Raw genomic sequence first — 72,089 nt, 5'->3', positions numbered from 1 at the left:
CTTTTTGGGCACCAATATTACTTCACCAACTTTTCTATTTGTGTGATATTCTTGTTTCACCAAATTGTGGAGTGATAATTTTCAGGAATTATTCCCCCTTCCTCTCCAACAAATTTTCATTACAAATGTTGTAATTGGATTTGAAATTATTCTTCTGCGTTTTATCAAATCCAAAATGCAAAGGAGCACCACTTAGGCCTTTTGTGTACCTAAATAATTGCATAAAAAAGTACCTGGCTGCCTATTCCTATGTAAATAAATATAGTTAACCCTAAAGAAAGCTCTCAGGTATGGGTATTAGTTGGAGATAATGCTATCTTGCTATCACTCACACTTCATTTGTAAAACGTTTGAGTAATTCATCTGTTTATTTGTAAAACAATTAAGTAAATGACCTGTTATATTATTAGGCAACTCCCCAAAATTTTACGTCTATAGGAATATAGCTACATCATCTGGAAATTCACCAGAATAGGGTAGTATAACTTATTCTAAGATGTACCCACTTTAAATTCAAATTTCAAATACATTCCTGGAGAACGCAAAGCAATGTTTCCAATGCAAGTTTCGTGATTTCTACTTAAAAAAACAGAATATTGATATTTATTTGGAAGTTATGATGTAAACTAGGTAAGATCACAACTCTAAAGCAGCTGGAGCAGAGCAGAAGCTTACTTTTTTATTTCTTCCCCCTTTTGTGAGAGACTGTTGTTGTTCGGTGCCTTTGCGTAGATTCGGACTTGTAGCGACCCTGTGCACAACAGAACAGAGCACTGCACAGTCCTGCACCATCCTCGCAATCATTGCAATGTTTGAGCTCATTATTGCAGCCACCGTGCCACCAAGCATGATGTCCTTCTCCAGGGACTGGTCCTTTCTGATAACAAGCCCAAAGTATGTGACATGAACTCTCCCCATCCTTGTTTTTAATACGCATTCTGGCTGTACTTCTTCCAAGACCGATTTATTCGATATTCTTCAAAAACACCATAGTTCAAAGGGATCAATTCTTCTGTCTTCCTTATTCAGTGTCCAGCTTTCACATGCATATGAGGTGATTGAAAACATCATGGCTTGGGTCAGGCCTACCTTGTCCTTAAAGTGACATCTTTCCCTTCAAACACTTTAAACAGGTCTTTTGTAGCAGATTTGCCCAATGCAATGTGTATTTTGATTTCTTGACTGCTGCTTCCATGGGCGTTGATTGTGGATACAAATAAAATGAAATCCTTGACAACTTCAATCTTTTCTCTGTTTATCATGATGTTGCTTATTAGTCCAGCTGTGAGGATTTTTTTTTTTCTTTATGTTGAGGTGCAATCCATACTGAAGGTAGTGGTCGCTGATCTTCATCAGTAAGTTCTTCAAGTCCTCTTCACTGTTAGTAAGCAAGGTTTTTCATCTGCATAATGCAGGTTGTTAATGAATCTTCCTCCACTCCTGAAGCCCTGTTCTTCTTCATATAGTCCATCTTCTCAGATTATTTGCTCAGCATACAGATTAAACAGGTACGGTGAAAGGACACAACTTTGGCCCACACGTTTCCTGACTTTAAACGACGCGGTATCCACTTGCTCTGTTCTAAATACTGCCTCTTCATCTATGTACAGGTTTCTCATGAGCACAATTATGTGTTCTGGAATTCCCATTGTTTGCAATGTTATCCATAATTTGTTATGATCCACACGGTTGAATGCCTTTATATGCCGCACAATGCAACACAGGTAAACATTCTTCTCTTATTCTCTGCTTTCAGCCAGGATCCATCTGACATCAGCAAAGATATTTCTTGTTCCACATCCTCTTCTGAATCTGGCTTGAATTTCTGGCAGTTCCTGTCGTGAGAGAGGATGAACACTTGTCACATCACAGTGATGGTATGAAGGAAAAAGAAAAGATGCATTTGTGAGGTATTGAGGAGTTGAAAGAAACAAAACATTTGCTTCTTTGGCTCTTTGGAACAATTAAGGGTAAATCAGGATAACTTCATTGACCTAGGGGAAGGTGCTGGCATTCAATAATTAATAGAATACCAGAGAAAACAGTCTATGGGGAAAAAGAGTAAGGTTTTGTTGGGAAGAAAAATTTACTCTTACTGGATTTTTCTTTTATTCCATTTCTTAAATCACTCCCGCAGAAATATTATTAATATGCATCATCTATCATTCTGTCTTCGTGAATTCATATCCACCATCTAAGGAAACCCTGGTGGTATAGTGCTTAAGAGCTATGGCTGATAACCAAAAGGTCAGCAGTTCAAATCCACCAGGCACTCCTTGCAAACTCTATGAAGCAGGCCTACTCTGTTCCATAGGGTTGCTATGAGTCGGAATCAACTCGAGGGGAGCAGGTTTGAGATTTTTTTGTCTTAGTAAAGTTAGAGAGAGGAAAAACAATAGTTCTTAAACTCTTCAACTTTTTTAATCAAGATTTAGAAATTTCTGACTGTTATGGATTATATTGTGTCCCTCAAAAATATGTGTGCCAAGTTCGCTAGGCCATTATTCCTAGTATTGTGTGATTATCCACCATTTTGTCATCTGATGTGATTTTCTCAGATGCTGTAAATCCTACCTCTATGATGTTGATGAGATGGAATTAGAGGCAGTTATGTTTTTGTTTTTTTTTATGTTGATGAGGCAGGACTCAATCTGCAAGATTAGATTTTGTCTAAATCCAATCTCCTTTGAGATATAAATGAGAGAAGCAAGCAGAAAGTCAGGGGGACCTCATACCACCAAGAAATAAGAGCAGGAGCTTGAGTCCTTTGGACCTGAAGTCTCTGTGCTGAGCAGCTCCTCAATGAGGAAAAGATTGATGACAAGGACCTTTACTTCAGAGCTGACAAACAAGAAACTTTCCTCTGGAGCTGATGCCCTGAATTTGAACTTGTAGCGCACTAGACTGTCAGAGAATAAATCTGTCTTTGTTAAAGCCATCCACTTGTGGTATTTCTGTTATAGCAGCACTAGATAAGTAAGACAATGCCTAACTGTAACACTTTCGCTATCAAAATATCACAGAGAAATTATGTTCCCTTCTTAATGAGAACATTAAAAAATATCTTCAGCAGCAACAAAACTTCAAGTTAACAAAATTTCTTAACCCCATGAGGTTTCAAGATAAATAACTGATACTGATTTTTTTTTCAACATGTTAGCCAGATCTCTAATGATGAGACAAAATTGGCTTTTAAATTAGTGAATATTTTCATAAGTTTTGAGTTTTTCTACAAGGCTTTTACATCCTATTGTATCTGTATGTTTAAATTTATAAACATATTTAGAAGCAAAGTAAAAATGCTATAAAATCATTATTACATTCACCCTAAAGATATGATCCAAAAGAGGAACACAAAAGTGTAATTTTATATATATCCTTCAATTCTGATTAGATATCTCTGTTGTTATTGTTGTTAGGTGCCCTCAAGTTGATTTCGACTCAGCAACCCAATATGACAAAGTAGAACTGCCTCATAGGGCTTTATAGGCTGTTATCTTTAAGGAAGCAGATCACCAGAACCTTTTTCTCCCCGAGGAGATGCTGGGTGGGTTTGAACTGACAACCTTTAGGTTAGCAGCTGATTCCAAATAACTTATACCACCCAGACTCTTTTATATTTTTTATGTATATTTATATGAGAAAAATCTGATTTCAATTCAAGCCATAAAAATATACATATATATATTCATTAAATTTGTATTTGATTAAATTATAAATAGTGTCAATTTGCTATCTTAATTTTTTATCAAGATTATTAGTAAAGTTAGTATTTTTTGTATTGTCATTAAAAATTTATTTTTTGTCTTTGTCGTTTTCTCCAACTATTTTCCTATTGGCATATAAATAATAAAATCAATATGAATATTTCATATGCTTACAAAATTGTCTCCTTTTCAGGCATATTCCAATTATTTTCAGGTAATTTTTTTTTTTAGTTTTATACCTATCTTCTGATAATTAAATTATACAACAATCTTGATTCCTTATGTAATCAAATATGCTAAAACTTTGTTTACTCTCCCCAGTTTTTGATGTCTTACCCAAGGAAACAGTTCTTATTCTGACTTTATAAAAATATTTACATGTATTTTCTTCCAACTTTTATAGTTTTATTTTATATTTAATTATTCCACCTATATAGAGATTATCCTGGTATAATATAAAGAAAACATAAGCATTTATTTTTTCAGTAAAAAAAAAAGAATATTTCACACCACTCAATCAACTTACTAGTCACTCAGCTTCCACCCACCTCTTTTTTCCCCCTAAAGTCAATTCTCAAATGCTGCCAGAAGATCTTTTCAAATCATAAATCAAGCCATCTCTGAAATCTCCTCCAAATTTTCCATAGATTTCTATGATATTCAAAATAAAATCCAAATTTCGTGTCATGGTCTATATGACCTGAACTTTGTCTAAATTTCCCAGTTTATTTTTTGAGTCAACATTTTTTTAAAGCAATTAGTTTGCTGTCAGGTGCTCTTTGAGCCTTGGGAATAGAGTTATGCAGAAAAGTGACAAGTTCCCTGCCATTACGATAATTACATTCCAGTTGTGGAGCATATGCCAAATAAATAAATAATTTTACATGCATTATAAATCAGGTTTTGAACAAACAATAAAACTGTGACAAGAACCATAGAATGACATAGTGGAAAAATAGTACTTTAGATAAGGTTATGAGGGGAGGCCTCTTTGAAGACGTGATGGTTAAGCAGCCAACAGAGAAGCGAGGAAGTAAGTCATGCAAATATAGGGGTAAGAAGAGCACAGGTTGAAGGGATTTGCTGCAAAACCCATGAGTAGGAGCATGTTTGGTGTATTTGAGGACTAGCAAGAAGGTAGCTCGGAAAGTGATGAGGCAAAGGGTACACGGTTGGAGACGAGCTTACACCAAGGTAAAGGCTTAGCAATTTGTCTCAAATGTAATGGGAAGTCAAAGAAGGGATTTTCGCAAGGCTTGGCACAGTGATTGTCATTTTTAAAGGACCCGCTGGACTATTTGTGTACAAAATTAAATATGAGAGGCAATAGTAGAAACCTATAAACTAGTTCAAGAATCCCTAGTGGCACAGTGGTTGAGTGCTTGGCTGTTAACCAAAAGACTGGCTGTTCGATCCCACCTGCTGCTCTGCAGGAGAGGTGTGATAGTCTGCTTCTATAAAGATTACAGCCTTGGAAACCCTGTCTATTCTGTCCTATATGGTCACTATGAGTTGGAATCGACTTGAGAGCAACAGGTAGAAACTAGTTCAGAGATTTCTGCAGCTCTAATGGTGGCTTGGGCAAAGGTGATGGTGGTGGTTGTGGGTGTAGCAAGAATGCTTCAACTCGGGATATATTTAGAAGGTAAACAAAAAAGGATTTGCTGCTGGGTGGGACTCAGGTGTGGGAGAAAAGAATTATCATCAACTTCAAAATTTTTTTTTGCTTAAGCAACTGAGTGCCACAAGTCGAAATGGTGGGACATAAAGACGGGAGGAAGTTTCTAATGAGAATTTAAGATTATGGTTTTGGTCATACTAACATTGAGATAATAAATTAGATCTTAATTGAAAATACATAGTAGGCTACTGAATATATGATTCTAGAGTCTAGAGGAGAGTCTGATTGTGGATACATAATCTGAGAATTATAAGCAGATAGGCAGTTGGAGAGCCAGTGAAATGAATCATCTTGGCTAGAGCCTAAGTATAGAGAGAAGATTCAAGGACTAATTCCTGGGGCAGCCCAGCACTTAGAATACAGGATGAGAAGGGTGATTAACAAAGAGTATTTATAAGGGTTAGTCACTGAAGTGAGAAAAAATCAGGATGTGTAATATCTCTGAAGCCAAGTGTAATGAGTGTCCTAGCTTTGAAAGAATACATGATCAATTTGGTCAAATGCTGCAGAATATGAGAAGAATATTGGAGATTAACCATGGGATTAATCACTGGAGTCCCCAAATCTCTGTCTCAACCCACTTGGATCAAAGGAGAATGAAGAACACCAAGGACACAAGGTAATTACGACCGCAAGAGACAGAAAGGGCCCCATGAACCAAAGACTACATCATCCTAAGACCAGAAGAACTAGATGGTGCCTGGCTACAACCAATGACTGCCCTGACAGGGAACACAACAGAGAACCCCTGAGGGAGCAGGAGAGCAGTGGGATGCAGACCCCAAATTCTCGTAAGACCAGACTTAATGGTCTGACTGAGACTAGAAGGACCCTGGTGGTCATGGCCCCCAGACCTTCTGTTGGTCCAGGATAGGAACCATTCCTTAAACCAACTCTTCAGACATGGATTGGACTGGACAATGGGTTGGAGAGGGATGCTGGTGAGGAGTGAGTTTCTTAGATCAGGTGGACACTTGAGACTATGTTGGCATCTCCTGCCTGGAGGGGAGATGAGAGGGTAGAGGGGGTTAGAAGCTGGGGAAATGGACACGAAAAGAGAGAGAGGAGGGAAAAAGCAGGCTGTCTCATTAGGGGGAGAGTAATTGGGTGTATATAGCAAGGTGTATATAAGTTTTTGTGTGAGAGACTGACTTGATTTGTAAACTTTCACTTAAAGCACAATAAAAATTATTAAAAAAAAAATGGTTATCTCTATTTCTTCTTGAAACAACTTTTTAGAAAGCTCCAGGGCAATCAGTCAAACTGTATATCTAATTTTGGAACACTAAACTCTTCAGGGGCTCAGGAGTTGTCACTTCTTTTTACAGGAGGACCTCAGGGGACTTCTAAGCTTTCAGTTATAAGCCAAATGCATTAAAGTTTGCACCAACCAGGGACACTATTATGGAATAAGATGTTATTAATTCTAAGGTTGTAAAGAAACAAGTGTCCTGGTGCAAATGGTATGCCTTCTTTGTGCTTGCTTTTGGATACTTTCTTCAGAAACACCATAGTCTTTAGTCCCTGGGTAGGTAGGCAAAATGCAAGGGGGTGTTGAAAACAGTACGTGGTCTGTGTATCTGCTTGCAAAGTCACGTGTTAGTCTGCAACAGTTCCATAGACACCTGTAAATTATAAAAATACATGAGACTTCTGGGTGAGAGGCAAAAGAATGTATTCCTCAGGTTACTGTAGGTGGTCTCAGCTTCACGTTTGTATTGTTTCCCCTTACGTCACAACTCCCACTAGTGTGCTACAAAGGCAACTCCGGGGGTGTGCTGGTGTCACAGCTGAGGGACCCTGAGCTTAAGAAATGCCTGATCTTATATGAGTGCTGCTAGCAAATATGCCCAACATTTGCCTGGGAGGTAGACATTATTATCTTGGTCAGGAAACAAATCTATTGTTGTCTCCCAAGGGTGACACTACATCCTGGAAAGGTATCACTACATCTTTGTGATACAAGCATTCTTTGAAAAGATAGTCTGTTACAAAAACTCCCACAAGCTGTGTAGAAATTCCGTGGAGAGTTGTCCCCAATACAGACTGATCCACTTAGCAAATAACTATGTCTAAAGTTTTTAAGAGCTCAGTTTGCTAACCACAAGTCCAACCATTCGAATCTACCAGCTGCTCCTTAGGAACCCTGTGGGGTAGTACTGCTCTGTTGTAGGGTCGCTATGAGTCAGAATTGATTCGATGATAAGCTAGGTCTTTTTTTTGGCGGGGGGAGGTTTTTAGGGTTTTTTGTTTGTTTGTTTTGCAGGCTGATTTGTTCAGTTATTACACCTCCGCAGGTCTTCTCGAGTTTTGCATCTTCTCAAGTTTCATTTGAAGTTTGTTGTATTTATCTGAAAACTGAAATACAGGCATTAAATGATAGTTCCCCAAATGCCTCATAAAGACTGTAACTTGAAAAATAAAGAGACATAGCTGTATATTTTATGGTTGGCATAAGCATTGGGTTTCTGCCCCAGTTGGCAAATAACGGGGAAAGTTAAAAGTATCTTTCTCCTTTTTCTTGTCATCTGCTTCACTGAGTAATCCCTTAGTAAGTTTTTATTGATCAAGTACTTCTGTCTTTAATGATAATATCATACAACTTTGATATTCTGTTTCCTGTTCGTCTTATTTTTCAGTGTTGTGACACTATTTTTTTTTAATTTTATTTTGTTGTTGTTGAGAAAATACACAGCAAACATATACCAATTCAACGTTTCTACATGTAAATTCAGTGACATATACTACTTAGTTCAAATTGTGCAACCATTCTCACCCTCCTCTTCTGAGTTATTCCTCCCCATTAACGTTAACTCACTGCCTCCTAAGATTCCCAATCTCTTAAGTTGCTATTGTCCATTTGACCCCACAATTTTGAAAAGAGCATAATTCTAAAAAAAAAAAAAAAGGCAGACATTATTAACAAGTTAAACTATTGTTTGGTTATAAGAAGACTTTACAGGATATTTTGTGTTTAGTTTTAAAGATTATCTCATGGCAATTGTTTCAGGGTTAATCCAGCCCCCATGACTCCAGGAAGTCTGGAGTCCATGAGGATTTAAAATTTTATTCTGCATTTTTCCAGTTTTGATCAGGATTCTTCTATAGGATCTGTGACCAAAATGTTCAGTAATGGTAACTGGGCACCATCATTCTGGTCTCATGGCAAAGGAGCAGTTGTTCATGTGGACAATCACCGACACATTCCGTATCCTCCTCTTATTCCTGATTCTCTTTCCTCTGTTGCTCCATGGGAATAGAGAGTAATTGCTGTGCCTTGGCTGGCTGCTTGCAGGCTTTTAAGGCCACAGGCACTAGGCAATGAACTAGACGGCAGAACAGAAGTACTAAATACATTATTAGGCCAATTGGCTGGGATGTCCCACGGAACCATAATCCTAAACCTCCAAAACAAGGAACTAAATACCCTGAGGTTTTCGGCTGTATGTAAACTGCTTCAGCAGCTACTGTCTCTCTCTTTTCCTTTTTTTTGGTCTTTGTTGTAAATATATCTATCACAGAACTTTTTCCCATTCAAATTTACTATTTTGTATTCCCGCCAGCATTGCATAAGTGTTTCAATTTCCCCACATTCTTGCTAATATTTGTAATTTTTATTTTAGCCATCCTAGTGTGAGTGGTTAGTATCTGTGGTTTTGATTTGCATCTCTCTGATGGATGATAACGTCAAGTACCTTATCACGTGTTTAGTGGTCATTTGAATGTCATGTTTTGTGAAATATTTATACAAGTCCTTTTCCCATTTTATGATTGTGGTTTTTTTCTTGTTAGGTTGTAGTTTCACATATATTTATATAGTTGTTATAGTTTCATAAACATACATACATACACATACATACATGGTTTTAGGTTCTTGTTGGATATATGGTTTCCAAAGATATTCTCCCAGTTAGTAGCTGTCTTTTCACTTTTTTGGTGAAGTCTTTTGATAAACACAAGTTTTTAATTTTTATCAAGTCCCATTTATTTATTTGGAAACCCTGGTGTTGTAGTGGTTAAGTGCTACAGTTGCTAACCAACAGGTCAGCGGTTCAGATCCACCTCACACTCCTTGGAAACTCTATGGGGCAGTTCTCCTCTGTCTTATAGGGCCACTATGAGTCGACAGCAATGGGTGGTGGTGGTACATTTATTTGTCTTTTGCTGTTTTTGCTTCTGTTATTATACTAGATAATTCATTGTTAAAAGCTAGAACCCACAGTGTTGCCCCTGCATTTTCTTCTAAGAATTTTATGGTCTTTATTTGTACATTTAGGTCCTTAATCCATTTTGAATTTGTTTTTGAGTATGGTGTGAGGTATAAACCCTGTTTTGTCTTTCTGTATGTGAAAATTCAATTTTCCTAAGACCAGTTATTGAAGAAAGTCTTCTTTCCCCAACAAATGGACTTAGCAACCTTGTCCAGGATCAGTTGAGTATAGATACATGGGTATATTTATGGACTCTCAATTTTATTTCATTAGTCTATTTGTCTATTGTTACACGAGTACCAGGCTGTTCTGATTATTGTAGCTGTATAGTATGTTTTAAAATCAGGGAGTGTGAGTCCTCCAACTTTGTTCTTACGTTTGGACGTTAGCTATTCAGGGCTTCTTGCCATTCCATGTAAAATTGACAGTTGTTTTTTTCCATTTCTTTAAAGAAGGTTTTTGGAATTTTTTATAGGGATTCTTTGAATCTATAGATCACTTTGGGTAGTATTAACACCTTAACAGTGTTAAGTCTTTCAGTCCGTGAACATGGATCATCTTTCCATTTAAGTCTTCTTTATTCATTTTCATCTTTGTTTTATAATTTTCATTGTATAAATACTTCACATCCCTGGTTAAATCTATTTCTAGGTATTTTATTTTATTACATGTTATTGTAAATGGACTTGTTTCCTTAATTTCCTTTCAAATTTATCATTGCTGGTGTATAAAAACCCAACTGATTTTTGTTTGTTGACCTTGTACCCTGCAACTTTGCTGAGCATTTTCATAAGATGTTGAGAAGTTGCAGTGACAGCTGTTGAGTCAGGTGACATGTTGAATCAGAATGTTTACCTTTTATTTCCCCTCCCTTCAGAAAAAACTGAAATGAAAAACATTTGTACCTAGACAATGAATAAGAAAAAGTTGATTTCTTAACTGATATTTGTCTTATATAGTCTTTATGTACATACTTTAATCCCTCTGCTTTAAACTCTTTCTGCATCATGTCTTGCACCTTCAACACATTTGTGGACTCTCTCATCTACCAATCTATTGTGGGAGATTTTTGTTTTTCCTGATTTTTTAGGTCCTTAAGTTTCCTTAAGGGCTGGGGCAGTTCTACTCTGTCCTATAGGGTCGCTATGAGGCGGAATTGACTCGACAGCACTGGGTTTGGTTTGGTTTTTGGGTTAAGTTTCCTAGGACTCCCTGGGTGGTTCAAAGATTAACTTGCTTTGCTGGTGTTGTGTATTGAATTTTTTCCCCACAAAATATGTGTTGTAATTCCTTACTGTTATAATTGTGGATGTAATCCCATTCGGGAACAAGTTTTCTTTATTAAGTTAATGAGGCCATATTAGTGTAGAGTGTGTCTTAAATTGATCACCTTTGAAATATAAACCTAGTTGATTAAGCAGAGGGCAGGAAGCAGAGATGGGTAAAGAAAGATGCCAAGCCACATGAACATCACCTGGGAGTAGAATCTCAAACAGACAAGAACCTTCCTCCAGAGCTGGTAGAGACAGCAAGCCTTCCCCTAGAGATGACACCCTGAATTGGAGTCTGTAGCCTCCTGCTTGTGAGAAAATAAATCTTTGTTTGTTAAAGTCGCCCATTTGTGGTATTTCTGTCATAGCAGCACTAGGTAACTAAGATGACTGGTAACCAAAATGTTTCAGGTTCAAGTCTGCCCACAGATACGTCAGAAAAAAGGTATCAGTGATAATCAGTACTGAAAACCCTATAAAAACAGTTTGACTGAAACATATGGTATCACCATGATTAAGAATTGACTTAATGACAACTGGTTTGAATAAGTCTTCTGGATCAGATTCAGAGTAAAATCTATTCCAGACTTGTAATTTTAGGATTTCAGACTGGTACATATCTTTCATTTGGCAACAGGGTTTTCTTTGTTAGGTTGTGGTATTTTGGTCATCTCTAAATCTTACATACTTTGGACATGTTATCAGGAGGGACTAGTCCCTGGAGAAGGATATCATGCTTGGTAGAGTGTCAGTGGAAAAGAAGAAGACTCTCAACAAGATGAATTGACACAGTGGCTGCAACAATGAGCTTAAGCATAACAACGATTGCGAGGATGGTGCAGAACCAGTGTTTCAGTCTGTTGTACATAGGGTCGCTACGAGTCAGAACATACTCACTGCTGTCGTTGTTGTTAAGTGCCATTGAGTCGGCTCTGAGTCATAGTGACCCTATGTACCACCAAATGAAACACTGCCTGGTTCTGTGCAAAGCCCATAATCGTTGTTATGCTTGAGCTTATTGCTGCAGCCACTGTTTCAGTCCATCTCCTTAAGGATCTTCCTCTTTTCCGCTGATCCTCTACTTTACCAAGCATGACATGCTTCTCCAGGAACTGGTTCCTTCTAACAACGTATCCAAAGTATGTAGACACAGTCTCACCTTCCTTGCTTCTAAGGAGCATTCTGGCTGCACTTCCTCCAAAGACAGATTTGTTTGTTCTTTTGGCCAAGCATGGTATATTCAATATGCTTCGCTATCACCACATTTCAAAGGCATCAATTCTTTCATTGTCTCCCTTATTCATTGTCCAGCTTTTGCATGCATATGATGCAATTGAAATACCATGGCTTCGGTCAGGCGCACCTTAGTCTTCAAGGTAACATCTTTGCTTTTCAACACTTTAAAGAGGTCCTGTGGAGCAGATTTTCCCAATGCAATGTGTCTTTTGATTTCTTGACTCCTGCTTCAGTGGGTGTTGATTGTGGATCCAAGCAAAATGAAATCTTTGAAAAATTCAATCTTTTCTCTGTTTATCTTGATGTTGCTTATTAGTCCAATTGTGAGAATTTTTTGTTTTGTTTGTGTTGAGATATAAGCCATACCGAAGGCTGTGGTCTTTGATCTTCATCAGTAAGTGCTTCAAGTCCTCTTCACAGTCAGTAAGCAAAGTTGTGTTATCTGCATAATGCAGAATGTTGATGAGTCTTCCTTGAATCCTGATACCCCTTTCTTCTTCATGTAGTCTAGCTTCTCAGATTATTTGCTCAGCATACAGATTGAATAGGTACGGTGAAAGGATACAACCCTGACACACACCTTTCCTGACTTTAAACCAGGTATCTCCTTGTTCTGTCTGAACTACTGCCTCTTGATCTATGTAAAGGTTCCTCATGAGCATAATTAAGTGTTATGAAATTCCCATTCTTTGCATTGTTATCCATAATTTGTTATGATCCACAATAACAACATATTTCTTTCAAATTCTAGACGTAACTGACATGTGTGATACTTATAAGTTCTTCAGACACAGCTTTTCTTCCCTTCGCCCTGGTTATTATCAGTATTTTAAATAGTTTACCACCGCTGTCAGTTGCTTTCCGCCAGGCCACAGTCCCACATCTAACAGTCGTACCTGTTGATATTTCCTTTTTGTGACATTTTGTTTTTCAATATTTTCTTAATGAATTTGTAAAACAGTTAAGTTTAATTTCACTGTTAAGACTTTTTTTTTACATCCTATTACATTTCTTGTATACAGAGTTTCAAACAAACCTTCCAGAAGAATCCACAAAGAACTTAAATTAGTTATATGTCAAACATGCTTTATGAGAGAAACACTTGTAAATGTTGCGTAGGTCATATAATTAAAAAACAAATCTTAAGTGAAACTTAATTGTTAGAAATTGTTTGGAGACTTTATCTGCAAATGGCCCTGATTGTCCCTGCATATTCTTGCTGGCATGCCCCAGAATGCAAACACTTGATCACTCCTTATGTGGCCTATTTCTCAGATTTGCTTGTGCCGTTTGTTTGCACTGCAAGGAAGTATGAAGTTCTAGGTCGTATCTTCCCCAGACATAAATTATGCCTGCTGTAAAAGTGGTAGAATGACCAAGATTACAATGTGTCTCTCCTGTAATGCTGCCCAATGTTTGTGCAGTCATCTATCTCAGCCCACGTGTGTTGTTCCTTCAGATTGGTGGGCATGGGGAAACAGTACAAAAAAGAAACTCTTATTACAAATTTCACCATGAATAGTAAAGTCACTTGTTTCAGACCCGGAAATCTCATGTCTTCTGTGAGCATACATGAAAGTAAACACGCTAGTTTGGAACATGTTGTTGTTGTTGTTAGGTGCCGTCAAGTTGATTCTGACTCATAGCGACCCTATGCATAACAGAATGAAACACTGCCTGGTTCTGTGCCATCTTTATAATCGTTGCTATGCTTGAGCTCATTGTTGCAGCCACTGCTTCAATCCACCTCATTGCGGGTCTTCCTCTTTTCCACTGACCCTGTACTTTGCCAAGCACGATGTCCTTCTCCAGGGACTGATCCCTTCTGACAACATGTTCAAAGTATGTAAGATGCAGTCTCACCATCCTTACTTCTAAGGAGCATTCTGGATGTACTTCTTCCAAGACAGATTTGTTCATTCCTTTGGCAGTCTATGGTATATTCAATATTCTTCACCAACACCACAATTCAAAGGTGTCAATTCTTCTTTGGTCTTCCTTATTCATTGTCCAGCTTTCACATGCATATGATATGATTGAAAATACCATAGCTTGGGTCAGGTCACCTTAGTCTTCAAGGTGACATCTTTGCTTTTCAACGCTTTAAAGAGGTCCTTTGCAGCAGATTTACCCAATGCAACGTGTCATTTGATTTCTTGACACCTGCTTCCATGGCTGTTGATTGTGGAACCAAGTAAAATGAAATCCTTCACAACTTCAGTCTTTTCTCCATTTATCATGATGTTACTCATTAGTCCAGTTGTGAAGATTTTTGTTTTCTTTATGTTGAGGTGCAATCCATGCTGAAGGTTGTGGTCTTTGATCTTCATTAGTAAGTGCTTCAAGTCCTTTTCACTTTCAGTAAGCAAAGTTGTGTCATCTGCATAACACAGGTTGTTAATGAATCTTCCTCCAATCCTGATGCCCCATTCTTTTTCATATAGTCCAGCTTCTCGAATTATTTGCTCAGCATACAGATTGAATAGGTATGGCGAAAGGATACAGCCCTGACACATACCTTTCCTGACTTTAAACCAATCAGTATCCCCTTGTTCCGTCTGAACAACTGCCTCTTGATCTATGTAAAGGTTCCTCATGAGCACAATTAAGTGTTCTGGAATTCCCACTCTTCACAGTGCTATCCATAGTTTGTTATGATCCACACAGTCGAATGCCTTTGCATAGTCAATAAAACACAGGTAAACATCCTTTTGGTATTCTCTGCTTTCAGCCAGGATCCATCTGACATTAGCAATGATATTCCCGGTTCCACGTCCTCTTCTGAAACCAGCCTGAATTTCTTGCAGTTCCCTGTCTATGTGATGTTGCAGCCACTTTTGAATGATCTTCAGCAAAATTTTGCTTGTGTGTTATGTTAATATTGTTCTATAATTTTTGCATTCAGTTGGATCACCTTTCTTGGGAATAGGCATAAATATGGATCTTCTCCAGTCAGTTTGCCAGCAAGCTGTCTTCCATATTTCTTGGCATAGACAAGTGCGTACCTCCAGCACAGCATCCATTTGTTGAAACATCTCAATTGATATTCCATCAATTACTGGAGCCTTCTTTTTCGCCAATGCCTTCAGACAGCATGGGCTTCTTCCTTCAGTACCATCAGTTCCTGATCATATGCTACCTCTTGAAATGGTTGAACATCGACTAATTCTTTTTGGTATAATGACTCTATGTATTCTTTCCATCTTCTTTTGATGCTTCCTGCATTGTTTATCATCTTCACCATATAGTCCTTCACCATTGCAACTTGAGGCTTGAATTTTTTCTTTAGTTCTTTCAGCTTGAGAAACGCCGAGCATGTTTTTCCCTTTTGGTTTTCTATCTCCAGCTCTTTGCACGTGTCATTATAATACTTGACTTTGTCTTCTCAAGCCACCCTTTGAAATCTGTTCAGTTCTTTTACTTCATCATTTCTTCCTTTTGCTTTAGCTGCTCAGCATTCGAGATCAAGTTTCAGAGTCTCCTCTGACAACCACCTTGGTCTTTTTTTCTTTCTTGTCTTTTCAATGACCTCTTGCTTTCTTCATGGATGATGTCCTTGATGTCATTCCACAACTTGTCTGATCTTCAGTCACTAATGTTCAATGCATCAAATCTATTTTTGAGATGGTCTCTAAATTCAGATGGGATATACTTAAGGTCATATTTTGGCTCTTATGGACTTGCTCTGATTTTCTTCAGTTTCAGCTTGAACTTGCATATGATCAATTGATGGTCTGTACCACAGTCGGCCCCTGGCCTTGTTCTGACTGGTGATATTGTGCCTTTCCATCATCTCTTCTCACAGATGTAGTCAATCTGGTGAGGTCCATGTGTATATTTGCTGTTTACGTATTTAAAAGAAGGTATTTGCAATGAAGAAGTCGTTGGTCTTACAAAATTCTATCATTCAATCTCCAGCATTGTTTCTATCACCAAGGCCATATTTTCCAACTACAGATCCTTCTTTGTTTCCAACTTTCACATTCCAATCACCAATAATTATCAACGCATCCTGATTGCATGTTCGCTCAATTTCGGTCTGCAGAAGCTGTTAAATTTCTTCTTCTTTGGCCTTAGTGGTTGGTGCATAATAACTGGTGTCCCTTGTAGGAGTATGGATATTCTCCTATCACTAACAGCGTTGTACTTCAGGATAGATCTTGAAATGTTCGTTTTGACAATGAATGCAACACCATTCCTCTTCAAGTTGTCATTCCTAGCATAGTAGACTATATGATTGTCTAATTCAATGGCCAATACCCATACATTGCAACTCACAAATGCCTAGGATATCTTTGTTTATGCATTCCATTTCATTTTTGATGATTTCCAAGCTTCCTAGATTCACACTTCATACATTCCAGGTTATTAATAGATGTTTGCAGCTCTTTCTTCCAATTTCGAGTCATGCCTCATCAGCAAATGAAGGTCCCAAAAGCTTTACTCCATTCACATCAAGGTCACCTCTACTTTGAGGAGGCTGCTCTTCCCCAGTCATCTTTTGAGTGCCTTCCAACCTGGCGGTTCATCTTCCGGGGCTATATCAGACAATGTTCCACTGCTATTCACAAGGTCTTCACTGGCTAATCCTTTTCAGAAGTAGACTGCCAGGTCCTTCTTCCTCATCTGTCTTAGTCTGGAAGCTTAGCTGAAGTCTGTGCTCCATGGGTGACCCTGCTGGTATCTGAGTACCGGTGGAAAAGCTTCCAGCAACACACAAGCCCCCACAATATAACAAACTCACAGCACTTGGGGGTTGGAACATGTAAGTAGGATAAAATCCAAGACTATTTACGGTTCTGTTGAAAAAGGATAAATTTTGTTATAAAAAGTAATTGAGGCTATTAGAAGTTCTGATTGACTTTTATAGGTAATTCAGTTTTTACAAAGAATATATTTATTAAAAATGAGGAAAAATATTAGTTTTAGGTAATCTAAAAGTGAAAGTGAAAAAATTTAATAAATTTTTACAGGTACCTTTAGAAATTACAGAATGCAAAAAAAAAAAAAGCTCAACTTCACAGAAATACATCACCAATTGCAGAAATTGCCTCAATTCTCTTCTTAACTGTCAAAAGGTACTTAACTAGTACAGCAAAAATCTGAACTCAGAATTCAGATTGTGATGTTTGTTCAGATGGTGAAATCCCTCTGGTTATTTTTATTGTTCTAATCTGTAAAGTCATTATACTTCTATAGGATGCTGATTTTTTCAGTATTCATAATCATTTCATTTTCTTCCTTAGGTAATTGTACTAAGTGTTAAAGAAATAAATATTTTCTGTAAGTGTATGAATGTTATGTAGGTAAAGAATTAGGAGACTTAATTTTTCAAACTTCCAGAGTTCAATCCCACCATCATCAGTCAGTCTGTTGTACCATGGTGGCTCAAGTGTTGCTATGAGGCTGGGAGCTATGCCACTGGTATTTCAGACACCAACAGGGTCATGCATGATGGACATGTTTCAACAGAGCTTCCAGATTAAGACATGCTACAAAGAAAGGCCTGGTGATCTACTTCTGAAAATTAGTCAATGAAATCCTGTGGATCATAGGAGAATATTGTCTGATATAGCCCAGAAAGATGGGCCTTCTGGGTGTGAAGTCACTCAAAATACACAGAGGCTGCAACAATGGAGTGGAGCATACTTGCATAATTGCAACGATGGTACAAGACCAGGAAACATTTCTTTCTGTTGTATGTGAGGTCACCATGAGCTGGTGCCAACTAGACAGTAACTAATAGCAACAAATGCAGAGCGCAATCAGAGATTTCTTTAGATGTAAATATTGGTATATTTGTTTTACAGGGATTTTAAAAAAATAAAATAAATCTGCGTTCTCACTTTTATGTAAACAATGCATTTATCTGGACTAACGTCTTAATTTTTTTAGTAATGATTATTTATTTTTGAAACAAACCCAAAACCCAGTGCCATTGAGGAAATAAACAACTATATAAAAGAAAACATTGAAATGACTCATAATCCATTCTAATCACTTTGAATGTAAAAAAGAAAAAAAAAGTGGTAGATTCATTGCACACACAACCAACCTATTAATGCATGAAATTAAATTAATGTCACTTCACAAGTTTTTAACCACAGTAGAACTTCTCCCCACATATGCCCTTGAGAACATTTTCTTGTTTTTCTTCCAGAAAACATTTTTACTTACTTATTTTTATAGTATATTTTCCTTGCCTGCACTCTATATATGTGCTGCTGTTGTGTGTCGTTGAGTTGATTTTGACTCATAAACAAAAACAAACAAGGTGAGTTCGAACCACTGACCTATCAGTTAACAGTCAAGAGGTTAATATTATGCAACCAGAATGCATATGTACTACCTCATTATTATTATTTATTTTTTTTACATTTCCAGAGTAATTTGTTGTATGAATGTAACAAACTATGAAAACTAGACTTCTATTAATTTTTAACTGGTTTTAGTTTTTACTTTCACTATAATACAAAGAATACTGCAATGGATAGCTTCTTACAGACACGTGTGTGTGTGTGTGTGTGTGTGTACTTTTGCAAATATATTAATGGCTTAATTTCTGGCAGTGAAATTGTTGAATTAAAACTAAGTGTATTTTCAGCGTCCAAAAATGTGAGCAAATTGTATTTCCATTTACAATAGGATCTGAGAATACTTGTCTTAGCAGAATATGGTGGGCAATTCATATTAACAGAATTCTATACATTTTCTGATTTTTATATTATTAAGGCGTATTGATTGCAGTCCTGGTGGTGGAGTGGTTAAGAACTCAGCGACTGCTAGCCTAAAGGTTGGCATTTCCAACCCACCAGGCACTCCGCGGGAGAAATGTGTGGCAGTTTGGTTCCATAAAGATTTACAGCCTTGGAAACCCTATGGAGCAGTTCTACTCTGTCCTCTAGCATCGCTATGAGTTGTAATTGATTTGTGGATTTACAGCACATTGAACTGAAGTGACATTCTTACATCAATAGTACCTAGAAGAATTATAAATATAAAATAATGTTTAACTCTATAAAATTAATTAGCTGGGCTTATTTTATATATGTATACATTTTTTTTGTTGTTAAAAATACGTGGGAAAATTAAAGCAACCTAAATATTTTTAGAATTTCTGTAATTCTTAATATCACAAGAATACAAAATGGACACTGTTTTGGTGTCTTCTACTGTCCTGTGAAAAATGAGTGTCTATAAAAATCCTATGACTGAATAAATTAAAATTTAACCTAAAATATGATAAAATAAATTAACCTCATTATATGTGTAAGATTATTTTGCAATGTAGCATGGTTTAAAATGTGAGGTCACATTTCCATTTGATGTCTAGTGATAGCCACTTACTTTATCCTGCCTTTAGCCAAAGAACTTAAAAGCACACAGATAGCCAGCCAGATTATAATTTTTTTCAGTGAAAAGAAAACAAAATCTAAAATAATATGTTCATATTACTGTTGTATTTTCTGTTTCTCTTAACTCATTGCATTGCCATTATTACATACTTACTACTTTGAACAGAAACAATGTCCCCTCTTTTTTGAAGCCTGTATAAATATCTCGACATCTTAACAACCACCACACCTGGTCCTAGTTAGTACATAATACCTTATCCCAGAAATTAAACCTCGAAAATTCTACGGGTATTTTTATTGCATCAAGAGATAAAACATACTTGCTTTTAGAATACCATTCTCATCTTTATAAAATCTAAAAATCTGTAATATCATAAGGGGAATTTTATCAGCAAAAGAGCATCCTCGATATTTAGGTATGCATATGGGCTTTATCTGATATTCTCTTTAAATGCAGAGTAACAGCAGGGCTGCTGTGACAGAGTTAGACAAGAGCTGGCTGATGAGCACCGGACCGTGCCAGTTCTGCATAGGCCTGTGTCTGCCACGCGAGCTGCTCGGGCTTATACACACTCAGTGACTGGACTTCTGAAATGATCACATTACTGTGCATGCGGCGAGCTCTGTGGATGCCAGCAGACATCTGCACACTGTTTCTTTATGCCTGAAGAAGGTAATTTTAAAGGGATCTTTTTGTTAAATTTTCCATCCCATGAAACATTAAATCAGTGTCTGAAACAGGTCAAAACTACATCAAATGCACATATAATAAAATACTGAAATCTCCTTTAAAATTCCTAAGTGAGAAGGAAGTGACAATTATTTTTAAAAGGTGAGATCAATAATATTATTATAGGAAATGGAGTTTTTAGTTTTGCTAAAAACGCGTGGGGCAGAAATGAATACTTTTGATACATACCTGTTAAATTCATGGGGCTGTTTTGCTGGAAGTGTGCACACCATACACGCACAAAGGCATATCCATAATGAGTTTTAAAATTTTTTTTAGTCTATAGATATTGTATATTTATTTTTATACAATATTGTATATTCTACATTTATTTATCACAATAAAATATACATAATAAAACCTTTGTCATTTCAACATATTTCCACGTATAATTCAGTGACATGAATTGTGTTACACATGTTCTTCTACCTTCACCATTATCTGTTTCTAATTTTTTTCCATGACTCTAACAGAAGCACAGTGTCTAATATAAGTCTTTAGCTAATCTTGTCCTAGTCAACAAGAGTGTTTTGGTATTCCCCATGTCAACAGTCAAAAAGTATCCAAGAATCATAAACACTAAGAAGACTTGTCATAAACACAAACTTCTATAAAGAACAATCCAATCCCAAAATGAAATATAAATGGTACTGCCTTTAGGACTGCAGACTAGGCAGTTTCTAGTTTGTTTTCCACAGTACACATATTTGTAAAGCATAAGATCAACAGGACCATCAATTTTGAATCATAGCGTTCCAATTCTCTGATCTTCTCTTCGTATGCCTGCAAGCACCGATTTGGTTTATCACACAAAGTAATATGCTCATTTTAGAAGTTGTCATACAGTATGGTGAGCATAAACTTGAAAAACTTTCTCAGAAGTGAAAAGCTATATATGAACATATATTAAATTATCTTTGATATTTTACAAAGAGAATAAAGGCATTGTCTGATTTTTTTCACAATTTTATTAAGTAAGAAGGAAAACTGAGGCTCAAAATTTACTGACAACTTTCTAAGTTTCAAGCTCTAAATTAATTTTGCCTATACTTTTCTTCACTTCTTCAACATCATTTAGGTGGTTTTTCTCATAGACTTAGTGTTATCAACTCAAAATATACACTACCCCACTGAAAAGGGTACATGAAAAATGAGCTCATAATCTCATTAATACCAGCAAACAATTAATTAATGTATTATGCATTTGAAATATTAGAGGTAGTATTAGAGATTGATTTTGGCATAGTAATAATAATCATAATCATAATACAAAAAAAAAAAAAACTATTGCTATCCAGTCGATTCCAACTCATAGTGGCCAAAAGGACAGAGTAGAACTGTCCCATAGGGTTTCCATGGAGTGACGAGTAGATTTGAACTGCTGACCTTTTGTTAGAAGCTGTAGCTCTTAATGGTTACACCACCAGGATTTCCATAATCATAATAGTAACTGCTATTCATTGAGTCTTTTCTATGTTTAAGGCACTTACCTCCCTGGCTTTAGTTTTCAGAAGCATCAATATTTTTACAAGATCGTTCAAATGGTAGTAGGAGATGATGTGTTTGGGGACCAACGGGGTTGGAGAACAAGAATGGACTTTTCATGAAGATGTGTTAGAGAAACAAAATGAGAGAAAGTTTTCACTCAGTCAAGGAAAGAAAAGGTTGGTTCTGTATGGTGTATATATCTCTACTCACCTCCCTTGAAGCAGCCATGTTGTTGAGGTTGTGTGCTGTCGAGTTGGTTATGAGTCTTATTGACCCTACTGAGCAGAGAAGAACTGCCCCATACTGTTTCCTAAACTGTAAACTTTATGAGAGCAGATTTCCAGGTTTTTTCTCCCACAGAAATGCTGGCAAATTCCAACTGCCAACCTTCAGTTAGCAGCCAATTGCTTAACCGTTGTGCCACCAGGGTGGCTTGAAGCATCCATAAGGGTTAGAGAAAGATATTCTGGTACACTTAGGGAGCTTGGTGTCTACACATTGACAGCTATCTTAAAAAAAAAAGATGTCCCTCATGATTTGTCTTTTCATGAAAGCATCATAATTGCAGTAAATATAACGGAAGCCCAGAGAGGCTTTCTTCTAAAGTTCTGCTCAGATCTAACATCACAGATTGAATTTCCTGCTAGATAAATGGAAAGGCAAATCAGGAACAGATTTATTGTGATTTTTTTTTAATAATTTTTATTGAGCTTTAAGTGAACGTTTACGAATCAAGTCAGTCTGTCACATATAAGCTTATATACACCTTACTCCATACTCACACTTACTCTCCCCCTAATGAGTCAGCCCTTCCAGTCTCTCCTTTCGTGGCAATTTTGCCAGTTTCTAACCCTCTCTACCCTCCCATCTCCCCTCCAGACAGGAGATGCCAATATAGTCCCAAGTGTCCACCTGATACAAGTAGCTCACTTTTCATCAGCATCTCTCTCCTACCCATTGTCCAGTCCCTTCCATGTCTGATGAGTTGTGTTCGGGAATGGTTCTTGTCCTGGGCCAACAGAAGGTTTGGGGACCATGACCGTCGGGATTCCTCTAGTCTCAGTCAGACCATTAAGTCTGGTCTTTTTATGAGAATTTGGGGTCTGCATCCCACTGATCTCCTGCTCCCTCAGGGGTTCTCTGTTGTGCTCCCTGTCAGGGCAGTCATCGGTTGTGGCCAGGCACCAACTAGTTCTTCTGGTCTCAGGATGATGTAAGTCTCTGGTTCATGTGGCCCTTTCTGTCTCTTGGGCTCTTAGTTGTCCTGTGGCCTTGGTGTTCTTCATTTTCTTTTGCTCCAGGTGGGTTGAGACCAATTGATGCATCTTAGATGGCCGCTTGTTAGCATTTAAGACCCCAGACGCCACATTTCAAAGTGGGATGCAGAATGTTTTCATAATAGAATTATTTTGCCAATTGACTTAGAAGTCCCCTTAAGCCATAGTCCCCAAACCCCCGCCCTTGCTCCGCTGACCTTTGAAGCATTCAGTTTATCCCGGAAACTTCTTTACTTTTGGTCCAGTCCAGTTGAGCTGACTTTCCGTGTATTGAGTATTGTCCTTCCCTTCACCTAAAGTAGTTCTTATCTACTAACTAATCAGTAAATAACCCTATACCACCCTCCCTCCCTCCCCACCTCGTACCACAAAAGTATGTGTTCTTCTCAGTTTATACTATTTCTCAAGATCTTATAATAGTGGTCTTATACAATATTTGTCCTTTTGCCTCTAATTTCGCTCAGCATAATGCCTTCCAGGTTCCTCCTTGTTATGAAATGTTTCACAGATTCCTCACTGTTCTTTATCGCTGCTTAGTATTCCATTGTGTGAATATACCACAATTTATTTACCCATTCATCCGTTGATGGACACCTTGGTTGCTTCCAGCTTTTTGCTATTGTAAACAGTGCTGCAATAAACATGGGTGTGCATATATATTGTGATTTTTTTTTACAAGACCAATTAACATGAGAGCACTTCCTAATTTTGGAGTAATAATGATCACTAACACATGTTTACAGCAATAAAAAAAAAGCTTTATTCTGTGTTTTATCGTCTTCAATATCACAAAAACCTCTTGAAGCAGGAGGATATGCCTTCGGCCCATCTGTTTACAGGTAAAGAAACTGAGACTCAGTAATATGAAATGGCAAGAAGTTATCTCCCACCTTTCTCTGATTTCATGGTGCACAAAAGTGTCAGAAACTCTCTGACTCCTTGGTACTGAAAGGAAAGACAGAAAGAATTTTATAGAAAAGCCATTCATGTCATTGGAAAGTTTAGAAAAACATATGCATCTTTTATGTGCTGTTATATAACTACACAATAAACATTTATTGAGCACTTTTTTATATAATCTAAGCTAAGCATTTAAGCATTAGCTACACACAGATAAATAAAGCATGGACCTTAACCGTATGTACTTTCACACTTTTCCATTGTTTTTTCATTAAATTTCAGTGAGATTTACAATTAGAAGTGAGCTTACTCTCATGACAAGTGAAAAAAGAGTTTATATTGACAGAAACACAGGAAAAGTAGGTTAGTTGAGGGAGTAACCATTGGGTTATGTGGTGACCCAACTAGGTCGCCTACTTAGAGCCAGGGAATGCATTAATCTGCAGAGGTGCTAAAGACTAGAAGAATACTAGTTTCAAGTCAAGAGAAAAAACGTGAATCTGATAAAGAATCTTGATGTCAGGCGTAAAAAAATTTACTTTGTAACAGAAAAATTGCCTCGACGTTTAGGGAAAAATGTTTAAGAAAACGCTATGAAACAAAGGAAGATTATTTTGAAAAAAAAAAAATTGAATTAAATGAGAGGAGTTTAATTGAAATAGAAGTGGAAAAACTGAAAATGGAAGTTAATTAAATGAAAATCATTGCAGATTTTAAATTATATGAAAATAAAGATTTATTTATAATTATATTTGTATAATTATTTGGTTTTATATTTGAGAAGGCAACTGTTATGATAACCTTTTTGAAGTTAATGTGGGGGTACTGCTGGTGGTGAGTGATGGGGAGGAAAAAGAACAGAGAGAAATTTCTGAGGTATATCCTTTATATGTTAGATGCAAGTGCAGATACCAAGATAGCATACTTTACAAGAAAATGTGCTGTTGAATTACATCTCCAAACTCTCAAGTCTGACTGGATCAAATCTACATTTGGGATTCTAATTTTTATGTAGGCAGACCATGTAGATATGCTAATTTCCTTGACTTTCTTGTTCCAATGTTAACTGAGCCTAGACTTGTTTTTCAAACATATACGTCAACCTTTCTTCTTGCAGTTACTTAAAACCACTTGCCGGTACATAGGTTACCCAGTCCTTTCTCAGTTTTATTTAATCATTTTCTTCCTTAGTAATTAGAAAAAAAATAAAAAGGTTTTACTATTACTTTTATTCTAAGATTATTTTTCTGTACATTCTAACAGTTTTCATTGTTTAAAACAGTCATTTTCAACTCCATTTGCACTGGAGAATCAGATGTCGAGACAAAACCAAACCAGCTGCCTTTGAGTCAATTTTGGGACCCATGGTGACCCTATAGGACAGAGTAGAACTGCCTTGTTGGGTTTCCAAGGAGCAGCTGGTGGATTTAAACTGAGGACTTTTGATTAGCAGCCAAGCTTTTAACCGTCGTACCTTCAGGGGCAGAGTGAGCCCTTTAAATCAAGATCCTAGCCCAGTGCCCTGTGGGAGTGTCTGGGCATCTACATTCCTTTTTTAGTTTTCATTGTGATTCTGGAGCAGCACCAGAGTAGAGAAGCAATCGTGGTAGTTGTTAATATTCCACGAGTGGCAACTTAGTTGGAAGAAGTTAGCAGCAATGCTCATTTGCAATTCAGCGGAATTTAAAAGGGTTCCTTAACTTTGTCACTTTCACAAGAGTCAAGAAGGTGATACCAAAGTGGTGATAACAAACTCACGAGAGGTTATGAAATGATACACTAGGCTTCATCCTTGGCTAACCTGGTCCAGGCATCTGATAGAGACAAGGACAGTACAAATCTTCACTGGGATGGATTCGTTTAAGCTAAAGAAGTGAGTGCTTCCTTTCTGGTTGCCTCTGGCCCACCAGGGTAGTTCCAGCTTTTTCATGAATTTCAAGCTTTTCCGTGAAGTTCAAGCAGCTTTTCTAGGGTAAAAGGAAGGGCCTGCAGGGGTTTGTAGTTCTTCAAGCGCTTCTCCTGGGTTTTAACAGATAAGTCAGTCCCAGTTCTGCAGTAGGTCACCCATTTTTGCGCCAGGCCAAATTGCAACTTCTGATCCAGTTTTATTTGCAATAAAGATGACACTTAGATCTTTAATTGAATTTTCTCTACTACTCGTTCATTTCTCTATTATTCATATGGGTTAAAACAATGAATTGTAGAATCTGTCTATTCAAATCTCTGATACTTACTAGCTATGTGACCTTGTTGGAGTAGTGATTAAGTGCTACGGCTGCTAACCAAAGTGTCAGCAGTTTGAATCCACCAGGCACTCCTTGGAAACTCTATGGGACAGTTCTACTCTGTCCTATAGGGTCACTATAAGTCAGACTCGACTCGATGGCACTGGGTTTGGGTTTTTTGTTGGTATGTCACCTTAGTGAGTCACAATATTTATCTCTTCTGTGCTTCTGTTTTTTTCCACTGTCAATTAGGAACAATTTAGCCTCAGCAGCATAGACACTTCTGAAGTGAGAATTACATAGTGTAATCAATTTAAAATGCTTAGAATGAATCTTGGCTTATAGTACTCAGTAAGGTTTTATTGTTACCATTATTATTATTACAGAAAAAGTGTGGGTGTTTAATTGACATTTCATAAATCCCACTAAAATAATGCTAATTTGATAGATTTAAAAAAAGAAATGTGAAGTAGAACAGAATGTTCTTCAATATATTAATGCATTCCCTGGCTCTAATTAGGCAATCTAATTGGGACACCACATTATAATCTAATAGTTACTTCTCCAGAATTGATACTGAGTGAGATGAGTTAGCTATATGATTAAATGTATAGATGCGTCTGCTGTAGATACATATATATATAATTCCATCGACCTGAGTAATATCCCCCAAGTACTTATTTATTGCATGCCTACTATAATACCATGTGATGGGAATATAATTGCAAATATGATAGGCTTGGTCTTTTTCTACAAGAGTCTATAGTCTAGAGAGAAAAATAAAGGATTAAAGTGTCAGTACCCCAGACTAATTTTTTTTTACCCCAGACTAAGTACTGTAATGTGGAAAATGCTGATCATCATGGGAGCCATTGCTGAGACAGCTACCTAAATAAGCGGGGAAAGGGTAGTACATTCCACAAGGGAAATATATTAAAGTAAAAGAGATTTATTACAAATTCAAGAACATGGAGGGTAAAAAGCATGTGCCTAAAATAAATGAGCATGATACCTTAGAGAATGGAAACAAGTTTAATATGACTGGAGCAAAGAGTGTGGAAGTAGTATTGTGAGTGAGATATATTTTTTTTATAGCAAGTGTTTATTTATGCAGAAGACTAAGGCGCACCTTACCCAATTAGAGGTCTGTTGAATCATTTAAGACTGAGCACTTTCTTAAAAATAACAAGCTAAGAGGTAAGGATGTAACATAAACTTGGTCAGTTGGATTCTCATAAAGTTTTGAATCTTGAATGATACTAAGATGAAATATTTGAAAGTCACTTTGATTGCAGAGCAGCAGTTTTGCAAAGAGTAGGTATTTCGCACTGCTAGTTCTCCATCTTCACCTTGAAACTCTTGTTCATTGTTTGAGTCCTTGTCATTATTCCAACAAATTCACATTTTGCTTACGATAACATGAATTGCTTTTGCATTGCTTGAAATAAAGAATTTTGAATAATGAAGTTACCCAGGAGGAGTACATCAAGTGAGAAGATAAAAGGCCCACATAATTCTCTGGAAAAGGTCAATAGATAGCGGTAAAGATGAAGATACTGCAAGAGAAGACACCGCAAAATGAGCATCAGAGTAGCAGAAGAGAAAAGGGGAGAGTTCATTGACTCAGACAAGAAGAAGGAAAAGCTTTTAAAAAGGAGGATGTGGTCAACAGTAAGAATGCTGTCTGGAAGCTAAGTAAGATCAGGAATAAATAGTGGTCTTTGAATATAAGGGCAAGATAACTTTAGAGATACATGGAATGTAGGGATGAGGAGAACAGAAATGATCTCAGTAGACTGAGAAGTTCTAGGGGGAGGGAACTGGAGATAATTAATTTTAGGGAAAGCTCACCCATTTGTCTGATGTCAAGTAACATCTATACGATTCTCATTTTCCTTAAAATTCTCAACTCTAATACCGCTCCAGAATTTTACACATTCAGTTTCAACTCCCTATTTTACATATTTATTTGTATGCTAGATTGTTGTTGTTAGGTGCCTTGATCAAGTTGGTTCCTACTCATAGCTACCCTATGTAACACAGACGAAAACACTGCCCAGTCCTGCACCATCCTTACAATCATTGTTATGCTTGAGCCCATTGTTGCAGCCACTGTGTCAATCCACGTCATTGAGGGTCTTCCTCTTTTACACTGACATTGTACTTCACCGAGCATGATGCCCTTCTCCAGAGACTGATCCCTCCTGACAGCATGACCAAAGTATGTAAGATACGGTCTCTCCATCCTTGTTTCTAAGGAGCATTATGGTTGTACCTCTTCCAAGACAGATTTGTACGTTCTTTTGGCAGTCCATGGTGTATTCAATGCTCTCCTCCAACACCACAATTCAAAGGCATCAATTCTCTTCAGTCTTCCTTACTCATTGTCCAGCTTTCACATGCATATGATGCTATTGAAAATACCATGGCTTGGATCAGGTGCACCTTAGTCTTCGTATGCTAAATAGACATCTCAAAATTAACATATCTAAAAATATACTCATGATCTTCCACCCCAAACACACTTTATCACCTTTTCCATCTCAGTTGATGAAAACTCTATCTTACTTCTAGCTCAGGCAAAAGCATTGGAGACATCCTGGATCTTCTTTTTCTTTCAATGTAACATCCAATCCATCTGCAAATGCTGCCTACTCTACTTTCAAGATAATTCCAGAATCTGATCACTTCTCGTTGCCTCACTTCTTCTCTGACATCCCTGGCGACCACATCTCTGAACAATATTGCCCAACAATGTGCCTTATGGTCTCTCTTATTCTACCAATGATCCAAAACAACACCCTGCCTCATCATTTAAAATATAATCAGATCACATACCTTCTCTGTTCAAAACTTTCCAAGGGCTACCCCTGCCCCCCACACGAAATGCTTTTCATAGTTCATTTAATTTAAAAACAAAGACCTTGTAATTGTCCACAGGTTCATATAATTTGTCTTTTTCCCTACTTACTTTTTTTTTTTTTTCCTAGCCTCCTGATTCACTCTGTAACAATGGGCTTAAGCATAAAAACGATTGTAAGGATAGCACAGGACCAGGCAGTGTTTCATTCTGTTGTACATAGGATATGTATGAGTTGGAACTGACTAGAAGGCACCTAACAATGACAACTTATTCTACTCTAGGCACTCTGGACTCTTAGTTGTGCTTAAAGTCTCTAACAATATCCTGCCTTCAGCTTTCGTCTAGGTGGTTCTCTCTACCTAGAATGCTCTTCCCAAAGATATCAGCACAAGTAACCCCTCATTAACTTCAAATACTTACTCAAATGTCACATCTTTATGAATACTTTGTTGACTCCTGTTTGAAATTACTCCCTGGCTTCACCAAACACCGAAAACCTTATCCTCTGTGGCACTTGTGGCACACTGATTATGTTTATTTTTATTTATTTTTGTTTTCTCCAGTAGAATATTAACTACATGATATAAGTTTGTGTCTGTATTATAAAATGCTGTGTCAAGTACTTGTGACAGCTATTGAAACAAAAAAGATAGTAAATATCCAATTGAGTTGATTATAAATATCTCTTTCAAGAGGTTTGAATGCAAAGCAAAGAGAAGGACCAGGAAGTGCATGAGGAGGACATAGGGACCAGGGCTTGAATTTTCTGTTTGCAATTTCTTTTGTTTAATCGAGTAGTAATTAACCATGCTTAAATGTTGATGGAAAGGAGCCAGTAACAAAGTATATGTTAAAGTGACAGAAAAAAGAGACAGAGAGAATATAGTCAGAATACTCTTAGTATTTTTTTCCTTATGCTCTAACCTTATCATTTAAATTTTTTATATGATTCATACAAATACAGTAAAAATAATAAAATTTTGGATCAATGTATCGAAATTTCTTGAGATTACTTTAACAATAAATTCCTTCAACTTATAGGTAATTCAAATTTTTAAAGCCCATCTTTAACACGTATTGGTTTATTCCTATAAGCTGAAAATTACATCTGCCTTTTTCTAAATTTCGGTATTTAATCCTCGTGAAGTAATTTCATTTCTTTTATTTACAAGTTTGTAGGAGAATCACAGCAGTGTTCATGTATCAAACCATTCAAAATAGATAACATTTAAATTATTACATTCTATATTAATTACAAAAAAGAAAGTTTTGTTAATTTATAACTATTAAAAGATATGTCAAGCTCAGTAACAACTATTACTGTTGAGTTTATATCTAATCCTATGATTTCATACAAATCATGTAAATATTGGTTAGAAGAGAAAATATTTACCATCAACCACCAGAATGAAATATTTAAAAAAGTATATTAAATAATTTCTGATATTGCCTATTTATAGGTAATATCTATAATGGATTAAAGGTGCAGGTTATTTTCTAAATCTAGAATTAAAAAAACCCACTGCCATCGAGTCGATTACAACTCATAGCGACCCCACAGGACAGAGTAGAACTGCCCCATAGAGTTTCCAAGGATTGCCTCGTGGATTCGAACTGCCAACCTCTTGGTTAGCAGCCGTAGCCCTTAACCACTACACCACCAGGGTTTCCAAATATAGGATAGTAGTTGTTTAATATATATCATCATTGGGAAGCAAAAATATAATCAGCTCAATATATGCCAAAAGGCAGTATATGTGTCTTAGAGAATTCAAATCTAGGAAAATAAACCAATGTGTGCTTTCTATGTTTGTTTACCAACTGCACCCTCTCCCTACGATGTATTTTTGTCAGTGCCCTATGCTGACCTTTTTTTTTTTATATCAACATGTTAACAAATTTTGACATAGAGGTGCATATAAAAATACCTTGTGGGGCCAGGGCATGGAAGGCAAACAGATATAGAAGGCATGTGTTATTTGCATAAGATAAGGTATAATAAAGGAGCATGGGTCCATTTTAAGTTCAAAGGGCTTATCAAATACCTACATTTTGGCTTTATATAATTTTATTATTTAATTTTTATTTCCATGTAATCCATACTTACAACTATATATACCCTCATAAAAATATACGTTCAACATGATTTGTTATTTGATAATGTCAGTTTATCACCATAAACAGAGAAAAGATTGAATTTGTCCAGAACTTCATTTTACTTGGATTCACCATCAACACCCATGGAAGCAGCAGTCAAAAAATCAAAAGACGCATTGCATTGAGCGAATCTGCTGCAAGAGACTTCTTTAAAGTGTTGAAAAGCAAAGATGTCACCTTGAAGACTAAGATGTACCTAACCCAAGCCATAGTGTTTCCAATTGTCTCATATGCATGCAAAAGCTGGACAATGAATAAGGAAGATTAAAAAGGAATTGATGCCTTTGAAATGTGATATTGGCAAAAAATATTGAATATACCATGGACCGCCAAAAGAATGAACAAATTGGTCTTGGACGAAGTACAACTCGAATGCTCCTTGTAAGCAAGGATGGTGAGATTACATTTCACATACTTTGAACATGTTGTCAGGAAGGATCTGTTTCTGGAGAAGCACATCATGCTTGGTAAAAGAGAGGGTCAGCTAAAAAGAGGAAGACCCTCAATGAGATGGATTGATAACAGTGGCTGTAACTATGGTCTCAAGCATAACAAAAGTTGTGAAGATGGTGCAGAGGCAGGCAGTGCTTCGTTCTGCTGTAGGTAGTGTCACTAAGAGTTGGAACCAATTTGGTGGCACCTAACAACAACACTTGAAAGTCAGTTTGATTTTTAAAGCCTTGTCCTTCATTTAGGTTTAATGTGTTCTCTTGTAAAGATAACCCTGTTTATTTTAGTCTAAGTGAAATATAGGTCACTAGCCTTTCCTTGAAGCACTTGGTTTTCTGATCAATGCTAAACCTTCTGTTTCTGATTATCATAAGATATTTCGTTCTCCTAACACTCCTTTTCCTGTGACTAAATTCTGAGTCAAAGGACATATTCATTTTGAATGTTAAGATTTTCTGCAGCCTCAGAGTGTGCAAAGTATGGACTATACACTCTGCAGCCAGCTCACTCACCTGCAAATACGCATTAACTTCTTACTGTTATTTCAGTAAGTGAAATTCACACTTATCGGTATCATACAAATAAGATTTATACAAGCTTGGTCAAACTTATTGAAAAGAATGTCACATATTTTATATTTTTGGTCTACTTAATTTTGGAAGAAGACTTTTTTAGAGCAAAAATAAATACCGTTTTTCACTGTTTTTTTTTTTCTCTCTCCATTGGCAATGAACTCTAGAATTTTAGTCAACTGATCGGAAAGGCTCTCTTGTAGTTATGTGTTTGCCATGCTCTAATGTGAAATGTTGGAAAATATCATGGTCTAATTAAACTCACGTGTATAAGATTAGGAAACCCTGGTGGCATAGTAGTGGTTGGGAGCTATGGCTGTTGACCAAAAGGTTGGCAGTTTGAATCTACCAGGTGCTCCTTGGAAACCCTATGGGGCAGTTCTACTCTGTCCTATATGGTCACTATGAGTCTGAAACGACTCGATGGCAAGGTGTTTAGTTTTGGTTTTTTTGGTTTGAGATTATGTTGAATGAAAACTACCAATCACAACGGTATAGATTTTAGATATAATACTACACTAAGAAAGAATTTATCACAATGTTTTAAAACTTTTTTAAATCTGCTGTAATCTGCATCAAATACTAAACTCAGATTCTTATATCCCATGTAGTCAATAAACTGCTATAGGAATTCACTTATTTACTTTATTTTTTAAATTAATGGATAGACATTTATTGAGTTCTTGTTGTCATTTCTATCCAATTCTATTCCCTGGAGATTCTACTAAGATGTTGTCTCTGCCCTGAAAGTATAATAAGTTCACATCCCCTACTCAGGGAAATTCATATAAATGGTTAATTGCAATTTAGAATGGTAGATCTAATAGTAGGTGTCTTATTCCCTGAGGGTTGCCATAAAAATTCCACATGGTGGGTGTTTTTAAAGAACAGAAATTAATTTTCTAACAGTTCTGGCTGCTAGAGTTGCAAATCAAGGTGTCAGCTGTACCAATTCCTCCCAAGCACTTTGGGAGAAGGGCTATTCTCTGCTTCACTCCTAGATTCTGGTGGCTGCTGGCAATTCTTGGCACTCCTTTGCTTGTAGACAGATTCTTACATGCTGTCTTCCTCCCGTATGTAACATCCTAGGAGTGATTAGGACCCACCAGACTCCAATATGTTGCTGTTGTTGTTGTTAGGTGCTGTCCAATCAGTTCCAACTCATAGTGACACCATGTACTAAAGAACAAAACACTGCCCAGTCCTGCGCCATGCTCACAATCATTGTTATGCTTGACCCCATTGTTGCAGCCACTGTGTCAATCCATCTCATTGAGGCTCTTCCTCTTTTTCCTCTTTTTTGATGATGTCATTAATTTAACTGATAGCATTTGCAAAGAGAAGCCTTATTGCCCCAAACAAGTTCACATTCACAGGTGTAGGGAATAGGATTTAACAGGATTTTTGGTGGATACAAATAAACCCATATCATTAGCACTTGAAAAAGTTCTTGAAGGACAGCTGCAGATCTGCTGCCTTAAAACCAACCATAGGAAACTGCTGAGAAGAAGCAAAAGCCCGTATTAGCTCCAGGATAGTGCAGGATCTAGACAAATTGGGGCAAAAAACACTTAGAGATACTTATTAGGAAAGCAAAAGTATCCTGCATGTTCAGGAAAGGAGGCCTTCCCTGCTTTTTCCTTCCCATTTGCCGGGCTCCAAAGTCAGGCCCTAGTCTGGTCTCAAAGCCTCCAGTGCACCTGATATAGACCTCAAAAAATAAGCAAGGGGGAGGCGTACCATCCACATTTTTATTGCTTATTCTGCAGCCTTAGGAGACTGAGTAAAATTTTATTCTATTTTTTATTCAGAGTCCTCTCAGTGTAACTTCCCCTCCCTTAAACCTTCAACACTTGGTTTCATGTGTGGAGAAAGGAACAGGGACACCAAATATTGCTACTGATGGGAAAGACCCAACTAGGAAGCAATCCTGGCTTTAGACCTACTACCCTAATTGAAGCCTAGACTTTCACCCACAAGGGTGTGATAGAATAAAGCATCTTTCACTAATTACTTATTTTAGAATTTTACAAGGAAGATTACTTTAACATAGGGCCTTTGAGTGAAGATAACAGAGCACAGAAGAAGAAATACAAACGTGGTCAACTAAATATAGTTCTTCATTTCTAATTTTAATTTGTCTCCATATTCAGAAAGGCTCATATGACACATTTAAAAGATATTCATTTTTATCAAGTACATCGAAAATTATGTTATATGGTTCAATTATAAAAGTATGTTTCAGTTGATAGAAAGAATTTAAACAAAGCATATTAGTTAATAGATTAATAGATAATATTATAGGAACAAGTAGATTATTTTGTCAAGATTAATGGGTTTTACAAAATGAAAAAAAAAATGTTTCTGTTTATCCATAAACTTTCATTTAAGCAGTGGTTTTTGTTTTCAACTTTATTGATTTTTTCTTTTCTCACATGATTTTTACTTACACTTAACATATCATGCAAATATATATATATATGTATATATATATATTCCACTTAATCAGTAAAATGGCCATTTATTCTCTTAATGCCTTTTGCATTTAGGCTTATTATCAACTAGTTACTCTCAACACCTTCCTGCCCTTTAAATTATATTCTACTGGACTAATGTAAATGCACACTGAAATCTAAAGTGTAGGCTGATGGATTTGTAGAGCATGACTAATTTCCACTCTAAAGATAATATTAAAGAAAATATATTCTTCTTTCAGAGACCAGGGGTCAGATAAAAGACCAAGGTTAGTCCAACAATAATAGTCTAAGTCTGAATTCTAATTGTACACAAATTTTATAATACTAAAGCTAAAATCATGTATCCTAGACATATTTAATTATCACCATTATTTAAAATAAAAAAGTCAATACTGTAATCTTTTGCTTTGTTACTATCAAACATTATAACTTACTTATTCTGTATTCAAATGCAGATACTTTATTTGTAATATTTTATTTGTAATTTTATTTGTGATATATTACTTGTGAAATTTACTAGAAGATTCAATTCTGTTGTTAGTCTTACTATACATATTCAATTTGAATTTGGTTCCTTATTTTAAAGTTAGTGATAAAATTAGAGAGGAGTTTTCTTCTTAAACTATGAGCCAGATTTCAAATCTCAAGGATTTTTAGCACTTCTTATATTCCTACCCAGTCTTATAATTGCCACTGAGATTAGAATTTCATCAGCTAACATTTTCATTTAAATACCTCCATTTATTTATCTAATATATACACCCACTCCTCACTTATTGACATGTTTAGGTTCCAAAGACCAGGTCACTTTGAAAAATTGACATTACACAAAAATGGAGGAAGACCACATCAGATCACAAGATGAAGGATGATTACATCATTACATAACTATTAAATTACATCATTACATAACTGCCAAACCACTGGGAATCATGGCCCAGCCAAGTTGAGACATAACCTTAACCATCACAGCCAGCAATACTCTTGCCTTGCACCTCGGCATTTGTTATTGTCAGACATATGTCATTAATATGCAAAGTACTCAGATGGTAAGTTTTTTACTATTGTTGTAAGTTCAAAATATCAGATAACAAGATAGTGAGAAGTAGGTGTATTGAGTGCCTAATGAGAACAAGGTAGGACGGTTACTTCATTGAGAGAAGGAAATTTATGCTGAAATATTTTTACTCTAATTCTAGCCTAAACTTAACTCTCTACACAAGATTAGGTAAAGAAATTAATTTTAGTTCACAATATTCCTAAGTAGTTTTAAAGTTAGCAGAATTATGTTCTCAACACTTTAAAAATATTAATGTTTATTAGCTATTCCGCTAATTTGAAAAACTGTGAAAAGAAAATGTATATATTTTGATATAAAAAATCATAAAATACTTCCATAGAAGGCCTTTATTAAATATCTGAATATTGTTTAATTATTAATAATTACAAAATTATACAATTTTAATCCTTTAGGATTTATTCATTAGTAATTTAATGTATTTTTAGATAGTATTTAGCCTCTTCATTTATGATATTGTATTTTGGGAAACATAAAATAATTTATACCATAGAAAATATTTCAAACATGTTGAAATGTACTCTCTAAAATTCTTCATCAATAGCATTGTATATATGCTAACAATACACAAACACCAGAAGAAAAACTAGATAACTGGGAGCTCCTAAAAATCAAACACTTGTGCTCATCCAAAGACTTCACCAAAACATAAAAAGACAGCCTACAGTCGGGGAAAAAATTTTTGGCTATGACAAATCCGGCCAACATCTAGTCTCTAAAATTTACAAGACACTGCAAAACGTCAACAACAAAAACACAAACAGGCCAATTAATAAATGGGCAAATGATATGAACAGGAACTTCACCAAAGAAGACATTCAGGCAGCTAACAGATACATGAGGAAATGCTCAAGATCATTATCCATTAGAGAAATGCAAATCAAAACTACAATGAGATTCCATCTCTTTCCAACAAGGCTGGCATTAATCCAAAAAACACAAAATGATAAATGTTGGAGAGGTTGTGGAGAGACCAGAACACTTCTGCACTGCTGCTGGGAATGTAAAATGGTACAACCGCTCTGGAAATCGATTTGGCACTTCTTAGAAAACTAGAAATAGAACTACCATATAAGCCAGCAATCACGCTCCTTGGAATAAATCCTAGAGAAACAAGAACCTTTACAAGAACAGACATACGCACACCCATGTTCATTGCAGCACTGTTTACAGTAGCAAAAAGATGGAAGCAACCAAGGTGCCCATCAACAAAAGAATGGATAAACAAATTATGGTATATTCACACAACGGAATACTATGCAATGATAAAGAACAACGATGAATCCATAAAACCTCTTATAACGTGGAGGAACCTGGAAGGCATTATGCTAAGTGAAATTAGTCAGTTGCAAAAGGACAAATATTGCATGAGACCACTATTTTAAGAACTCAAGAAAAGTTTTAAACAGAGAAGAAAACATTTCTTGATGGTTACTAGTGTGGGGAGGGAGGGAAGCGGAGGGGCATTCACTAATTAGATAGTAGACAAGAATTATTTTAGGTGAAGGGAAGGATAACACACAATACAGGGGAAGTCAGCACAACTGGACCAATCAAAAAGCTAAGAAGTTTCCTAAATACAAACAAACACTTCAAGGAACAGAGTAGCAGGGGACGGGAGTCTGGAGACCATGGTTTCAGGGGACATCTAGGCCAATTGGCATAATAAAGTGTATTAATGTTCTGCATCCCACTTTGGTGAGTGGTGTCTGGGGTCTTAAAAGCTAGCACATGGCCATCTAAGATGCATCAATTGGTCTCAACCCACCTGGAGCAAAGGAGAATGAAGAACACCAAAGACACAAGGAAAATAAGAGCCCAAGAGAAAGCAAGGGCCACATAAACCAAAGACTCCATCAGCCTGAGACCAGAAGTACTAGATGGTGCCCATCTACAACCGATGACTGCCCTAACAGGGAACACAACAGAGAATCCGTCATGGAGCAGGAGAAAAGTGGGATGCAGAAATCAAATTTTAGTAAAAAGACCAGACTTAATGGTCTGACTGAGACTGGAGGGACCCTGGAGGTCATGGCCCCAGACTTTCAGTTAGCCCAAAACTAAAATCATTCTCAAATCAACTCTTCAGATAAAGATTAGACTGGACTATAAGACATAAAATGATACTGGTAAGGAGTGTGCTTCTTAGGTCAAGTGAACATATGAGACCGTGTGGGCAGCTCCTGTCTGGAGGTAAGATGAGAAGGCAGAGGGGGACAGGAGCTTGTTGAATGTACAAGGGAAATACAGGGAGAGAGGAGTGTGCTGTTACATTGTAAGAAGAGCAACTAGGTCACATAACAATATGTACATATGTTTCTATATGAGAAACTGACTTGAATTGTAAGCTTTCACTAAAAGCACAATAAAAAAAAAAACATCATAAAAGAAAGCTTAATGATATCATGTATTTTTAAGGATCTGTATATATGCATAGGAAACCCTGGTGGCATAGTCGTAAAGAGCTACGGTTGCTAACCAAAATATGGAGAGTCAAATCCATCAGGGGCTCCTGGAAATTGTATGGAGCAATTCTACCTTTTCTATAGGATTGCTATGGGTCAGAATTGATGCAACGGCAACAGTTTTTTTTAATATATATGCATAAATTATGTGTATTTATATTATACTGTATATGAAGCACTAAGATTTTTTCACTTGAATGCAAATGAAACTTTCATAATAGGATTGGGTGTTAAGAATTAACTATGTAAGACTGATATTGAATGATACCTGGATATAAATATGGAAAAGAGTAGATAAGCTGTGGGTTTTTAAGCTTCTGTTTTCTATGATTATGTAACAAAGCTTTTGAATATTGTTCAGAATTAATTTAATTTTATACACTAGACTTAATTTGTCTTGAGCATATTGCTGTCATTTTTCATGGTGCATAATTTGCAGATATACTTCAATAAAAATGATTTAATAGTTGTTAAATGTGCATTATGCAATGTTCATTTAAAGACTTACAGTTTTACTGTACTTGTCTTGATTTTTGAACACAATTTTATTTCACAGTACATTAATTTTTATTATGTATTCTTGTACTTCATCATTAACATACTTTCATTATTTCAATAAACAAAATTAAACATGGAATTAGCTGTTTGGCTCCATTCTTCAATAATTTCACCAAATAGCTAGAAGACTAAATGACTAAAGTAGTATTGTTTTAATGATATTTATTGATTCTAGTGTGTTTAAATCCTTATTTATTTTTGAACAATAGTGTATTTATGTCTATAAATTGATTAATGGATTATAGTCTTTATCTTGAAATAGTGGAATCTACAGCTGGCTAAGTAATGTGTTTTCTTACAAATTACTTAAATTACAGATGCCAAGCACATTGCATTCTCCATTTTATAGGAGAAATAGCTTGCCAAGTTCTTTTATCATTAGCTATTCTCAACACTAGTACAGCTGTTGGAAATGTAGCTATCCATTTTAAACAAGCCACATCACAAAATGCAATCTCCAAAAATAGAAAGAATGTCTACAAAATATTCCAACCTTGAAATGATATGTTTCCTAATATTTTTCAGAAGCAATAGTTGAAGAATTAGAAGCTTGCATTTATATTTAACTGTTTATGAAATGTTCACTGTGATTTTTAATAATAGAGTAGCCTGCATTGCTTAGCAATTGAAATTACATTTTGTGACTATACAATTTTAACTTGTGGAATTTTGTAAATTATGATTTTTTTGATTATGAGTATTGATAATTTTTATTTATAATACTGAAATTCTTCTGTCCCTTTGATATAGTCATTTTGTGTTATGCAAAAATTTGTATATTACTAAGAAATTATCTCTTATTTTATGAGTTTGTATTTTGATAAAAGCATACCTTCAGCATAATGCTCTTTTAAGAACTATCCATTTGGGATCAAATTGACAACAGCAACTTGAAAGATTAAATAGGAATATTAGGGGGCAGTGAATTTATGTTAATGGTGGAGCAACAATTCAGAAGAGATGGGGGGGAATGGTTGCACAACTTAAGAATGTGATCAATGTCACTAAATGGTACATGGAGAAACCAGAGCTATGAACCATTTCATTCCAGTTTGACTCCCTGCTGAGAATTTGCGCTTATACCCCAGATATACTGATTCAGAATCTTCATTCTTATGTATACATCTACATTTTAAAAAGATACCCAGATTAAGAATCACCTGGGGATCTTGTTAAAATGCAGATTCTGATTCAAACTATCTGGAGGAGAAATGCAGATTCTCAGCACTGGGTCAAACTAAAACAAACCTGTTGGAAACTCTGGTGGAAACTGGTGAATTGGTGTATGATTTGCTGAGTATATTCTCAAAAACAATAATAAAATATATAAGATTTAAAAAAGTATACTAATAAATGAACCTCTTTAGTATTTTTTTATAATCCAGAGATTTATTTACTTATCACATTGATTTGTAAAGGAATGGAGGGAAGACAGGTAACTTTCCTTCCAACACGTATAAATTGTCTTACCATAGTTGTGGGGGAGAGTATTAAAGCTATTAATTAATTTGTGAGTTACAATGACGAGGATATTTAATTTTAAAGTAATTTCTAATCGTTTTGTTAGTTGCCACATAGTGTATTATTGACATGTGAACTTTCTCATGCACAGAATGCCATGTCTGCTGACTGAATACACAGATGAAATATAAAAGAGGTATAAGTCATTAGTCAGCCTTTAGTCTTTAGGGATTAATTTGGAAGAAAGAAAAAAGAGTCGTATGGTACCAAAAGTATTTAAAATTAATATTCCAAAGGTGGTAACAGTACTAATTAGCAAGATGTAAAAATAATTCTAAAAGTGAAACTTTACTATTTTTTTTCCTCATTTTGAAGACTGTTGGTATGGTTTTGATTATGTTACAACTAGGGGTTCATAGGATTAAAAGGAAGTGCTCAGAAGTTTGTATCACATAAATGACATGAGGTCAACAATGCAGAAATGCTTTGCTATATGATTCTGACAAAGCTTAAATGTAATTCTAAATTCACACACGCATACACAAAAACAAGCATCATGTCAACTTATTCAGGAATCATAATGCAATTTTTATCAATATTTGAGCACAAACTAAGCTCAAACACAGTTTAGTTTTACTCAATAAAAGGGTAGCCATTGAATAATAAATTGATTGATTAAATAATGTATGTTTTCCTAACTTATGTATGGATAACCTTAAAGATTTTTTAACATCTGATAGTGTTCGAAATATCACTTGCTCTTAGAGTATACTGAGATTTTTCCTTGGTTAGTTTCTAACTCTCCTTCTCACCTTTGTATTGTTCTCACATTTTTTTTCTTTGAATAGGATTTTAAATTACTTTGTTCTCAGTGATCCTTTCAATAATTTTAATGTTTCTCCACAGTCTCCTGAACAACAATAAATTCACTGTAATAATTGAATACTGACCAAAAGGAAGTTGGATAGTAGGTGGAAAAAAAGATTTAATTTAGATATGATATTGATAATTTTCTCAGGTTTTGGGTTGCATGATCATCATTTTTGAAGGAAAGAAATTCTTCATCAATATCAGAGGAGATAAACAAACATCACAGATGTTCAGAGTTCTTTAAAAAAAACTATGTTCTTTTAAACAGGAACTATAGTTCAAAAAATGACTTCATAAGCAGAGAAATAAATAAAGATCAGAAAAAATGTAAATACTTCTTTTAATGAATTCAGAAGATAAACTTAAAACAAACGTGAATAGACTGTATAGACTACAATGAAGGTCAAATACCTGACAATGAAATTTTAAGGGGAATAGCTCTAAATAGGGATGAATAGGAAAATAAAAATGGGACCTTCTACTTAAAAACTCCAGCCAGGAAACGAAAAGAACAGGTTCATTTATTCTTTCTTTTCTGCTCTCTTTTTCTTTTCTTCTTTTTTTCCTCCTCTTTATTATTATTTTTTTTCCCCTTTGAGCTCATGAAATTTCTTTCTTCTTCTCTTACTCTAACTTGGGTTAGAGATAAAGCTCATTAACAATTTTTTTAAAAAGACTGTTAAACAAAGATTAGAATAAACTGAAATTTAAAACTCCTTACAATTCTTCTCTCTTACTTATTCTATTTAAAATTCCTCTGTATTTTCTCATTTTTCCATCCCTACTGTGTCTTTCATATTAAAAATAAAGCAAAATATAATTTGAAAATTATTTTGCAAGCATATACATTTATAATATTCAGGAAGATTAAAAATATCTGGCTCCTTTTGATGAATGTCCTCGGGAGAAAAAATATATATTAGAGAAAAATAGTTATTTCCAATTTTAGTATTTTATAGAATATGGATATGTGCTTGCAATCATATTTTAGTACAGTCATATAGGAAACCCCAGTGGCATAGTGGTTTAGAGCTATGGATGCTAACCAAAAAGTTGGCAATTCATATCTACTAGGCACTCCTTGGAAGATCTATGGGGCAGGTCTACTCTGTACTATATGGTCCCTATGAGTCAGAAATGACTCCATAGCATTTTTTTTGGGGCAGTCATATATGGATATTAGATTAAATTAGGGTCAATTTACAGGATATTCTAGGCTTGTTTGGTCAAATGGATGGAATACAATAACAGATATCTAACTGTTTAGTCATTCAATATTGAGTTAGAGGATAATTAGACAAATTATATGAATGTTACTATAAATATGCATGGTTCTGAAATTTTCTGCATGAGAAAAACTCAAAAACTGCATTTTGTGAAACCACAAAGTAGTAATTATCTTTTCCAAATCAGAAAAGGTTATGGGAAATTTTAAGAAATATATTTAAAATAACATTGCTCTTCTGAGAGATAGGAAGATATATCAGAAATCTTTAACAGCAATTTCTTAAACTAACAACAGTATTATGATGAGTATACTATTGTTGGAGCATGACCAGGGCTCCAACATTAGTATATTAGGGGAAAAAAAAAAAAAAAAAAGCTCCTTGCCATCAAGTCGATTCTGACTCGCAGAGACCTTACAGAACAGATTAGAACTGCCCCATAGAATTTCCAAGGAGCGCCTGGTGGAGTTGAACTTCCAACCTTTTGGTTAGCAGCCATACCACTTAACCACTATGCTGCCAGGGTTTATAGTCATCTTAAAAAAAGAAATTTGTGGAAACTTTTTTTTAATACATTTATATTAAAACATTTTGACAAGTCATCAAAGTAGTCAATACTTTAAATACAAGGTTGGGTTTATTATATATGTCTTTCACTACGATTAATGGATATCACTGGTTTTAGTCATTATTGAATTTCCCTAATATTTCTGTTACTAATATGCCTTCTTCTGGACACTTAAAGCTTAAAAAACATAAGCCAGGTCAAAATGGCTAAAATTACAAATAAGGGTTTTTTTTTTTTTTTTTTACTCATATCAGAAGGAGTTCAAAGGTATAAGAAGCAGCAATGATGTTTGGGCTCCACTAAATCATCAAAAAAAAAACTAATTGCCCTCCGGTCGGTTCCAACTCATGGCGACCACATGTGTTACAGAGTAGAACTGCTTCATAGGTTTTCTTTGCTTCAATCTTAATGGAAGTAGATCTCCATGCCTGGTGGTTGGAACCTCCAAACTTTAGGTTAGCAGTCATGTACAAACTGTGACTTTTGCTTGATGACCTTTGCTAAGTCCTTGATGACCTTTACTAATTCATCCACTATCTCTGTATAACCATAACAATATCAAGAATTACCTTTAAGTGCACCAGAGTTCTAACAAGCCACAAGTGAAGCATAGCAACAGTAAACAACTCAGTCTACAAAGACTACAGGGCAAGGAGGACCATGTGACATGCAAGAATCACTGTGTTCAAGTGTATCTGTGCGTTTGATTAAGTGGAGACTTTTCACCATTCCCTAGATAAAATAAGAATGGCAAACAGATATTTTATATATTACAATAGCTAGGATATCTGAGTTACAATCAGTTCTACTTTGCTCTTTCCATCCATAATAAAAATTACAGTAGCTTGTCTTGCTTCAAGTCTCACTGCTAGTTAGTTGTTGATTTTGGACAAGAATTCTGCTATTTCAAAACTCAAGTCAGTGCCCATTCTTCTGTATCAGTGCAGTTTTTTTGTGTTACCTGATAGAGATTATAATAAGTAGCTATCAAATGAAGTAACAGTTGGGAGGAAAAGCAATCAATACTGCTTGGAATTCAGAGTTTTTCTAGGAAAAAGGCAAATAACAGTATGTAGCTCCAATGTGTATTCAATACTGCTGACTGTATTGTCCTATCTTAGAATTAAAGTGGTTTTATGCTTCATAATTTTTTACTAAAAAAAAAAAAAAGCATAAAAAGTTTAAGGAAAGAAGAGCCAGTGAAATTAGGATAGAATAGTATTTGTCACTTTTCCTAAAAGTAGATCAAAATGCCCTAGAAGGTAATGGAATACCAAACCAAAACCAAACCCAGTGCCGTTGAGTTGATTCCGACTCATAGCAACCCTATAGGACAGAGTAGAGCTGCCCCATAGAGTTTCCAAGGAGCGCCTGGTGAAATTTGAACTGCCGACCCTTTGGTTAGCAGCCGTAGCACTTAACCACTATGCCACCAGGGTTTCCAGGTAATGGAATATTGGCATATAATCACTGATGTAATGGAGTCAAAAACACAATGTAAACAACATAAAGTTTGCATTTGTAATTTATTATTACTTGTCTCAATATTTTCTATGGCAGAGTGAAAAGACTATTGTAATCTCTATATATATGCAGCTCAAGTTGCATGCAAATTATTTTTTGTTTATTTCAGTTTAGAAACTTATTTTTTAGAGAGTGTAATATATATATATATATATTTATTTCCCTTAGTCTATGTAAATAGCTTCAGAGTTTTCTGGTTAACTTTCCTTTTACATTTTTTTTTTTAAAGACTAATTTCACATTTAGTAAATATCTCAGTGCATCTATGTTTCAATCTGTATCTGCATCTAGGCTGCATTCTATAACCAAATACTGATTGCTAAACTACTGAGTCCATAGTGGTATTGAGAATAATGGTTACATATTAAACAATGTGAGAATGCGTTAGATGATAGATAAACAGATACATAGATAGAATCAATGATATTTATTTAGTTAGAAATTTTCAGGTCAGTGTTTATTTTTCTCCTTCATTATGAATTACTAATAGGTGAGAGTCTTGATTTATTATTACAATCCAAAATTATATTTTCCAAATCCCCATGGAAAGGAAAATACATGTTTCAACACAGCTACAGTTGAAAGTACACATTAAACTGAAATCCACTTCTTGTATAGCTGCACCCTAAATATTTCATGAAAGCACTTGAATGAAGATAGGGACTATCCCTTGGTGTCCTAGGCAAGATTGCTTTTCTCAGATAATACCACTACATACAGAATTTATTGGCTTTTATACAGATCAGCAAGGTTGCAGACAAGATGTCGTTATGCTGACTGAATAACCTTGACTGCAATTGAATATATAATGACCACCTGAGCATATGAGACAACAGTCTTCAGAAAACACTATGTTGAAAGAAAGCATTAAGAGGATTTAGTTTTTAAGGGAGAATGCATGCCTCATTTTGCTTGTAATTTTCAGGTAATATACAAATATCAAAAGTAATATATGGCTTATAAAAAGAAAAAAAGAATCTACTAGAATCTAAAATAATCTACTTCCTGAATGTATTTATATTGAGATATGGCATATATTTTTATTAATAACTTAAAACCATTATTTTAAAATGATTGATTACATGCTCATTTCATATTTATAGTTTTAACTGTAAAAATCACTAATTAAACTATGTATATATATCTGAATGACTACCTTAAACATAACAGCAATACATGATAATAACAATGACAATTATGATGACTCATAGAGTAATATTTTACATTGGCAAAGATTTCTTCATGTATCCAAGGTCGAACTTTTATACTTTATATTTTCACTAAACAGTACTGAGATGGAGATTAAAAAAAAAACCACCAATGACTGTATTAAAAATGTCCCTATATTCTGGATATCAAATAAAACAGTAAGTTTAAAATAACTGAGTTTTATCAAGATATTACTGTCATTTCATTATTCAATTAACTAATCAGTGTCTAACATTTTTTAACTGCATTGTTTTCTCAAAGAAATTAATATCCTAAAGAAGTTTATGAAGTCTTATTCATAAAATGAAAAGATATTCAAAAAAATCTGAAGAGTTTAAAAGAAAATAAGCATACTCTTTAGACTATATTACAGCCCTGAATTATAAAATGCTATTGGTTTTCTCAATAATAAGTTTTTCTTCAGTCTCTCATATGCACTAAAGATATCTCTATGTGAAGAAACTATATCCCTGAATATATGTTGTTGTGATATAAGAAGTGTTAGTAAATTGTCAAATCATTGCAAAACCATCTAATTTGTCCTTACAAACATGTGACAGAAATGCTGATGACATATATAAGGACAATGTTGTTCAGTTCTGAAGTATTGTTCAAAGAAAATTATCTACAAATAACCTCATTGCAGTTTGGCATACCCAAGTTGCAATTTAGAAATGAATTCAGAAAGCAAAGTAACTGAGAAGGTAATATTATAAATCCCTCCATAAATGAATAAAAACACATTTTTGCCTCTTGTTAATAAAAAACTGAATAGAAAACTTACATTAAACATAATATTAGCATAAAAATTATTCAACTTGATGAAGGGGAATATAAAGGCGTGTGACAGTCAAAAGGGCATTGCCCTGGGTGGATTAAATTTAGTGAGAATAAAATCTTTAGCAGTTAAATAGCTTTTCAGAAATCACTGAATGTCAAATGTCTCTAGGCTCTCAAATTGCTTAGCTCATTCAAGGGTGAATAAGTCCAAACCAAAATTATATGTATGCCACTGACTTTATTAGTTATTTGAAATTTACTTTTTAAATGTACAAACCCGGCAGGACCAAGACAGCTGACTAAGTAGAAGCTTCCGCCGATCTCTCTTGCAACAAAGAGTTGAAAAAACAAGCAAATCGATTACATACATGACAATCTACAAACCCTGACCATCAATCACAGAACTAAGGAGTTGACCTGAGTGACAGGGGGGTGAAAAGCTGCATGCTGAAGCTGCGACTGCTTCCAGAGTCAGCATCCCATGCCACTGCCTTGAGCCCTCGCAGTTCCCTGGTGCCAGAGTGGCGGAGCTGATCGTGGCTTACTGAGATGGGACAAGCATGGGACGCAGCTCTAAACCCCTGGTGTAAGCTTGGTGGGGGCCCAACCAGTGCACGCAGGCTGTACATTGATGCGGCTGACAGGAGAATGAGAAACCACGGGAAATCAGTGACTGGATTTGGAGCCCGGAGCCAATGTCCCAGTAAGAAAACCTTGGCGGTGGACTTTGGACTAAGTGCAGAGGTGTTGATCATGGCTTCCTGAGATGGCACAAGCACAGGACACAGCCCTAACCCCCTGGAATAACCTCGGCGGAGACCCAGCCAGTGCACGCAGTTTGCACACCAATGCGGCTGACAGAAGAATGAGAAACCACAGAGAAGCAGTGACTGGATTTGGAGCCTGGAGCCAATGTCCCAGTGAGAAAACCTTGGAGACGGGCTTTGGACTAAGCACAGCAGAGCTGATCACGGCATCCTGAGATGGTGAAAGCACAGGACTCAGCCTTAACCTTCAGGGGCAATCTCAACCCAACCAGCACACACAGTTTACACACCCCTGTGGAATCTCAGATAAAACAGTCCTCACTAAACAAGATAGGTAACTTTGTCTATATTGCAGTGCTACTCTCTCCTATTGATTTGATCCCTCCCCTCCCTGCCCCAGGAGGCTTCGTTAACATTGGAATTTCCTGGGCCTGGGAGTGAAGTGCTCTGGGGGAGTTTTGTTTGTTTGTTTGTTTCTAACCCCTTCTTCTGGCCTGAGAGAAGCAGCAACTAACAATTAGGAGGGAAAATCCTTCCCTGCATTCCCTAAACTGGAATAATAATACAAAACCAGCTCCAGCCAACCATAAGAGATCCACAGTCTTTGGCTTTCATCCCTATGGGGAACAAGGCAGCTATCATAATGCAAAGGCAATTCTGATAGAGATCTGACTGTAATTGTTTTAGCTGAGCAGTGGAAAGGCAAGTTTTGGAGGTCTGATACCTCTCTACCTATTAAACACAGCCCTCAATGATCCACAGCAGGGAACTGAGGGCTGAAGCTCTACCCTAACCACCTACCCACCTGTTAAAGTGGTCTGAGGACAGTGATGCCTACCAATCTTCAGAGGTACAAGCACTGGGTGCCTAAGGTACAGCTGAAGAGCCCACCCAACAAAGGGCTTTAGGAAAAGAGACACACCTACCTCACTGGCACATGGGGGAAGGCTGTCAGCATCCTGTCCCCCAAGGAATGTGACCCCCTGCTGCTGCTATAAACTGGCACATACAACCATCACCACTACTTCTCTAAGTTAATAGGTGAGAGCCTACACCACACACTAGGTGACTCACTATCAGGACACCTGAGCTGATCGTATTCAAGAATAGTGAATGGACTCTTAGGCTTATATATCTGGTAACAGCTCAAACCATCTGGTAATAAGACATAAGTGATTCAAAGGCTACAACAATCAACATAGTGCAATCTAGTAGCCCATCTGGGTGTATTGAAACAAAGTGAAAGAAGAAGATAAGACTCAGTGGGCAAATATAAAATAAATCATTACAATATCTTATAGATGGCTGTGAGACAGCAGTTGATATCAAATCACATAAAGAAGCGGACCATGATTGCCTCTAAAAAAATTACAAACCCCAAAATTAAAGAATCAAAATCTTTCCCAAATGAAAATATATTCCTGGAATTGCCAGATGTAGAATACAAAAAATTAATATAAAGAATACTTCAAGACATCACGGATGATCTCAGAAATGAAATAAGGCAATCTACAGAAAAAGCCAAGGAACACGCTGATAAAACAGTTGAAGAAATCAAAAAGATTATTCAAGAACATAGTGAAAAAATTAATAAGCTGCAAGAATCCATAGAGAGACAGCATTCAGAAATCCAAAAGATTAACAATAAAATTACAGAATTAGACAATTCAATAGGAAGTAAGAGGAGCAGAATCGAGGAATTGGAATGCAGAGTTGGGGAGTTGTAGGATAAGGCAAATGACATGAAAATAGTTGAAGAAAAATCAGATAAAAGAATTAAAAAAAATGAAGAAACCGTAAGAATCATGTGGGACTCTATCAAGAAGAATAACTTGCGTGTGATTGGAGTTCCAGAACAGGGAGGGATAACAGAAAATACAGAAAGAATAGTTGAAGATCTTTGGCAGAAAACTTCCCTGGCATTGTGAAAGATGAAAGGATATCTATCTAAGATGCTCATTGAAACTCATACAGGATAAATCCCCCCCCAAAATCATCAAGATATATTATCATCAAACTTGCCAAAACCAAAGATAAAAAGAAAATTTTAAAAGCAGCCAGGGATAAACGAAAAGTCACCTACAAAGGAGAATCAATAAGAACAAGTTCAGATTGCTCGGCAGAAACCATGCAGGCAAGAAGGCAATGGGAAGACATAAATAGAGCACTGAAGGAGAAAAATGCCAGCCAAGAATCATATATCCAGCAAAACTCCCTCTCAAATATGAAGGTGAAATTAAAGACATTTACAGATAAACACAAGTTTAGAGAATTTGCCAAAACCAAACCAAAGCTACAAGAATTACTAAAGGAAATTCTTTGGTCAGAAAATCAATAATATCAGTTACCAACACAACACAAGGTCACAGAACAGGACATCCTGATATCAACTCAAATAGGGAAATCACAAAAACAAAATAAGATTAATTAAAAAAAAGGCTCAAAATATGGAATCATTGATGTCATCATGTAAAAGATTACAATAATCAAAAAAGAGGGACTAAATACAGGAGGCAGAGATCTTCCACATGGAGAGGAAACCAAGGCAATATAGGACAAGACAACAAATTAGGTTTTCACTTAGAAAAATAGGGGTAAATATTAAGGTAACCACAAAGAGGTTTAACAATTCCATAACTCAAAATAAAAACCAAGATAAACGTAACAACTCAGCAAAAATAAATTCAACTACTATGAAAGTGAGAAGCACACAATTTACAAAGAAAAACTTCTCAGCACAAAAAAATAAGTGGAAAAAAGAAATTGTCAACAACATGCAAAAAAAGGCATTAAAATGACCAAACTAAACTCATATTTATCTATAATTATGCTGAATGTAAATGGACTAAATGCACCAATAAAGAGACAGAGAGTTGCAGACTGGATAAAAAAGCATGATCCGTCTATATGCTGCCTACAAGAGACACACCGTAGACTTAGAGACACAAATAAACTAAAACTCAAAGGACAGAGAAAAATGTACCAAGCAACAACAATCAAAAAAGAGCAGGAGTGGCAATATTAATTTCTGAAAAAATAGACTTTAATGTTAAATCCACCAAAAAGGGTAAAGAAGAAAACAACATAATGATTAAAGGGGCAATTTACCAGGAAGATAGAACCATATTAAATATTTATGCACCCAATGACAGGGCTTCAAGATACATATAACAAACTTTAAAAGAATTGAAAAGTGAGACAGACACCTCCACAATTACAGTAACAGACTTCAACACACCACTTTTGGTGAAAGATAGGACATCCAGTAAGAAGCTCAATAGAGACACAAAAGCTCTAATTGCTACAATCAACCAACTTGACCTCATAGACTTATACAGAACACTCCACCCAACAGCTGCAAAGTATACTTTTTTTTTCTAGTGCACTTGGAACATTCTCTAGATAGATCACATATTAAGTCATAAAACAAACCTTTCCAGATTCCAAAACATCGAAATACTACAGAGAATCTTCTCAGACCATAAGGCCATGAAAGTAGAAATCAATAACAGAAAAATCAGGGAAAAGAAATCAAATACTTGGAAACTGAACAATACCCTGCTCAAAAAAGACTGGGTTATAGAAGACATTAAAGAGAGTGTAAAGAAATTCATAGAATGCAATGAGAATGAAAACACTTCCTATCAAAACCTCTGGGACACAGCAAAAGCAGTGCTCAGAGGTCAATTTATTTCAATAAATGCACATATACATAAAGAAGAAAGAGCCAAAATCAGAGAACTGTTCCTACAACGTGAACAAATAGAGAGCAACAAACGCATCCATCAGTCACCAGAATAAAACAAATAATAAAAATTAGAGCAGAATTGAATGAATTAGAGAACAGAAAAACAATTGAAAGAATTAACAAAGCCAAAAGTTGGCTCTTTGAAAAAATGAACAAAATTGATAAACCACTGGCCAGACTGGCTAAAGAAATACAGGAAAGAAAACAAACAACCCGAATAAGAAACGAGATGGGCCATATCACAACAGACCCAACTGAAATTATAAGAATCATATCAGATTTCTATGAAAAATTGTACTCTAACAAATTTGAAAACGTAGAAGAAATGTATGAATTCCGAGAACCACGCTACCTACCTAAACTAACAGAAGTAGATCAACTAAACACACCCATAAAAAAAAAGAGATTGAAACGGTAATCAAAAAACTCCCAACAACAACAACAAAAAAACCCTGCCTGGACGGCTTTACTGCAGAGTTCTACCAAACTTTCAGAGAAGAGTTACCACCACTACTAATAAAGGTATTTCAAAGCATAGAAAAGGATGGAATACTACCCAACTCATTCTGTGAAGCCAGCATATCCCTGATACCAAAACCAGCTAAAGACAGCACAAAAAAAGAAAATTACAGACCTATACCCCTCATGAAAATAGATGCAAAAATCCTCAACAAAATTCTAGCCAATAATTCAACAACATATCAAAAAAATAATTCACCATGGCCAAGTGGGATTTATACCAGGTTTTTTATGCAAGGTTAGTTCAATATTAGAAAAACAATTAATGTAATCCACCATATTAAAAAACAAAAGACAAAAACCACATGATCTTCTCAATTGATGCAGAAAAGGCATTTGAAAAATTCCGACACCCATTCATGATAAAAGCTCTCAGCAAAATAGGAATAGAAGGAAAATTCCTCAACATAATAAAGGGCATTTATACAAAGCCAACGGCCAACATCATCCTAAATGGAGAGAGCTGAAAGCGTTTCCCTTGAGAACAGGAGCCAGACAAGGGTGCCCTTTATCGCCGCTCTTATTTAACATCGTGTTGGAGGTCCTAGCCAGAGCAATTGGGCTAGATAGAGAAATAAAGGGCATCCAGATTGGCAAGGAAGAAGTAAAATTATCTCTATTTGCAGATGACATGATCTTATACACAGAAAACCCTAAGGAATCCTCAAGAACACTACTGAAACTAATAGAAGAGTTCAGCAGAGTATCAGGTTACAAGACAAATATACAAAAATCAGTAGGATTGCTCTATGTCAACAAAAAGAACATCGAAGAGGAAATCACCAAATCAATACCATTCACATTAGCCCCCAAGAAGATAAAATACTTAGGAATAAACCTGACCAAAGATATAAAAGACCCATACAAAGAAAGCTACAAGGCACTACTGCGAGAAACCAAAAGGGACCTACATAAGTGGAAAAACATACCTTGCTCATGGATAGGAAGACTTCACATTGTAAAAATGTCTATTCTACCAAAAGCCATCTATATATACAATGCAATTTTGATCCAAATTCCAAAGACATTTTTTAATGTGATGCAGAAACAAATCACCAACTTCATATGGAATGGAAAGATGCCCTGGATAAGTAAAGCATTACTGAAAAAGAAGAACAAAGTCAGAGGCCTCACTCTACCTGATTTTAGAACTTTTTGTACAGCCACAGTAGTCAAAACAGCCTGGTACTGGTACAACAACAGGCACACAGACCAGTTGAAGAAAATTGGGAATCCAGATATAAATCCATCCACATATGAGCAGCTGAAATTTGACAAAGGCTCAGTGTCAGTTAATTGGGAAAAAGATAGTCTTTATAAAAAATGGTGCTGGCATAACTGGATATCCATTTGCAAAAAAATGAAACAGGATCTATACCTCACACCATGCACAAAAACTAACTCCAAATGGATCAAAGACCTAAACATAAAGTATAAAATGATAAAGATCATGGAAGAAAAAATAGGGACAACATTAGGAGCGCTAATATACGGCATAAACAGAATACAAAACATTACTAAAAATGACGAAGGGAAACCAGATAACTGGGAGTTCCTAAAAATCAAACACCTATGCTCATCTAAATACTTCACCAAAAGAGTAAAAAGACCACCTACAGACTGGGAAAAAATTTTCAGCTACGACATCTCCAATCAGAGCCTGATCTCTAAAATCTACATGATTCTGCTAAAACTCAACCACAAAAAGACGAACAACCCGATTAAAAATTGGGCAAATTAAATGAACAGACACTTCACTAAAGAAGACATTCAGGTGGCTAACAGATACATAAGGAAATGCTCTCAATCATTAGCCATTAGAGGAATGCAAATTAAAACTACAATGAGGTTCCATCACACTCCGACAAGGCTGGCGTTAATTAAAAAAAAAAAAAAAACACAAAATAATAAATGTTGGAGAGGCTGTGGAGAGATTGGAACATTTATACACTGTTGGTGGGAATGTAAAATGGTACAATCAGTTCTGAAATCAATTTGGTGCTTCCTTAAAAAGCTAGAAATAGAACTACCATACAACCTAGCAATCCTACTCCTTGGAATATATCCTAGAGAAATAAGTGTCCTCACACGAACAGATATATGCACACCCACGTTTACTACAGCACTGTGTACAATAGCAAAAAGATGGAAGCAACCAAAGTGCCCATCAATGGACGAATGGATAAATAAATTATGGTATATTCACACAATGGAATACTATGCATGGATAAAGAACAGTGAGGAATCTGTGCAACATTTCATAACATGGAGGAATCTGGAAGGCATTACGCTGAGTGAAATTAGTTGCAAAAGGACAAATATTTTATAAGACCACAATTATAAGATCTTGAGAAACAGTTTAAGCTGAGAAGAACACATTCTTTTGTGGTTACGAGAGGGGGGAGAGAGGGAGAGTGGGAAAGGGGTACTTACTAATTAAATAGTAGATAAGAACTACTTTAGGTGAAGGGAAGGACAAAACTCAATACAGGGGAGGTCAGCACAACTAGACTAAACCAAAAGCAATGAAGTTTTCTGAATAAACTCAATGCTTCAAGGGTTTGGGGACCATGGTTTCAGTGGACGTCTAAGTCAACTGGCAAAATAAAATCTCTTAAGAAAACATTCTGCATCCCACTTTGAAATGTGGCATCTGGGGTCTTAAACGCTAGTAATTGGCCATCTAAGATGCATCAATTAGTCTCAACCCACCTGGATCAAAGGAGAATGAAGAACACTAAGGACACAAGGTAATTATGAGCCCAAGAGACAGAAAGGGCTACATGAACTAGAGGCTACACGATCTTGAGACCAGAAGAACTAGATGGTGCCCGGCCACAGCCTATGACTATCCTGACAGGGAACACAGCAGAGAACCCCTGAGGCAGCAGGAGAACAGTGGGATGCAGACCCCAAATTCTCATGAAAAGACCAGACTTAATGTTCTGACTGAGATTAGAAGGACTCCAGCGGTCATCATCCCCAAAACTTCTGTAGGCCCAGACAGGAACCATTCCTGAAGCCAACTTGTCAGACATGGGTTGGACTGGACAATGGGTTGGAGAGAGATGCTGATGACAAGTGAGCTACCTGCATCAGGTAGACACTTGAGACTATTTTGGTATCTCCTGTCTGGAGGGGAGATGGGAGGGTAGAGGAGGTTAGAAGCTTGCAAAATGGTCACGAAAAGAGAGGCTGGAAGGAGGGAACGGGCTGTCTCAATGAGGGGGAGAGAAACTGGGAGTATGTAGTAAGGTGTATATAAGTTTATAAGTTAGAGACTGACTTGATTTAGAAACTTTCATTTAAAGTACAATAAAAATTATTGAAAAAAATCAGAAAGAAAAATGTGCAAACCCAATGCTGGCCTAATTAAGTTCATGAGGCAAATGTTCATAGAAGCATGTCCTATCGTGTACGTGTAGTTACGATTCCTCAGCAAATATTCAATATGAAACAAAGAGAAAAAGCATGCCTACATGTTTTGTAATTCATAAGAATCACCCACTAATGTAATGAGTGTATGAACTACTTTTGTCATATTTAAGCTTCAAACTTGTTTTTTAGGTTTGAGTTTAATACACAAATTTATAGAAAAGATAAAATATAACCTATTGCTTTCTCTAAATCTGAATGTATTTAGTTAGCAGTTTGCACTGCCTGTGTGCTATTTTTCCCATTATTTTCTTCCCTATATCATGTTGTGACTAAGAGATGTCTACAATTTTTTTTTTTTTTTTTTACAACGGTAAGTCACAGGTGCATCTCCCAAGCAGGGGGCTGGGGTCCTCCAGCTGGCTTTTCACCTCTGCTCAGTCACTTCACTCTCCAGGTAGGTCTTAGGTGAAGTCCCTGTCAAGGCGGCTCCAGGAGAGCACCCCTTCACATCTAGCATAGAGAAAACAGGCTCTTCTGCTCTCCTTCCCAGCCAGCACTTTTGTCTGGATGTGAAGTTTGCTCTCAATTCAGTCCTGTGCGTTGTGCTACTCCACCTCCTCAGGCTGACTCAGCTCTGGCGTCCCACATCATTCCTCAGCCCCCAATCTAGGTAGTACTGAAGAAATCCTCTTTCACCTGAACTCAGGTCTGAGAGAAGCACTCCTCGGACCTTTTCCTAAGATAGTGGAAGGCACGTTGTGACTCTGTTCAAAGGAACTCTCATTTTCTCCTGTTTTTTCAACCCAACTTGTTTAAAAAGCCAACAACTGGTGTTCACTAAATTCAGCAGAATCTCATATAATTTCGTAGCACACCCAAAGTAGATGTCATGACTTTCTATATAGGCTATCAGAATATTTGGCCCCTATTTAATTGTTTGCAACTTTTGAAATCTTAGCAAAATGCTACATATACCTTCCTGTTACAAAGATCTAAACACCGTGTTTTCCTAAATACCTAGGTGGTGTCATCAGTTAAAGAAAGTATTTTAATAAATAAATTGTACCACTGCATGAAGAATTATATTATAAAACTTAGAAAGCAGATATTTTCCACTTAAGTATTTTTAACTTTAAATTCTGTGTGCTTTGTCAGGTTGACGTATTTAATCATTTTAAACCCTTTATCTGACTGTTACACATCTACACAATTTTCTGTATAACATCAATCTAAACAGTTTCTTTTTAAAAATATGCCTTTCAAAATATTTTTTTAATAAAAAATATAACGGAACTGTGGTGGCTTTAGATTCACTTATTGATTTTTAAATTGTTTTTTTCCCTTAATACCCCTATTTTTTGGAATAAAATGATTGCTTTTTAGCAAACAAGTCTAATGAACAAAAGTAATTACTTATTTGAGCAGGAGGACTAACACGTGTCAGCTATTTTAAAGGTACTTTATTAGGTAAAGAGCCCTGGGGGTGCAGTGATTAAGAGCTGTGCTGCTAACCAAAAGGTGGGCTGTTCGAGTCTAGCAGTCATTCTTTTGGAAACCCTATGGGGCAGTTCTACGCTGTCCTATAGGGTCTCTATGAGTGGGAATCGACTCGATGGAGACGGGTTTGCTTTTCGCTTTTGTTTTTATTATTAGGTTAGTGGCACAGTGGTTAAGAGTTTGGCTGCTAGCCAAAAAGCCAACAGTTCAAATCCACCAGCCACTCCTTGGAAACCCTATGGTTGTTCTACTCTATTCTATAAGGTTGCTATGAGTCAAAATTTACTTGATGGCAACAAATTTGGTTTAATTAGGTATAACCATTATTTTTATACTATTATAATTTACACTGATTGGCAAGAAAATCACTTTTCACTGGTATAAAATTTCTCACTTTCAAAATAGTGATTTGTGAGAATTCTACTGAACAAAAAACTCAGGATAAATAGTCTAAAATCAAAGAACATTGTACAGGCAAATCTTTTTTTTTTTTTTAATTGCTCAAATTAAAATTAGCAACTCAAATTAACAAAGCTCTGTTATTTTACTTCATTTAAGAAAAATAAGCAATGAATTTAGCTAACAAAATGTTTGAGAAATTAAGAAAGCATGGGAATGAATCCACTAAGAGTTTGTTAGAGTGCCAAGGAATTTTAAAGACAATTTATATAAATCAATAAAATTTTATTTCATATTCTTTTATATTTTTGACACTGAGATTCTGATGATTGTGTATAATACATATTTTTGCATGCATATGTATGTAAATGTATTTGTTTATATTTTTACAGTTGCTGTTGTTAGTTGCCATCAAACCTGTTCCGATTCATACCAATTTTATGTATATTGCCTGTCCTGTGCCATCTTCATGATGGTTGGTATATTGAGTCCATTGTTCTGGCTATTGTGCCAATCCATTTCATTGAGGGTTTTTCTCATTTTCACTGATTCTTTACCAACTATAATATCCTTTTCTAGCAATCGGTCTTTTCTTATGATGTGTCCAAATTAAGCTATCAGAAGGCTCTCCATTCTTGCTTCTAAGGAGCATTGTGATTGTATTTCTTCTGAGACTGATTTGTTCCTTCACCTGGCAGTCCATGATATATGTAATTGTCTTCACCAACACCACAATTTAAATGCATCAATTCTTCTATGGTCTTCCTTTTTCATTGTCCAACTTTACCATACATATGAGTCAATTGAAAAGACCATGGCTTGAGTCAGACACATCTTAGTCATCAAACTGGCATCTTTGATTTTTAAAATTTTGAAAAGGTCTTTTGAGCAGATTTTCCCAATATATCATTTTATTTTTTGACTACTGCTTCCATGAACATTGGTTATTGATCCAAGTAGAATGAAATCCTTGAAAACTTTAATTTCTTCTTTATTAGTCACGATGTTGTTTTCAGTCCAGTTGTGAGAATTTTCCTTTTCTTCAGGTTCAGTTTTAATCCATATTGAAGGTTGTATTCTTTGACCTTAATCAGTAAGTGCCACAAGTCATCTTCATTTTCATCAAGCAAGGTCGTGTCATTTGCATATCATGTGTTAATTGGTCTTCCTCCAATCCTGATACCATGTTCTTCTTCATATAATCTAGCTCCTTAGATCATTTGTTCTGAATGCAGATTAAATAAGTAAAATGAAAGGCTAAAACCCTGTCACACACCTTTTCCAATTCTAGACCACAATTCAGTATAGGCATATATTTATTCCATTGATAGTATTTCACACTAAACATATATGTCTGTGTGTGTACATATACATATATATATATACATATGGAGCCCTGGTGGTACAGTGGTTAAGGGCTTGGCTGCTAACCAAAAAGTTGGCAGTTCAAATCCACCAGCCACTCCTTGGAAACCTTATCGGGCAATTCTACTCTGTCCTATAGGGTCACTATGAATCGGAATCAACCTGCAGGCAAAAGGTTTGGTTCCCTGAATCATCATGTTTAATCATAGGCAAACCAGTCATTTTTCATCCCATGAGTAAAATGTATGACCAATAGCTACTATACTCTGTAGATAGAATAAATATCACTGCGACTGTCTATTACAGAATTTAAAACAAATTCTTGCCAATTTATTGCTGACTGATGGTTTTAATTTATTAGGAATATTAAAAAGCATTTTTTTACAAGAGGAAAATTATTGAAATGCATAAAAAATTGAATAGTTTGTTATATTAAAAACATATTTTCCTCTTCCTTAAGAGGAAAAAAATTGTCACTAGAAATTAGGTAAATACCATTGATATATTTTATATTATATATTCATGTAGAAATATGTAAGTGGATAGGCATATATATATATGAATAAATAATTAACATTCATACATTAATTTGAAATAATGTATTTAGCATTGTCGACCTAATTATTTCAATATATAAGAGCATAAGTAAGATAAAAAAATCAAGGCCTTGAGTACACATCTGTGCTAGCAACAGTGTTTCCCTTGGTTTATTAGCTGTGAATTATCCTTCAGATCCCACTGTGGTTTCTCAACATTAGTAAAAACAGAGACTTATTTGTCAAAATTTAAAGATTACGTGTTTAATGTAAATTATATTAAACTAATAATTTTGGAATAAATGATGAAAATGCCAAGAGAAAATAATGTTTAATAATAAATAACTTTTTAAAAAAAACCCATTGCCATTGAGTTGATTATGACTCATAGAGATCCTTTAGGACAGAATATAGCTGCCTCCATAGGGTTTACAAGGAGCGGCTGGTGGATTCAAACTGCAGGCCTTTCGGTTAGCAGCCAAGCTCTTAACCACCGCACCACATGGACTCCAATGTATAATGGTGCCTCATTATTTCTTTTTTAAAAAATAGGTATTGATTCTAATTCTATAGGCTCACTGTTAGCATTTTCAAACCTGAAGAATTTAGACACTCCACCAGGTTGTCATCAAATGCAGCAAAACCTATCTTTTGTCTTGCTTTGAACAAAGTATAGTGATACTATCTTTGCTAAAATATTAAAAAGGAGGACAGGTTGTGAAACCTTATCCTAAACGTCACAATGAGCTTCTGAAGCATCTCCCTAATATACTTTAAAAGTAGGGTAGGATGAACACATACATTTTATGAATAAATATCTTTTATTATGGTATTATCAAAAAGGTAATTAATTGGTTGTTTTTCTTCTTGTATGCCATTGAGTCAATTCCAATTCCTAGTGACTCTATATGACAGACTAGAATCTGCCCTGTAGAGTAAACTAGGCTGTAATCTTTACTGGAGCAGATCACTAGAGCTTTTCTCTCACAGGTTTTGCGGTGGGTTGGAACCTCCAGCCTTTAGGTTAGCAGCCTAGCACTTAATGAACGGTTTTTCCACCAGCCTCCTTAATTAGTAAATAAACAAAAATATTGATAGAAATATACTACTTATGAGCCTTCCAAAATTCAGAGTTCTATCAGAAGTGCAGACTCATGTGTACTCCATTATAAAATCCTTGTCTCAACCTATTATTGAAAGTTTTTTGTTTGTTTGTTTGTTTTTTAGTGATCTTTTTAAATCATCCAGTATGAGTGAATTGAGATTATAACCTTGAAGTGTTTCCTTGAAGAACTCTTAAGCATTGTCCCCATGAAATTAATTTCTCAGGCTGAAACACAGGAAAAATATTCTGGGATGAATGGAATTTAGGATCTTTCATATTACTTTCCTTAGGGTCAGACCTTTATTAAAAATAACACATCTTTACTAATTGGTTTCATAGCAATGATTGATATTATGTTACTTCAGAGGCACCTTTATTCAAGAATAAAAAATGAAACAGTATTCCTATAAATATTAAAATCATAATAGAGCTATTTTCTGAAACTGAATATTTCTTTTTAGAATGACCACAATTTAAGTATTTGGAAACTTCTGGATTTAAGCCTTTTTTTTTTTTTTTTTTTCTAAATGCTGTCTTGTTTATTAAAGCGTTGTAACTTTTATACCAAAAAGAGAAATATTTTCTTCAACAACTTTTCTCCAATTTTGTTATATACTTGAAAACTTCTAAGTAGGTATGTTTTAGAATTTTTAAACTTTATTTTCAAGTAATAACAATCTCAAAATTATCTCAACAAACTAAATTTTATGGAAATATATAGTATTATATAAAATCAAATTAATTATTGCAAAAAGATAAGCTAATACTGGAAAATATCACAACTTTTTTACACAAAATAATTGAACTACTACCATATCCATTGAGTCTAAGCACATATTTTGCACATTTTATCATCTTTGAAAAAGATGGTAAGTTATATAGCTCAATTGACAGTGTATTTTTCTTTTCTGAGCAATGGTGTGCTCATAAAACACTCAGTAAACTATATTTGTTTCCAGGCAACATATTTGTAAGGGTGATAAAGATAGACATAATCTCTACCTTTCAATCTAGGAGAATAAACAGAAAAAAATTAAAAACTAATTGTGATGAAAGTGTTTTGATAGAATTGTAGACTATGTGAGACTCCATCAGGAGCACCTAAATCTAAGAAGATTAAATGCTCACTTGTGTGCTAAAATTTGTTTATAGTTATGGGATGACTCACATAAATAATATCATTCTTTAATTAATAGTATAAAATTTTGTCTTTGATTGATATTTTACCAAGATATCTCCTCTCAGGATTTGGGTACACTATATAATAAAAATTTAAATCTTAACAATTTTGTTGGTTCTACAAAATGTCAAATCTGCAGCCAGAGGCCTTTAAATTCTTGAAGAGCTGTTATGAAGAATGGTAAATTGATTATACTCTGTTCTTCCTAAAAGCAAAACTATAATCATTAATTTTAATTTACAAAGAGAAAGAAGATAATTCTAAGACACCGAATTGTTAAGTAGTAGAATAGAAGTCATCTTTAATGAAAAAATTTCTGCAGAGGCTTAGTGACTACCTGTCAAATTTTCTGTAAGAAAAGGACTTTACAAAGCCTGGGATTATTTATACCTGATCTCAGTCCTTTTATCTGTCATTTTCAAATGTACTTGACAGTGATTATTCCTCTAATCTGTTTCAAATATGTGTACACTTCTGAGTGCAAAGATTTGCAATCAATATTCTCAAGTATTTATATTAGACCATTAACTACAAACCACCTGCTTTTTTTAGGATATGGATTTGTGTTGAATTTCCCGAATAATGTTTTACATGAGAAAATAAACCTATGATAACAGATCTCCTCCTTCTTTTGTGATGGTCCTTCTGATGATGCCGTACCTTCTGATGTTACTGTACCTACCTCACTAATTTAAGTCCCTATAGTGACCCTATAGGTCAGAGTAGAACTGCCCCATAGGGTTTCCACAGAGCAGCTGCTAGATCTGAACTGCAGACCTTTTGGTTAGCATTGGAACTCTTAACCACTGTGCCACTAGGGCTCCAATTATACATAGCAAGAGCTTACTGGTCACCAGGGCTCTGTGAGGATATTGCCATTCTTGCCCTCATTCACAAGAAAAGCTTCCTTAGATTCATATTTCCAAAATCTATCACATGCAGTTTGATATAGGACACAGAACGGAGTAAATGCTTTCATTGGTTTTACATAATGCAACTTAATAATACCAAAAGAGAGAGAGAGAGAGAAAATGAGTGAAAAGGACAAGGTGAGAAAAATCAGCAATAAGAGTCCATAGCCAGAGAGTAGATGAAGACTGAAAAATGGAAGAGAGGTCTGTTGAAAATTGAAAAGCCTGGATTCTTGTTAACACATAAGTAATAATAAAATTACATAACCAGCAACTTCTCAACAATATGCCCACCAATAGTTAACTGAACAAAGCCTTCTTTCATGACCATAATTGGCAGAGATACACAGGAAAATGCACACATTTAATTTAAACTCCTCTTAATCTGTCTTCTCTGACTCTTTGCAAAATGATTTAACTGTTGGCACTGTTCCAACTATTTTCAATAAGAATTTTGCTTCATTATGACTCCTTGAATAACATCCAAGATTAGCAATATCTAATTTATATAACTATTTACTACCCTAATGTTTTATAAAATATTGTTTTCTATGGTTGACTTATTTTGAGGGATATAGAAATAAAAGAGTAAAACTAAAAGTTTAAGGTTCCAACAAGTGCTTTGCCTGGAAATCCTGTAAGAACATATTTCCCCCTTCTAATGGTATCCAGAGCCCTGGTGGCAGAGTGGTTAAGCTTGTGAACGCCAACCAAAAGGTAGGCAGTTTGAATCCAACAGCCACTTCTTGGAAACCCTACAGGGGCAGTTCTACTCTGTCCTATAGGGTCTCTATGAATTGGCTTCGACTTGATGGCAACGGGTAGTGGTAACCAGATGAGGAGTTAAACGAATAAGAATATACTGCATGCTTATTGTGTATTGAATATAAAGAGATAAGATGGGGTGGCATGAAAGGAAAATACTGCATTAAATATATGGACCCTAGCTTCAAAAGAAACATGCAAAAACACATAAAAAATTAAATATGTTGATGAGAAAATGAAAATAACATTATTTATCATAGAAACACACTAATATTTAAAGAAGAACCATTAAATATTTAGTTCAAGTCTAAAGTCTTAAATTATCAAAAGATTAAGAAGGTATGTATATATTAATGCTTATTCTCATCAATAGATCTTTAAAAAAATATTGTGTTTTAAGGGAAAGTTTACACAGCAAATTAGGGTCCTATTTAAAAATTTTTGTACAAATTATTCCCTGATATTGGTTACAATTTTCATAATGTGTCAGCATTGTCATTATTTCCATTCTGTTTGTTCTGTTTCCATTAATCAAGCTTCCTTTCCTCTCCATGACTTCTTATCTTTGCTTTTGGGTAAATGTTGACTGATTGGTCTCACATAGTTGATTTTTTAAGGAAGCACTTTACTCATGAGTGATATTGTTCATTTTATAAGCCAATATGGTATTTGGCTGAAAGGTGACTTTTAGGAAAAGCTTCAGTGCCAAGTTCAAAGAGTATCTTAGGGCAATTGTCTTGGGGGTTCCTCTAGTCAATAGCCATCCAGTAGGTCTGGTTTTTTAAAGGAATTTGAGTTTTGTTTTACATTTTTCTCCCATTCTACCTGGGATCTTTTCTTTCATCTCTGATCAGAACAGTCAGTAGTAGCGGCACACCATCTAATTCTTCAGATCTCAGGTCAGAGTAGGGAGTGGTTCATATGGGTTATGAGTTTTATGGAATAGTTTCTTTGAATCTGTGATTTCTTTCATTCTTTTTTGCTTCAGACAAGTAGAGACCAATGGTTGTGTATTAGATGGCTGCTCACAAGCTTTTAAGACTTATCAAACTAGGATGTAGAATATTACCTTTATGAACTATGTTATGCCGATAGACTAAGTCGTCCCATAAGACTATGGTCCTAAGCCTTTTACCCCAGTAAACCAATCCATTGAGTTTTTTGGATACATCTAGGAAGTCTTCACAAATGTGCCCCATGTGCTTTATTATATATATTGATATATATGCAGCACAAATAAACATGTACATACACATGCTTACAGAAACATCTAAACGTGTACCTGCATGTACTAGCATATGTCTTTCTATACACATATATGCATATACCTTTACCTATGCAACCACACACATATTTACTGTTCGTTATTACTGTTGTTGCAAAATTGCTCATGTTACAGTATTTACTGAGATTGTCCTTTTTCTTATGTACTTCTTAGTGTTTTCATTTGGCTTAGTCAGGTTATCCAGACTTCAAACTTATTTGGTTTTGCCTTTCCCATCACCAAAAATAACAAGTATCTACTATCTAGAAAGTGATTCCTGCTTCCTCCCCTCATATCCCTGATAACCATCAAAGGATGTTGCTTTCTATGAGTGTATTTATTCTTGACTTTTTATAATAGTGGGCCATACAATATTTGTCTTTTTGTGATTTACTTATGATAATTGGCATGATGTCCTCCAGATTCATTCATGTTATGTTTCACAAACTATTCATCATTCTTTATAATTGTGTAGTATTCCATTGTATGTATATACCACAGTTAATTTATCCATTTATATGTTGATGGACAATTAGGTTGCTTCATTCTTTTTGCTATTTGAATATGCTGCAATGAACTTAAGAGCGCATAAGTCTATCTGTGTTGCTGGACTTCTATCACTGGCATACATACCTAGGAGTGTAATTGCTGGATCATAAGGTATTTCAATTTTTAGCTTTTTGAGGAAACAGCATACCTTTTTGCATAATGGTTGTAACATTTTACAATCCAGTCACTAGCATATAAGAGTTCTAATCTCCCTACAGCTTCACCAGCATTTGATGTTTTCTTTTTTCTGATCATTGCCATTTTTGCAGGGGTGAGATGGTATATTATTGTAGTTTTGATTTGCAGCTTTCTAATTTTTTTAATGCTAATGATATTGTTCAATGATTTTCACATTGATCACCTTTCTTGGGACTAGGCATAAATATGGATCTCTTCCAGTCAGTTGGTCAGGTAGCTGTCTTCCAAGTTTCTTGACATACACGCGTGTGCACTTCCAGTGCTGCATCCATTTGTTAAATATCTCAACTGATATTCCGTCAATTCCTGGAGCCCTGTTTTTTGCCAATGCCTTCAGTTCACCTTGCACTTCTTCCTTCAGTACCATCGGTTCCTAATCATATGCTGCTGCCTGAAATGGTTAAACATCGACCAATTATTTTTGGTGTATTCCTTCTATCTTCTTTTGATATTTCCTGAGTCATTTAATATTTTCCCCATTATTATTACAACTTGAGGCCTGAATTTTTTCTTCAGTTCTTTCAGCTTAAGAAATACCAAGTGTGTTTTTCCCTTTTGGTTTTCTATCTCCAGGTCATTGCCCATGTCAATATAATACTTCACTTTGTCTTCTTGAGCCACCCTTTGAAATCTTCTGTCCAGCTCTTTTACTTCATCATTTCTTCCTTTTGCTCTAGCTACTTGATGTTCAAGAGGAAGTTTCAGAGTCTCTTCTGACATCCATTTTGGTCTTTTCTTTCTCTCCTGTCTTTTTAATGACCTCTTGCTTTCTTCATGTATGATAGCCTTGATGTCATTCCACAACTGCTCTGGTCTTCTGTCATTAATGTTTAACAAGTCAAATCTATTCTTGAGATGGTCTCTAAATTCAGGCGATACATACTCAATGTCATACATTGGCTCTCCTTAATTTGTTCTAATTTTCTTCAGTTTCAACTTGAATTTGCATATGAGTTATTGAGGGTCTGTTCTGTAATCAGCCCCTAGTCTTGTTCTGACTGATGATGTTGAGCTTTCCCATTGTCTCTTTCCACAAGTGTAGTTGATTTGATTCCTGTGTATTCGGTGAGGGCCATGTCTATTGTCACTGTTTATGTTGGTGAAAAAAGGAATTTGCAGTGAAGAATTACTTGGTCTTGAAAAATACAATCATATGATCTCTGGCAACATTTCTAATGCCAAAGCCATATTTTCCAAATACTGATCCTTTCCTTTGTTTCCAACTTTCACATTCCAGTCACCAGTAATTATCAATGCACCCTGATTGTGTGTTCGATCAATTTCAGACTGCAAAAGTTGGTAAAAATCTTCAATTTCTTCATCTTTGGTCTTAGTGGTTAGTGCATAAATTTAACTGGTCTTCCTTGGGAAAAAAAAAAAAAAAATTTTTTTTTTTTTTTTCTCCTTGTAGGCATATGGATATTATCCTATAACTGACAGCGTTGTACTTCAGGATAGATCTTGAAATTTTTTTTGACGATGAATGCAATGCCAATCCTCTTCCAGTTGTCATTCCTGGCATAGTAGACCATATGATTGTCCAATTCAAAATTGCAAATACCTGTCCATTTCTGTTCACTAATGCCTAGGATATTGTTCTTTATGTGTTCCATTTCATTTTTAATGATTTCCAATTTCCAAGATTCATACTTTGTGCATTCCATGTTCTTATTATTAATGGATGTTTGCAGCTGTTTCTTACCATTTTGAATCATGCCACATCAGCAAATGAAGGTTCCAGAACCTTGGCTCCATCCATATCATTAAAGCTTACTCTATTTTGAGGAGGCCACTCTTCCCCAGTCTTCTTTTGAGTGCCTTTCAACCTGAGGGGCTCAGCTTCCGGAACTACATCAGACAATGTTCCAGCAGTGTATGGACAAGAAACTGCCAGAAATTCAAGCCAGATTCAGAAGAGGTCATGGAACCAGAGATATCATTGCTGATATCAGATGGATCCTCCCTGAAAGCAGACAATACCTGAAAGTGTTTTATTGACTATGCAAAGGCATTCAGCTACGTGGATCATAAGTAATTATAGATAATATCATGAAGAATGGGCATTCTAGAATACTTAATTCTGCTAATGAGGAATCTGTACACAGATCAAGAGGCAGTCATTTGAACAGAACACAGGGATACTGCATGGTTTAAAGTCAGGGAAGGTGTGTGTCAAGGTTGTATCCTTTTACCTTACCTATTCAATCTGTGTGCTGAGCAAATAATCTGAGAGGGCAAACCCTATGAAGAATGTGGCATCACAATTGGAGGAAGATGCATTAACAAACTGCGTTATGCAAATGACACAACCTTGCTTACTGAAAGTGAAGAGGACTTGAGGCACTTACTGATAAAGATCAAAGACCACAGCCTTCAGTATGGATTACACCTCAGCATAAAGAAAACAAAAATCCTTACAACTGGACCAATAAACAGCATCATGATAAAACAGAGAAATGATTCAAGTTGTCAAGGATTTCATTTTTCTTGGTTCCACAATCAACACCCATGGAAGTAGCAGTCAAAAAATCAAAAGATGCATTACATTGGGCAATTTGGCTGCAAAAGACCTCTTTAAGGCATTGAAAAGCAAAGATGTCACCTTAAAGACTAAGGTGCACCTGATCCAAGCCATGGTATTTTCAATTGCATCTTATGCACGTGAAAGCTGGACAATGAATAAGGAAGGCCAAAGAAAAATTGATGCCTTTGAACTATGGAGTTTTTCAAGGTGTTTAATATACCATGAGACTGCCAAAAGAGTGAATAAATCTGTCCTGGAAGAAGTACGACCAGAATGCTCCTTAGAAGCAAGGATGACGAGACTACATCTCACATACTTTGGACATGTCAGGAGGGATCTGTTCCTGGAGAAAGACATCATGCTTGATAAAGTAGAGGGTCACCTAAAAAGGGGGAGTTCCTCAGTGAAATGTATTGACACAGTGGCTGCAACAATGGGCTCTAGCATAACAATGATTGTGAGGTTGGCGCAGGATCAGGCAGCATTTAATTCTGTTCATAGGGTTACCATGAGTTGGAATCAACTCGACAGCACCTAACAACAATGATTGTGAGGACAGTGCAGGACTGAGCAGCATTTTGTTCTGTTGTACATAGAGTTGCTGTGAGTTGGAACTGACTCATTAGCACCTAACAAAAACAACAACAAATGGCTAATGATTGCAAGCATTTTTTCATGTTTTTTTGCTGCCTGAATGTCCTCTTTGATGAAGTGTTTTTTCATGTGCTTTGCCCATTTTTTGATTGGATTGTTTGTCTTTTTATTGGTGAGTTTTTGGCATTTTCTATACATTTTAGAGATTAGACTCTTGTCAAATATGTTGTTACCGAAGATTTTTTCCCATTCTGTGGATTCTTTTTTTACTCTCTTGGATAAAGTCTATTGATGAGCATAAGTATTTAATATTTAGAGGTCCCACTTATCTAATTTGTCTTCTGTTGTCTGTGCATATTTAGTTGTGTTTGATAGATTATTTGTACTGAAAATTAGATCTCTTTTTTTGTCACTGTATTATTTTCCAGGAACTTTGTAGTTTTAGCTTTAACATTTAGGTCCTTGATCCATTTTGACTTAGTTTTGATGCATGGTGTGAGGTATAAATCCTGTTTCATTTTTTTTGCAAATGGATAAGCAGTTTTTCCAGCTTCATTTGTTAAAGAGATGGTTTCTTCCCCATTGAATGGACTTCAGCAATTTGTCGAAGATTTTTTGCCCATAGATGTATGGATTTACTTCTGGGTGTACAATTCTATTCCAGTTGTCTGTTTGTCTCTCACTGAACTGCTACCAAGCTGTTTTGATTACTGTAGCTGTATAGTAAGAGATTGGGAAGTGTGAAGCCTTGTGCTTTGTTTTTCTTTTTCAACATTTCATTAGCTATTTGAGGCCTATTTCCTTTCCACATAAATTTGGAGATTAGTTTTTCCACTTTATTAAAGGATATGGTTGGGATTTGGAAAAGGATTGCATTATATATTACATTACATTGCATATATAATATATATAATACATATACATACAAACTGCTTTGGGTAATATTGATATTTGAGTAATATTGATGTTCAATCTTCCAATCTATGAGCATTTTTTACTTAAAGTTTACTTTGTTAGAGATTATTATTGCCATTCCTGCTCTCCTTTGGTTACTTTTTGCTTGACATATTTTTTTTTTTCCTATCTTTTGATTTTTAACCTTGTGTTAGTCATCTAGTGCTGCCGTAACAGAAAAACCACAAGTGGATGGCTTTAACAAAGAGAAATTAATTTTCTCACAGTCAAGTAGTTTACAAGTCCAAATTCAGGGCACTGGCTCCAGGGGAAGCCTTTCTCTCTCTATTGACTCTGGAGGAAGATTCCTTGTCCTCAAACTTTGCCTGATTGAGGAGCTTCTCAGGCACAGGGACCCTGGGTCCAAAGGACCTCTGCTCCTGGTGCTGCTCTCTTGGTGGTATGAGGTCCCCAACTCTCTGCATGCTTCCCTTTCCTTTTATTTCCTGAGAGATAAAAGGTGGTGCAGGCCACACCCCAGGGAAACTCCCTTTACACTGGATCACGGAGGTGACCTGAGTAAGGGTGGGGTTACAATCCCATTCCTAATCCTTTTAAAATAAAATTACAATCACAAAATGGAGGAAAACCACAGGCTACTGGGAATCATGGCCTAACCAAGCTGACATGTAGTTTTGGGGAGACACAATTAAATCTATGACAAACCTATTTAAGTCTTTGTGTCTAAGACATATCTTATAGGCAACGTATTTATGGGTGATGTTTATTTATCCATTCAGCCACTCTTTGTCTTTTTATTGGAGCATTTAATCCATTTAAATTCAGTGTGATTATTAATAGGTATGAATTTACTGCTACCATTTTCTTATGCTTTTTGTGGTGTTATTTTTTTTGTTTGTTTCACTTAATTTTCTGTGCTGAGTTTTTTCTGTACATGAATTTTCTTCTCCTACCTTTTGTTATGGTTGTTTTTGTGTTTACCGAGTCTTTTTTATTTTCTTGTTCTTTATTTTGGTGAGAGTTGTTGTTGTTGTTGTTAAGTACCATCGAGTCAGTTCTGACTCATAATGACCCTACGTACAGAAGAGCCAAACACTACCTGGTCCTGTGTCATTCCCAGAATCATTGATATGTTTGAGACCATTGTTGCAGCCATGACGTCAGTTCATCTCATTGAGGGTTTTGCTCTTTTTCCCTGGCCCACTACTTTACCAAACATGATGTCCTTATCCAGGAACTGTTCCATTCTGATAACATGTCCAAAGTATGTGAGACTAAGTCTTGCCATCCTTGCTTCAAAGGTGCATTCTGGCCATTCTTCTTCCAAGATAGATTTATTCGTTCTTCTGGCAGTCCACGGTATATTCAATACTCTTCATCAACACCATAATTCAAAGGCATCAATTCTTCTTTGGTCTTCCCACTTGGGAAGCACTGCCTGACAGAAGTTACAGAGATGTTCTGCCCTAATCTACAGTGGACACACTAACTGCTAGCAGCAACCCAGAAGGGACCCACAAGTCCCACAAGAGCTATGGAGGGACCCAGACCACACAATACTTGTCAGCCAATATCAGGAAAGAGCCTGCTCTTCCACATCCACTCAATTCTGTAAGGGAAGACACACAAGCCTAACAACAGAGGACTAACAGGTGGGTGTGACCCACTATACCCACTAATGTGAAGAAATCACACCCAGTCAACCAACACTACCAAAGTCACACATAGATGAGTACCACAAAACAATTAAAATAATGCAAAGGAAGGCATTCTAAACGCAAAGAGAAAAAACAAAGCTCCTGACATATTAAAACAAAACCAAAAAATCAAGATGATATAATCAAACACACATTCAATAAAAGAAATACATAAATAAAAAATTAACACCTCAATGCCAAGGAGACAGCAGACATTAACAAATTATACAAAGAAACAGGATAAGAAAGCTCAAGCAAGTGATCAAAATAAAGGAACAGAAAACCTTCCTGAGGACAACATGATAATAAAACTACCTGATAAGGAATTCAAAAGGCTTATATATAGGCTATTTAAGGAGATCAAGGAAAACTGAGGAAAAAAAAAAAACCTAGAATAATTCAGAAAAACAATACAAGAACAAATGGCAAACTACACAGACAATTAGAAACCACAAAAACAATAACTAGAAATCCATGAGACTAACAATAAAATGTAAGAAATAAATAATTCAATGGGAGGACATAGAAATAGAATTTAACCAGTGGAATAAAGAGTCAGCAAAATAGAGGACAAATACTAATTTGCTTGAGAAACAATCAGAAAAAAGAATAAAGAAAAATGAAGAAAGCTTAAAAGTTATGTGGCACACCATCAAGTGGGATAAAAAAATAATTTATGTATAATAGGAATTCCAGAAGTGGAGGAAGAAAAAATAACGAGAGAAAACCTTTAAATATATAATGGCAGAAAACTTCCCAAATGTCATGAAAGATGAGGTTTTTCCATCAAGAAGCTCAATGAACCCCACACAGCATAGGCCCCAAAAGAAACTCACCAAAACTAAACCAAACCCATTGTCACCAAGTGGATTTCAACTTGTAGTGGCCCTGTAGAAACTCACCAAGACATATCATAAGCAAACTTTCCAAAACCAAAGAATTCTCAAAATGGTTTGTGAAAAACAAAATATCACTTACAATGGGGCACCAATAAGACTTAGTGTTGATTTCTCATCAAAAACCATGCAGGCAAGAAGGCAGTGGAATGACATACATAAAATCCCAAAATAATTGCCAACCAAGAATCATATATCCAGCAAAACTGGCTTTCAAGCAAAATGGCAAAACTAGGACATTCCCAGTTAAGCAGAAATTAAGGGAATTTGTAAAAACCAGGCTAGGCTTATAAGCAACAATAAAAGGAGTCCTTTGGACAGAGAACCAGCAACATCAGACAACAACCTGAGGTTAAGACACACAACGGCAAAACTCAGATACCAACCCAGACAAAGAATTCTCAAAAGTAAAAATAAAGCTGCAAAACTGATAACAGGAAAACAGAGAAGGTATGCATAAATGATGACAACTTCAAAATAAAAGCGGGAGGGAGGATAAATGGCATAATTATAGAACTTCTATATGGAGAAGGGAAACCCTGGTGGCATAGTGGTTAAGTGCTATGGATGCTAACCAAAGGGTCGGCAGTTCGAATCCGCCAGGCGCTCCTTGGAAACTCTATGGGGCAGTTCTACTCTGTCCTATAGGGTTGCTATGAGTCGGAATCGACTAGACGGCAGTGGGTAACAACAAAACAACCATGTAAATTTAAATTTATTTAGTAAACATTTAATTAACTATTGCTATTTTTTTATATACTGGTATATAAATTTTTTATATACCAGTTGGAAACCCTGGTGGCGTAGTGGTTAAGAGCTACGGCTGCTAACCAAAAGGTCACCAGTTCGAATCCACCAGGCTCTCCTTGGAAACTCTATGGGGTGGTTCAACTCTGTCCTATCAGGTAGCTATGAATTGACTTGACGGCAACAGGTTTTTTTT

Source organism: Elephas maximus, chromosome 5 (genome assembly GCF_024166365.1).
Source record: "Elephas maximus indicus isolate mEleMax1 chromosome 5, mEleMax1 primary haplotype, whole genome shotgun sequence".
Taxonomy (NCBI): Eukaryota; Metazoa; Chordata; class Mammalia; order Proboscidea; family Elephantidae; genus Elephas; species Elephas maximus.
Note: the sequence above shows the minus strand (reverse complement) of the source record.